Below are 72,089 nucleotides of genomic sequence, written 5' to 3'. Positions count from 1 at the left end.
AAATTGGGTCTGTCTTGTTCCCTTTACTTTCCTGTCTTCATCTCCCACGTCTCTCTGTCACTCTCTAGCAACTCAATTGATACGGGTTAGGCACAGGCACTTGGGTTGTTGGGTTGTTACCCGGCTGTTGGGTAATCGAGGAGGCCCCAGTGAGATGACTGGAGCATCTTAGCTCTGTTGCATGCGCCTCTCATCCTTCAGCAAGCTAGCAAAGGCATAATCTCCTGCCCGTCACAGAGACGCAAGAGCCAGCAAGCCCTTCAGTGTGCTTATATCAATTTGCTAAAGTTCTATTGGCCAAATCAGGTCACATGGCCAGGCACAGACTCAGAGCAGGCAGGCACTGCAACGCTACAAAGCAAAAGGTGCCGATACAGGAAGCGGTGAATAATTTGGGTTACTTTTGTAAACTACCTTATGTGTTAGAACTAAATTTTTTTTGTTTCCCTCTACTAGAATATAAGCTCCACAAAGGCAGGTTTTTTTTAAATCTGTTTTGTTAACTACTTACTTTTATTACTTAGAACAGTGCCCTGCACATAGTAGGTACTCAATAGATATTTCTGAATGAATGCATAAAAATAAACCCATTTAACTGTGTTTAAGCCAACATTTTCAAATATGTTTTTCAGTTGATCCCATTATTAGTGGAAAGCCAGATGAAATTTCATTGGAAAGTAGAGATCCTTCGGATATCTATGCCTTTCTTACTGAGGATGGAAACTCCAGTAATTAATGGGAAATGATGATCTTTACAAAGAGAAAAATCTCTCAGTATTTATTTTGCCTCCTTTCATTCACCTAACTAAGTTTTAGTAAATAGCTTTCATGTATCAGGTGTGTCCTAGATGCTCATGGTAGTGGAGAGCGAGAACACAGCTCCTGTCTCTGGGAGGTCTCAGATGAGTTGAAGAACAAACCTATAAAACTGAACTTTGACCAATATGATATGTGCCATTGTAACATTGTTAAAACAGCCCCCAAGAACACAAAGGAAGAAGTGTTTACATGTGCCATAAGATATGAGAGAGAGCATTCTACCTTTGACCATCATATCTGTTCAGACTGATAAAGTCACTCTTCTAACACAACTTGCATATTGCCAACATAGCTGTTCATACCATTTAATCTCTTCGCCCATCCACACATTCACCCTTGTTCTCTGTTCTTTCCAAATCCTACCCATTCTTCAAGTCTGACCAGCAATGGAACATTCTCTGAGTTTGCTTACAGTTTTCCCCTGAATTCCATAGCATTTATTGTCTGTATCATAGTCATGTGTAATACCTACAGACATCTATTCTACTGTTTTTTAATTGACTATTTAACCCTCCTGTGTTGTTCACCTTTTCATGTGTGACTGTTTTGTCTTTTCAAAGAATTAATAACCATCTTGAGGGTAGAGTTTGTGTTTCTTTTCTGGAATTGCTAAAAATAATGCTTGCTATAATAGGTGCTCTGATAATTAATTAGAAGGATATACTGAAAACTGAAAGTTTTAACTTCCATTCATCACCTAATTATGGTCAGGCCTGATAATGCATGTGAGCTATTGGCTGTCAGTACAGAAATATTTCTCCTTAGAACTGGTGTTTATGTACTATCTTTATGTTGGAAACCAGTTACTACTTTATATGAAGCTGCAACCACAAGCCAGTATTTTTAACAGGTTGAAATAAAACTGACAAATATTAAGAGGTTTGGAAATGGATAAGAGAAAATTTTAAAATGGTGAAATGGCCAACTATAAATGCACAGGGAGTAAAGAGATTTCTCTACTGGCAAAGAATATGTTGAAAAAGGGAACAAAGGAAAAACAAAGATGTGTTACCTGCTGATTTTTGGCTCCAGAGCAGAGCATTGAAGCATTTGTCATCTGTCAATTAGTTTTGCAATTTCTGTACACCTGCATATTCTATCCGTTAGCCCCATAAGAGTGCCCTTTAGTGGGAAATTTTGCTTAACATGGTACTTGATGTGTGGGAAACTCCCCAGATAAACCACAAAACAATCAAGTCAATTCATTTAGGTTGGGAAGAATCTGAATCTTACATTTGACTTGGAGGCCCTTGAAAAAGGCAAAAAGGATCTCATCAATATTCCAAGTATTCACTGAAAGAAACTGCTCCAAGTCATAGTAATGATGATAAGAGAAAGGAAATTGTTAGTTTACTCATAGTCATAGTAATTAAAGCATAATAATCCATTCAGATCCTATTAAAGACTGTGTCTCACTCAATACATTTCCAGGCAGGTTTTAGGCCACAGCCCATTCAAAACTCCTTTTTCTTAAGTTCTACAGTCTAAGGAATTTCTTGCACTCATTCATGGCTCTCTCATATTAGGGAATAAACTAAACTGATGGATTAGTTTATTGCTTATGAACTTATTTCCCATTTTAAGTGAATGCATTTTGTTGGAGGTCTCATTGGTATCTGTATGGTATGAGTATTCATCTTTAAGCCTTATCCTTTTGGAATGAGCTGACTATGGACGTCTCCACTTGCATAGTTGAGAAACCTGTTGCTGGACTCAGAGTAATCTCACAAAGGTCAGAAGCCTGACCTGGAATAATTTCTTTACCTCAAAAACTGATATTAGCTACAGACATCAGTAAGCACACAGTATACTAGAGCACATACAATTTTTTAAAAAAGAAATGTTATTTTTGCTGTATTCTATTAAACTTGAATTTATTTCATTCTCACATTTTTCCTTTCATTTATGCTATATGTAGGTATTATAAGGAAAAAAGATTGTTATTTGATTACATTAAGATCAGTCCAGTCCTAGCTAATACAATAAGACAAGGCAAGACTGAGAAGGAAGATATGAAATTGTCTTTATTCACAGATGATATGATCATCTATGTAAAATATCCAAAAGAATTTACAAAATAACTCCTGGAACTAATGAACAGTTACAGCAAGGTTGCAGGATACAAGGTTAATATACAAAAATCATTTCACTTCCCTATGTACTAGCAATGAAAAAGTGGAATTTGAAATTGAAACTATAATACCATTTATACTAGCACCCCCCAAAATGAAATACTGAGGTTATAAATCTAACAAAATATGTGCAAGGTCTATATGAAGAAAACTGCAGAACTCTGATGAATGAAATAAAAAAAGAACTAAATAACTGGGGGAATATTCCATGTTCATGGATAGGAAGACACTATTGTCAAGATGTCAGTTCTTCCCAACTTGATCTATAGATTCACTGAAATCTCCTTCAAAATCCCAGCAAGGTGTTTTGTGGATATTGACAAACTGACCCTAAAGTTCATATGGAGAAGTAAAAGACCCAGAATACCAACACAATATTGAAGAAGGAGAACAAAGTTGGATGACTGACACTACCTGATTTCAAGATTTACTATAAAACTACAGTAATTAAGACAGTGTGGTATTGGGGAAAGAATAGACAACTAGATCAATGTAACATAATTGAGAGCCCAGAAATAAATCTGCATAAATATAGTCAACAGATCTTTGACAAAGGAGCAAAAGCAATACAATGAAGCAAAGACAGTCTTTTCAACAAATGGTACTGGAACAACTGGACATCCACCTGTGAGTAATGAATCTAGACACAGTTGTTACACTCTCACAAAAATTAAATCAAAATTGTTCATAGGCCTGTGCATATAAATTTAAACACAAAATTATAAAACTCCTAGAAAATAACATAGGAGAAAACCTAGATGACCTTGGGTATGGTGATGACTTTTTAGATACAATACCAATGACATGGTAAATGAAAGAAATAATTGATAAACTGGACTTCATTAATATTGAAAACTTCTGTGAAAGATAATATCAAGAGAATTAGAGGATCAACCAGAAACTGGGAGAAAATATTTACAAAAGGTGCATCTGATGAAGGACTATTATCCAAACTATACAGAGAACTCTAAAAACTCAAGAAAACAAACAACCTGATTAAAAAATGGGTTAAAGACCTTAAGAGACACCTCACCAAAGAAGATTTACAGATGGAAATAAGCATTTGAAAAGATATTCTTCATCATATGTCAATAAGGAAATGAAAATTATAACAACAGTGAGAAACCACTACACACCTATTAGAATAGCCAAAATCTAAAACATTGACAACACCAAATGTCAGTGAGGACATGGAGCAACAGGAACTCTTATTCATTGCTGGTGAGAATGCAAAATGGTTTAGCCACTTTGGAAGACAATTTGGTATTTTCTTATACAACTAAACATACTCTTACCGTACAATACAGTAATCATGCTCCTTGGGATTTACCCAAAAGAGTTGAAAACTTATGTCCTCACAAAAACCTGCACATGGATGTTTATAGAAGCTTTATTCATAATTGTTCAAGCTTGGAAGCAAGCAAGAAGTCCTTCAGTAGGTGAATGGTTGAATAAACTGTGGTACGTCTAGACAATGAATATTATTCATTGCTAAAAAGAAATGAGCTTTCAAGCCATGAAAAGACATGGGGGAAACTGAAATGCATACTACTAAGGGAAAAAAGCCAACATGAAAAGGGGACATACTGCGTGATTTCAATTATACGACACTCTGGAAAAGGCAAAACTATGGAAACAATACAACGATCAGTAGTTACTGGAGGTTGAGAGATGAATAGTAGGAGGACAGAGGATTTCTAGGGCTCTGAAAATATGTGTAATACTATAATGATGGACACATGTCATTATGCATTTGTCCAAACTCATAGACTGCACAATGCCAAGACTGAACCCTAATGTAAACTGTGGGCTTCAGGTGATTATGATGTGTCAATATCAGTTGTAACAAATGCAGTACCCTGGTGGGGGATGTTGATAACGGGAGAGGCTGTGGATGTGTGAGGGCAGGGGGTATATGGGAATCCCTGTACCTTCTTCTCAATTATGCTGAAACTACTCTAAAACAACCAAGTCTTAAAAATAAGTCTATTTTAAGAAAGTGTAGATAAAACAAAGTTAAATATTAGAAAATCATTTTCAACATAAAAAGCGACATGAATGTGTAAGAAAAACAAATACGTTCCTCCCTTCACAGGGCAAAAGACATGAGTTTATAAAATTAGAAATGCAAAGTTTAGAGTGTTATGCCAGCTCTCACCTACCAAACTGACAAAGATTCTTTTTAAAAACATTTTTTACTTTTAATACACTTTTTTTAGGTTACACTCCATTTATGGTTATTAAAAAATATTGGCTATATTTCCTATGTTGTACAATACATCCCTGTAGCTTGTCTTATACCCAGTAGTTTGTACCTCCCACTCCTCCACCCTATGTTGCCCCTCTCCCCCTCCCCACTTGAAACCATTAGTTTGTTCTCTATTTCTATGAGTCTGCTTCCTTTTTTGTTATATTGGTTTGTTTGATGTATTTTTCATATTCCATATATAAGTGATATCATACAGTATTTGTCTTTGTCTGACTTATTTCACTTAGCATGATACCCTCCAAGTCCGTCCATGTTGTTGCATATGGCAAAATTTCATTCTTTTTTATGGCTGAGTAGTATTCTATTGTGTGTGTGTATGTATACACCACAATGTATACCACATCTTCTTTATCCATTCATCTGTTGATGGACACTTAGGTTGCTTTCATATCTTGGCAATTATAAATAATGCTGCTAGGAACATTGGGGTACATGTGTCTTTTCAAATTAGTGTTTTTGTTTTTTTAGGTATATACCCAGGAGTGGAATTGCTGGATCATATGATAGTTCTATTTTTAGTTTTTTTGAGAAAACTTCATACTGTATTCCATAGTGGCTGCCCCAATTTACATTCCCACCAACAGTGTACAAGGGTTCTCTTTGCTCCACATCCTCACCAACATTTGTTATTTGTGTTCTTTTTGATGATAGCCATTCTGACAGGTGTGAGGTGATATCTCATTGTAGTTTTGATTTACATTCCCCTGATGATTAGTGATGTTGAGCATCTTTTCATGTGCCTGTTGTCCATCTGCATTTCCTCTTTGGAAAGATGTCTATTCAGTTCTTCTGCCCATTTTTAAAATTGGGTTGTTGTTTTTTTGATGTTGAGTTGTATGTGCTTTTTATATATGTTGGATATTAATCCCTTATGGGTCATATCATTTGCAAATATTTTCTCCCATTTAGTAGGTTATCTTTTTATTTTATTGATGACTTCCTTTGTTGTGCGAAAACTTTTAAGTTTAATTAGGTCCCATTTGTTTATTTTTGCTTTTATTTCCTTTACTTTAGGAGATGGATCAAAAAAGCATTGCTGTGATTTATGTCAAAGAGCGTTCTGCCTATGTTTTTCCTCTAGGAATATCCAGTCTTACATTTAGGTCTTTAATCCATTTTGAATTTATTTTTGTATATGTTGTTAGATAATGTTCTAATTTCATTCTTTTACATGTAGCTGTCCAATTCTCCAGCAGCACTTATTGAGGAGACTGTCTTTTTCTCCATTGTATATTCTTGCCTCCTTTGTCATAGATTAATTGACCATAAGTGTGTGAGTTTACGTCTGGGCTCCCTATCATGTTCCATTGATCTGTGTGTCTGTTTTTATGCCAGTACTATACTGTTTTGATTACTGTAGCTTTGTAGTATTGTCTGAAGTCAGGGAGTGTGATACCCCCAGCTCTGTTCTTCTTTCTCAAGGTTGTTTTGGCTATTCAGGGCCTTCTGTGTTTCCATACAGATTTTAAAATTATTTGTTCTGGTTATGTGAAAAATGACATTGGTAATTTGATAGGGATTGCGTTGAATTTTCAGATTGCCTTGGGTAGTATGGTCATTTGAACAATATTGATTCTTTCAATCCAAGAACATGGTATATCTTTCTATTTGTGTCATCTTTGATTTCTTTCATCAGTGCCTTATAGTTTTCTGAGTACAGGTCTTTTACCTCCTTAGTCAGGTTTATTCTTAGGTATTTTATTCTTTTTGATGCAATGGTAAATGGGATTGTTTCCTTAATTTCTCTTTCCAGTAATTCATTGTTAGTGTATAGAAATGCAACTGATTTCTGTATATTAATTTTAAAGTTAAAATAGAATTTACAATGAAGACCAGAAACAGGGGCTCTCATTTAGTTCTGGAACAATTCTAAATTGATACCATATTTTGGAGAGCATTTTTATACCATATTTTCCTTCCATTACTTTCTGTAAAAACTTATTCTCAAACATTCAGTTTGGTATTTGGAGGACGAGAAGCATAACTCAGTCTTGTGGTCTTTTCCTCCCTTTTTTCCCTCTTCTCCTTTTCCCCCTCCCTCCTTCTCCTTCTTCTTCTTCTTTTCCCCTCCCTACCTCCCTGTCTCCTTCTCTTAAATGTTGAAAAATGGGAGGTATTTAGTCAGTGAAGACCAGTGTTGAAGTTTATATCTATCTCTTCTCTAGTACAAAATGTAGATAATATAGAAATTTTTTTTCTGGATTATTTTTCTTGCCAAATGGTAAGGAGTTTTTCAAGGCCACTCTAAAGACTTCCTGCCTGTGTACTCTTGGCTCATTGTACCTCCAAGTTTCTGGCATAAACCATTGAAAGGAATTTTTAAAAAATGTGCTCTAGGGCTTCCCTGGTGGCGCAGTGGTTGAGAGTCCGCCTGCTGATGCAGGGGACACAGGTTCGTGCCCTGGTCTGGGAAGATCCCACATGCCGCGGAGCGGCTAGGCCCGTGAGCCATGGCCGCTGAGCCTGTGCGTCTGGAGCCTGTGCTCCGCAACGGGAGAGGCCACAACAGTGAGAGGCCCGCGTACAGCAAAAAAAAAAAAAAAATGTGCTCTATTAAATTTGATAGGAACATTTGCATTTTGTAGAGAGAAGATTCACACATGATATATTTGATTTCAAGCTTTCGCAGACTTCTTTTAATTTTTCACTAATATCACAGGGCAGAAACTAGGGACTTAAGAGCCATTTGGTTACTTTGCCTAGTCAGACAAGCTTGGGATTCCTGGGGAGAGGGGCATTCCAGTGGGACAAATAGATATGCAGGTATGCACTGGACACAGAATTACTGTGCGTATATATTCAAGACTGATGTGGACTAACAGTAATCGCACTTGCTCAGAGGCACATTTTGACTGCCCTGGATTATTATTCATTAAATGTAAGATTTCCTAACAGTAATCTAATTCCCAGCTTTGAAAAGAGAAGCAAATTTAGGAACTTGGAATTTTCAGAACAGAAAAAAAGGTATCTCTTGTCAATTCCAGACTTTCTTCTCCTTAATCAGAATTCTTAAACTATAATCTTTCTTTGTCTTGTTTTTACATCAGTCTTTGTTGGTGAAATTTCTAAATTGGAGAGAAAAGTGAAACTATTGTCAGGACAGATTTCTCAAAGAATTTGTGGTACTTTCCTCATCAAGTGTATTTATAACTAACATATAAATCTCAAAATGTAACTGTAAGTATTATCTTTCATGTGAGGATGTGAGCGTGCTTAATTAACAGTAATTAAGCTTCATGTAACATACATTTTATGATCAATCTAGTGGTAGACAAACAGAGGCTTTAAAGTAATGCAGACCTCAAACTAGGCACCATCTCGACTGGATAGCAGATATTCTGTGCTGAGTACCCGGGACAACTCTCACATGTGGAAAGCTGAATTTCAGGGAAACCAGCTTTCCTAAAATTAATGTCTCTGTTTTTAGGGAGCAAAAGAATATCCTGGGAAAATTTGAGAGAAATTAAACAAAAAGGATGGAAGCATTTTAAGGAAAAGGCTTATGAGTCTCTTGGGAGAACAAAGTGCAAACTATAAAACAACAGACAAAAATACATACAAAATGTTAAGAGGAAATACCGCAAACATTTTTACTCAATTACTGGTTCAATATGTGTGAGATTAATATCTTTCTATCTCCTGCCTATACCCCTTTCAAATAGGAGTGGGAAGAGGGGAAGGAGCTGGCACAGACCAGAGATATTTTCTTGAAGTTGCAGAAGAAGAAGGCTTGTCTGGGACCAAATATCTATAACCTCTGGTTTTCTTAGAAATAAGAAAGCAATTTTTTCCAGAAATCATTTTGCTAAGAAATCCAGTCTTTATTTCTTTTTTAAATACATGATTAAAAATCTTATTGAAATGGCAGACCATAAGGGATGTTGAAGTATTTTGGAATATCTAAATGCTTCCAGCTGCTATCTTAATTTTAAACTATTTCTTAAAGGGGATTTCCAGGCTGTTGGCAGCAACAGAATAGAATTTCTCTGTTTTTTTTCTTGTTTCTGTTTCTATTATTGGCTTTCACAATGTATCATATGATTTCCTTTGGAGAGGCAATAAAATGCATTCATTTGGAAATTATATTATTTCTTAATAATGTAAAAGTATATATTTACATTAGTTTGGAGTTATTCAAGTTGGTGGAAATGACATATTAAGATACAGTGTTCCCCTACCGATGCTAGAAAATCAGAACTAGAAGGAATGTATTTTGCCAAAAGACATCATATAGAGAAAGATTAAACTGGGGTTAGACATCAGGTGCCTTGGCCTGGTCTCTTAGGAGTGCCAAGGTTCAGTCTTTGTGGTGCCCGGCAAAATGTGCCCAGAAAAAAAGAGTTCCCAGATTTCTGAAGGTGGTGTGTAGGAAACAAAAGAAGGGGGTATTATTCACTAAATTTCCTCTAATCTAGGTCCTACAACTCTGATTGGCAAACCTGTAGACTGAAGTTAGTCTTGCATACCAAAGATTAAAGAAGTGTCTATCATATGTCTCCACCATGTTCAAGGTACCAGTTTTATCTCCCACCCCCACTTCCTTAAGAGAGAATCTGCAAAATCTATAATTCTGAGCTCTTCCTTCTGGTCTAAGCTGACTTCACAAGTAGTGAATGCGAGACATCGCAATCGATTAGATAGTCTCTCTCTGAGTTTTGGAGAGGCCATTGAGAGAATGAATTAGTAGTCTGTGGAGACCAAGGTGGAAAATTATGTAGTCCCTAAGATGAAGGCTGTTATTTTAGGTTGGCTTTGACAGTGTGCAAATATTATAAGTCAGTCCACAGAAGAGGTAATACCCCAGGAGAAGTAGAGGGAAGGAACATCGCAATCAGAGAGGCAGAGACAGGCAGATATCGCTCTCAGGATGTTCCTGAGTGCCTGCTGTGTTCGTACTGTGCTCCAAGCTGGGCAAGGGTTGGGGTATGTGGTAGACTCATGAGGCTCCCAAAGATATGTCCATGTCCTAATTCCTTCTACCTGTAAATGCTACCATATTTGGAAAATGGGTTTTCACAGATGTGATGAGAATCTTGCGATGGAGAGGTCATCCTGGATCATGTGGGTGGGTCCTAAATGCCATCGTGAGCATCCTGGTACAAGAGAGGCAGAGGAAGATAAGACACACAAAGAAGGGAAGGAGGCAGTGTGACCAGAGAGGCAGAGATTGCAGTGATATGGCCACACGTCAAAGGATGCTGATATCCACCAGAAGCTGGAAGGGCCAGGGGACAATTTCTTTCCTAGAGCCTGCAGCTGAAATGTGACCCTGCTCACAGGCCCTTCTTCAATTTTGTCTCATGAAATTGAGTTCAGATTTCTGGCCTCTGGAACTCTGAGAGAATAGATTTCTGATGGTTTAAGCCACCAGATTTGTGGTAATTTGTTACAGCAGCCATAGGAAACTAATACAGGGATTCCCTTAGCATGAAATAAAACATCCTTTCTGTTCCCAGGTAGTCAAAAATCAATTAGATGGGAAAATCAAATACCCAGTTAACTAAAAAAAGAGTAATAAAGTCCTTATTGAAGGGGCTGGTTAGCAAATGGCCACAAATTGACAGAAGAATGAACATGAGTTCTTCTAGTGAGTTCTAAGATGTGTGGTAGGGATGGCATTAGAACTGGACCATGAAGTCAAACACAATTAGTTTGAACTGAGAATATTTAAAAATGTCAGGTGACAAAGCCCATAAATGCATGATTAATACATTATATCTTCCTCTCTCCTCGATGAAAATAATGTATAAGAAACAGAGATTGAAATTAAAATATCCCTTAGAAGATGCTAGGCAGGCCTGTGAGCAAAGATCACTGTGTCTAATGATAAAGGTAGGAATTTCTGTAAAACTTCCTCATTTACAAAAGGCAAAGCAAACATTCTCAAAATTTATAGAACAGATCAAAAGTGAGGTCTCTTTTTAAAATTTGATTTTAGCCTTATCCTCTTTTTTTCCTCCCAATGATGTGAAAATGCACATTGGATGTTATTAAACGTGAAAATGACTTTTCCCACCCCATCTATCTTCTGGATTATCTCATTTTTTCTTGTGGTTGATTCATTGCTTCTTTACAGGAAAGGGGACAGGGCTATGTATTTATTGAAAAGTAAAATCAAGGGCAAATGACCACGTGAATGGAGGAGGAATAGAGTTCAAATTCATAATAAATTAAAATGTATTACTTTCTCATCTCAAGGCTGAGAAACTCCTGTTTAGTTGGAATGTTGAGGATGGAAATTCTGTAAGACGTAAGCTCTCACAGGTTATGGCCATGGAACACTCCCGGCTTATTACCTTCCAGGGCTGCTTTCTGCTTGTATCTGTCAGCTATATCCCCAGTATAATAAGCTGATCCTTCCCAGAAAGGAATTTAGTAAGTAATATGCTTAGATTAAAAAGTGCCAACATAACATTACACATGGAAATTCCTGACGACTCTGAGACAAATTTGGGTTGCGTAAGATAAAAAGATATCAGGCCAAATTCCTCAGAAACTATTACCACGGAAAACCACTGCTGCTTCAAAATAAAAAAGAAAACAAAGCAAATTAGCTCCGGTATACATTGTAATGCTTACCAATATCCAGTTCTCTCTCCTTCCTGGGCGTGAGGGAGACTACCCTTCCCTGATCCCTGGCAATGAGATGGGGCCATTGACTTGTTCTTGTCCATGAGATATGATCGGAAAAACCTCTGTGTGGTTTTCTCCTACTTCTCCTGTCCTCTGAAAGGAGTTCTGAAACCACATTTTTTAAATTATGAGCTTCCATCAGCTGCAGACTTTGTGGAGTAGAACAAAGTACTCTTGTATCAAACATTCAGAGTTAATGAGAAATAGCCTTTGTTGTATTAAGACGCTTAGATATCAGAGTTAATTTGTTACTGCAGTATAACCTGCAGTTTATCCTGACTAATTCTATACTAGTCAACCAAATAAAGAAGTAGACAAACAAAAATTTATGTTTAAAAAAAACTGGAGAGGAACATACCTGGCTTAAAGTAGTGTGAGTTTGCATATACTTTTTAATATTTGTATATTTCCATATTTATTTGTATATATACACACAAACTACTTTTATGAATGGATAAATTATACTTTAAAAATCATTATCTCAAAAATCATACTGAGCACAAAGTGAAGACAACCACGTTGTACTCTTAGAGATCTTTGTAGTCTCTCTTTTAGTCCTGTTCCCAAATGTTTGCAAATAGAATATACTCTAAAGATAAGCTGGCTTTTATCTATTGCCACAGTTCAGATTTCATATTGGTGGCTTCTTCCAAGTGGTTCCTTAAGTGGTTCCAGTCCTTAATTCAAAAATGTGATATTTTCCAGGATGTTGACACTCAGGTTGTTTCATTAGCTCTAGAATAGTGTGTTATATGAAGAATAGAGGAAATTGTTGAAACTAGTCATTGAGGCTTGTGTTCGTTCTCCCCTTAATCTTATTCTAAGAGATGGAAAATCCCTCCACGGGTCCTCTGCTTAGGGACCTGGCATCACATAAGCTTTCCTCCTTGTCTGGAGTAACAATTTCACCTTGGGAGTGAGAATAATTAACCAGTATGGAGATGTCTGTGGGTATGTGTGTGTGTGATGGTGTACCACAAATGCTATGTATTATTCTTCCATCCTCAACTTTTCATTTTTGCCTTTTTAGGTAATAGAGTTAGTTGGTTGCATTAAATATAGTTTTGATTGTTAAATATGTTAAATACAGCAGACAGTTATGTAACCACAATTACTATACAAAAACTGTAGAGATCTACAAATCAATAAAAAAATGACAACCCCATAGCAAAATAGACAAAGGACATGAGCAAGCAGTTTACAAAAGAGGAAGCCAGGATGCCCATTATACATATAAAAGATATTCAATTTTGCTAGTAATCAGGAGAATGCAACAGAGAAATGCTATTTTGTAGCCATAAAATTAGACATAATTTTAAAATCTAATAATAAGCATATTGAAAAAGTGAATTCTAATACATTGTTATTGGAAGTGAATATTGGTACAACCAACTTAAAGAACAATTTGGAATTATTTAGTGTTATGGTTTGAATTGCGTCTACCCCCCAAAAGATATGTTGAAGTCACATTGTGAAGTACCTCATTGTGAAGTACCTCAGAATGTGACCTTATTTAGAAATAGGATTATTGCAGATGCAAACAGTTAAGATGACGTCACACTTGAGTGAAGCGGGCCTCTCACCTAACGTGAGTGATGCTCCTGTATGGAGATGGCTGTGTCAGGATGCAAGGAGAGTGCCATATGACATGGAGGCAGAGATTAGAATTATGCGGCCACAAGCCAAGGAAGGTCTGGGGCTGCCAGAAGCTGGAAGGGGCAAGAAAGGGTCCTCTCCTAGATCCTTGGCCCTGCCAACACCTTGACTGCAGGCTTCTAGCCTCCTGGAACTGGGGGGACAACACGTTCCTGTTGCTTTAAGCCACCCAGTTGCAGGTACTTTGATATGACAGCCTTAGGAAACTAATACATCTAATAGGGCTGCCAGTGTGCATACCGGTGATCCACAATTCTACTTACCTTTCTCCCACATTCAAACCAAGAACCTAGTGTTCACACTGAAGTCTCCCTAAAGTATTCGAGGGACCTCAGTGATAGATGTTTGTATGTACAGAAAGACGGTGGTGAAGAGCAGTCAACTAACCTGGTTTCAGCTCCTTACCCTAGCTTCAACCAGAGTTATTTGGTTTTGGTTCTGATTAACATTTCCCTTGAATAAAGTCTTCCCTGACTAAAAATAAGCTTGAAAACAACTGGAATAAGAAAATATTCTTTTGTAAAATGATGACATTTCCTTTATAAAAGCTCTTTGATCTAATTTAAAGCTTTTTCTATTTTCACTTGCTTTATTGTGCTACTATTTTTATCTCTGTACTATACATATGATATTCTTATTTTAGTGAAACCTTTTCTCCCTTCTGGTATTTTTACTCCTGTGTAAGTCTAGTTTTACCCTTGACACATATTGGTAGTACGAATGTATCTGTTGTATTAATCAAGATTCTATTAATCACAGTTTTGTTAGCTATTTTTATTTTTTAAGTAAATATTATTATTATTTTTTTTAAATTATTTATTTATTTATTTTTGGCTGCATTAGGTCTTTGTTGGTGCATGTGGGCTTTCTCTAGTTGTGGCGAGTGGGGGCTACTCTTTATTGCGGTGCGCGGGCTTCTCATTGCAGTGGCTTCTCTTGTTGCGGAGCATGGGCTGTGGGCACACAGGCTTCAGTAGTTGTGGCTTGTGGGCTCTAGAGTGCAGGCTCAATAGCTGTGGCTCATTGGCAGGCGGATTCTTTTTTTTTTTTTCTTGCGGTACGTGGGTCTCTCACTGTTGTGGCCTCTCCTGTTGCGGAGCACAGGCTCCGAACGCGCAGGCTCAGTGGCCATGGCTCACCGGCTCAGCCGCTCCACGGCACGTGGGATCTTCCCGGACCGGGGCACGAACCCGCGTCTCCTGCATCGGTAGGCAGACTCTCAACCACTGCGCCACCAGGGAAGCCCTGGCAGGTGGATTCTTAACCACTGTGCCACTAGGGAAGTCCCAGGAAATATTATTTTTATTTCGTATTGGGGTGTAGTTAATTTACAATGTGTCAGTTTCAGGTGTACAGCAAAGTGGTACATTTATACATACACATTGTCCATTCTTTTTCAGAGTCCTTTCCCATATAGGTTATTACAGAACATTGAGTAGAGTTCCCTGTGCTATACAGTTGGTCCTTGTTGATTATCTATTTTATATATAGTAGTGTGTATGTGTTAATCTCAACCTCCTAATTTATCCCTCCCCCCGACCTCTCCCCTTTGGTAACCATAAGTTTGTTTTCAAAGTCTGGGAGTCTGTTTCTGTTTTGTAAATAAGTTCATTCGCATCATTTTTTTAGATTCCACATGAGTTATATCATATCATATTTGTCTCTGTCTGACTTCACTTAGTATGATAATCTCTAGGTCTATCCATGTTGCTGCAAATGTCATTATTTCATTCTTTTTTATGGCTGAGTAATATTCCATTGTATATACGTACCACATCTTCTTTATCCATTCCTCTGTTGATGAACATTTAGGTTGATTCCATGTCTTGGCTACTGTATTGTAAATAGTGCTGCAGTGAATCTTGGGGTGCATGTATTTTTTTCTTTTTTGCATGTATATTTTTGAATTATGGTTTTCTCCAGATATATGCCCAGGAGTGGGATTGCTGGATCATATGGTAGTTTTATTTTTAATTTTTTAAGTAAACTCCATACTGTTCTCCATAGTGGTTGTTCCAATTTACATGCCTACCAACATTGTAGGGGGGGGTTCCTTTTTCTTTACAATATCAATCAAGAGTCTATTAATCACATTTTTGTTAGCTGTTTTAAATAATTTATTAACAATTGTGACCAGTTTTGGATGGCATGAAATATGGATCAAAGTTCATTATTTATTTACTTATTTTTGCATATGAATATCCCATTTTTCCAGCATGCTTTGTTGAAAAGATTATCCTTTGCCACTCAATTGCCTATGTAACTTTGTTAAAAATCAGTTGACCATGTATGAATGAGTCTGTTTCTGGACTCTTTATTCTGTTCCATCAGTATATTTGTCTCTCTTTAGACCAATATCGCACTCTTGATTACTGTGGCTGTGTAATAACTCTTGGAATGAGGTAGTACTCTGACTTCGTTCTTTTTTTTTCAAAGCTAATTTTGGCTATTCTAGGTCCTTTGAACTTCCGTATAATTCAAAGTTATGGATCATAGACCTAAATGTAAAACCTAAAACTGTAAAACTTCTAAAATAAAGCCCAGGAGAAAATTTTTGTCATTGCATGTTTAGGCAAAGAACTTTTACATATGATACCAAAAGCATGGTTCACAAAAGTAAACATCGATAAATTAGATTTTATCAAAATTAAGAACTTCTGCTCTTCAAGAGATACTGGTAACAGAATGAAAAGTCAAAAAATAGGAGAAATACTTGTAAATCATATGTCTAACAAAGAACTTGAATTACAGAGTATTAAAGAACTCTCAAAACTCAATAATAAGAAAATAAACAACCCAATATAAAATGGGAAAATAATTTGAAAAAACACCTCATCAAGTAAGATATGTAGATGGCAAATAACAACATGAAAAGATGTTTCATATTTTAGGGAACCACAAATTAAAACCACAAGGAGATACTATCTCATACTTATTAGAATATCTAAAATTAAAAAGATTGACCATGGCAAGTGTCAGGGAAGATATGGAAGAATTTCAACCCTCATATGCTTCTGGTAGGAATATAAAATGGTATAGCCACTTTGGAAAACAATTAGGCAGTTTTTTATAAATGTAAGCATGTACTACCATATGATCCAGTCACACTGTTCCTAGGTTTTTATCCAAAGAAAAATAAAAGATATGTTTATACAGTGATATATGAATACGCAAATGTTTATAGTGGATTTATTTATAAACTGGAAATAGTCCAAATGCCCATCAACAGACAAATGGATAAACAAATCGTGGTACATCCATACAGTGAATACTACTCAGCAATAAAAAGGAATGAACTGTTGATACATGCACCAGTGTGAATTCTCCTCTAGGTTTTCTTTTGAAAGCATTTTCCCCTTGCTGTGTTTCAGCAGCACTACAGGTCTTTCACTTCCTCAACTGTGGCCATCTCATTCCCATCTCTTTGCTTATGTTGTTGTTTTTATCTAGAACACACCACCTCCTCTTTAGTAAGCTAAATTATATTCATCCTTAAGGTCCCAATTTATACTTCAGCTCCTCTGAGAAGCTTTCCTTGACCATGTATGTCATTTTTATGTGTTCCTATGTGATTCTATCAGAATAGCAGAGTGTGATTTAATCTAGAAAGATGTAGATTTTGGTGTCAAGCAGACCTCTCTCAAAGACTCCAGTCTGTGCTTTCTTAGCTGTTTGACCTGGAATAAGTTACACTGCCAGGCTAAGCCGCAGTTTTCTTCAGTTGTCAAGTGATCCTATTAAGTTTTATGAAAATTAGAGGAGAATAATGCATATAAACCATTTAGCATGGTGCTCAAGGTTTTTTTTTTTTTTAGTATTCATGATAGCTTTATTTTACTGAATTTTTGTTTCTTGTTTATCATTTTCTACCATAACATATAACATAAGTTCTGCTTGAGAAGAGCTGTCTTTCTTATTAATGGTTGCATCCCTAGAATCTAGTAAAATGTCTGGCAAATAATAGGTGAATGAATGTAAGGATGAAACTTAAGCCCTTATTTTCTCATTAGGAAAGATGTCCCACTGTTATCGAAATGCTGTCCACTCTCGTAGTCCTCAGGCTGCCACAGAAGCAGAAGCAGCCCGTGTCCAGTATGGCTCACTCCCTGACTGCAGTTAATTGGCTCAGGGATTGGTTGCCACTCTAACTGGACCAATACGTCTGTGGCTTTAGGTTTTTCACTTTGGCTCAAGAGATCACTGGTCTAATCTTTCTTTGTGGGGTGGAGGCTGTAAAATGTAAACCTTGGGAGTTCTCAGTGACCTTATTTTTTGCCACACTGGAGGGAAAAAAAGACTACACTGAAAAAAATAGTGAAGCTATTGCAAGGGAAAAGGACAGTGGACATTGGTAGGAGTGGGGGTGATGGGGTAGCTGAGACTCTGCACTTAGGGAAGTAAAGGCTAAAGAGTAGTGAGATTCGGGTAGTGATTTTTCATATTACCTAATTTTCACTCATTTTATCTTATGGTTGGTGGGGTCTGAGGACGTTTGGTTCATTTGAGCATTGGTCCAACATAAGTAGAGATTTTTATTCTTAGACATGGGATTAGTTATAGTTTCTTAAGTCCTGAAATCAGTGTTACTGCTCATTGGTGAAAACAAATGAGAGAGCTCATGCCTGTTTAACACTTTCAGTTTTCCTTATTTAAGGCCAAATTCATAAAACAAGTAGAGAAGCATTGTAGTATTAATAGATTAAAAGTTTTAACAAGCCATTGTCTATATCATAATCAAGTACATAAACATTTTGTTGTTGTTGTTTTAAATACACTGTAGTTATCCACAGAAGGCAAGATATTTAGCCCTAGATAAGGAAAAAATATTTATAGCCTTTCCAACTCAAATGTAGATCATACATGTGTTAGAAGACCATTAAAAAGCAAACATGGGGCTTCCCTGGTGGCGCAGTGGTTGAGAGTCAGCCTGCCGATGCAGGGGACACGGGTTCGTGCCCCGGTCTGGGAAGATCCCACATGCCGCGGAGCGGCTGGGCCTGTGAGCCACGGCCGCTGAGCCCGCGTGTCCGGAGCCTGTGCTCCGCAAGGGGAGAGGCCACAACAGTGTGAGAGGCCCGTGTACTGCAAAAAAAAAAAAGCAAACATGTTGTCTGATTCAAGGTTAGCAGGTTGAAGGGAATTATAAACTGGTTAGGAAAATCCTCTAAGAAATTCGGACGTCTCTGATGAGGATTTGACCTAACCACTAGGCTGAGACATTGATGCTTTTTATCCTTCAGTTTATGTATTTTGAAAATCTCCAGGCACCTGGAAAATCTTAGACGGTTCCCTTGTCCCCAGGCTTATCAACTTTTGCAAATCAATGCCTGCAGGCCATCATCACAACCAATTAGCAGTCAGCCAGGCTCTGCCTCTCAAAGCCAGTTGAGGCTCAGCTGGGAACAACCTGCCATACTCAGAATAGAATGATAGGGCATCTGAGAAGATTATTTCTGCTGTTATCAGGATAAATTCACATATGTTCTTCCCAAAATACTCCTAAAGCACACATCCATTTAAAGATGTAGCTCATGTCATGAGAAGTAGGAAATGTCATACATCAGCTGCTATTTTATTTTCTTTGGGGGGAAAAGTGGCATGAAGAATTCAGAGTAACAGGCTACAATGATCATTTAAAAATTCTGGCTCTCTCATTCACAAACATTCTCTTCTTTGACTTTTCCTACTTTTCCCCCATGAGCCTCTGCTTCTCTGTCTGTCTCTCTCTCTTAAAGTCTGATGTTACAAATAAAGAAATACCAGAAGAAAATGGGAACCCATTGCCAAGAAGATCTGCCAGCAGATTCTTATTCAGACAAATTCCTTTTTAAAGAAAATTAAATAAATCTTGTGGGGTCCTAAGTTAGAGTTCCATATTTAGAATTCTTTATTGGTATCTGAAGGTAGGTCATAGTGCAAATAAACTTGGTAATATGTAATAGAATAAGGAATGGAATTGTCTTGCTATCTTGAAATTTCAGCTGAGCCTGTAACTTAGGACAATAGGTGGGAATTTATCCATATTCTAGAAAGATCTAGCTGCTAGATACACGCATCCAGGACTTATTAACGAGAGAAGAACTGATCCAATGAATGTGACCACCTCTAGAAATCCAAGAGGAGGATCCCTTGAAAGGAGCACTTGGGAGAAGGGAGAGCTCTGACTCTTCTGCTTGCAGGGGCAGGGAAAGGAAGAGGTTTGGCCCTGATCCCCACTCACATTCGGGCCCAAATCAGGGAAGCTCTCAGAGAATACAGAGTAGAAATGTGGTGCCTGTAAAAAGTAGAATCTGCCTTCTTCCTGCCAACTGGGAAGGAGTAAGCTTTAGCATTCACAGTCTAGTCTCTGCAAAGATACTGGGGTAGAGCTTGGTGAGGGTTCTCTCAGAAGAACCTGGCGTGTGTCTCCAGGAATTTGGGAGCATGATTTAAATCAGTGTCTGCTTTTAGCTAGAGAAGTGGTTACTGGCTGAAATAGATATGTGTGGGGAGAGGCGGCCGCAAAGTAAGGGAAACTGTAGATCCACATTAGGTGTGACAAAGACGCTGTGGGTGTTTGAGCCATCTAGAGGGTCCTGTCTGCAGGTTCTTAGCTGTAAGTAGAGGAGATGTACCCAGGGGGAGGAAGGATTTGAAGAGGTCAGCCAGTGAGTGCACTGCCCATGTTAGGGATGCTAAAGAGTCCACCCAGGTGTTCCATTATCCCAGCATGAATGTCTCTGACATTCTTTCATTCTACGGATGAAAGCGGATGGAAAATGAATGTACAAACTTAGTCTGCTTTGAATGAAATTGGAATCGACTGGACATTTTAATACCTGAATGAATGTGTCACAGACAGAGGGGGTGTCTGTAAGGTGTGGAGAAGGGGGGAGCCTGCAGAGCTCTGAAGGCGGCAACGGGAGAGAAATCAAGTTGTCTCCTGTGTGCACTGCAATCGGGGCTAAACATTGTTGCTATTTATTTGTAGCCACCGAGTATCACAGCAAAAATACACAGCTTTGAAAATTATGAGTTAACATTTTGACCTCAGAAATTAAATGATAATTTGGATCATGAAGTTTTCACTCTTTGAACTCAATGGAACAGAAAATAAAGCCTCCTGTTTCCCCTGCATCTGTATCCTCTAGTTAATCAGATTGTATGAAGTGGCACAAACACCCAGAGGAACAGAGACCCATCTGAGGGTAGGAGGAGCTGCCAGTATTTATTTCCATCCATTCTTCGATAAACATCTGTCTCCACATGGTATCTTTAGTTCATGTTACTCTTTTCGAGTCTTTTAAAAAGTCTTTAGATGCAGTGCTATAGGTTGGTTATGTTAAAGTTTATATTTTTGTAGCATGGAAAAAAATAGCTTTTTGACAAAGAAAAATAAAAGGTTATGCTGCCGGTGAAGGGTTTTGGACTATTTTCTTTGATGAAGAATTTACTAGTAATCTACTCCACTGCCTTTCCTCATTGACCTTTAAGCTTTCATTCTAAACATGAAATTGCAGTTAGACTAGGTGTGTGTGAGAATGTCACGTATTCAAAATCTTTCCACTTCAGCCAAAACTTCCCGTGGGCGGAAACCCTTTAATGTAGGGCTTAAATGGGGGCGAGGGAGTAGTACTCATGTTGTGTGCAGTCAGTGCTGTGGTAAACATTGAAAATCATCCTTCCGATAGAATAAAACAACGTAAGTCTTAAATTGATTCCATAAACCCTGGTACCTGCTGGTACCTGGTGCTCGCATACTCATATTGTGGAATAGAGGGTCAAATTAACTTTTACATCTCTTGTGAAGCAACATTGGGAGAGTAACACCAAATCACTGGGAATCCTTTTGATTCAGATAATGACACTTGCAGTTTGGCCTGCCTTCAAAGCACAATAAAAATCCTGGCCGTATTAAATGGGACAATCTCAGGAGACTACAATTCTTATCCTTTCTATCTCCACCTTCTCCTCCTTGTCTGTACCCATCTTACTTCTCTGCTTAAAAATCATCACTTTTCACTGACTCCCAGATGGACTGCAAACCTCCCGCTTGGCACCAAAACTTCTAGAATCTGGCTCCAACCTACCTATCGTTGTAGGGTCCGTTCCTGTGTCAGATTGTATTTTTCAATATGCCTGTAAACAAGTTCTCACACCTCACATGTTATTTTTAATATGACCTTGGCATTCCCCCTATGAAGTAGTGGGGTCTGTATCCCCTCCCCTGGAAACTGGGTCGACCTGCATGACTAGTTTAACCAGGGGAATCTGTGAAGGTGCATATGGTAGGCTGGATAATTGCGTTCCAGAAATGGCCCTGGCCAAATCCCTGAGACCTGTGAATGTGTCACATTGCATGGCAAGGGAATTTATGTATGGAATTAAAGTTTTGAACCTTAAAATGGGTAGATTATCCTGGATCATCTGGGTTGACCCATTCTAATCACATGAGCTCTTAAAAGCAGAGAACGTTCTCTGGCTACACTCAGAGGAATGTGTCAGAAGGGGAAGTCAGAGAGATTTGAAGTGTGGGAAGGATTCGTCCTGCCATCGTTGGAGGATGCCAATGGAAGGCATGAGAAGAAACGCAGGCATACCCTAGGAGCAAAGACAGGCTCCTGACAGCCAGCAAGGGACAGGGACTCAGTTCCTCAGCAAGGAAGAACTGAATTCAGCCAACAATGTAAATTAGCCTGGATTTATCCTCAGAGTCTCCGGAAAAGAACACAGCCTGTGAACACCTTGACTTCGGGCTTTGAGACTCTAAGCAGATGACCCAATGTAGCCACAGTATATGTGGACTTCTGACATACAAAATTGTCAGATAATAAATAGATGTTGCTTTAGGCCACTACATTTGTAGTCATTTATTATAATAGCAATGGAAAACTAATACAGTAGATGAGGTTTAAGTCCCCATATAGGGATCAGATGCTCTAGAAGTTGTCTTATATCTACCTAATGAAATATCCCACCATTTCTCTGCCTGAACGGGTTGCTACTGAAAGATTTCTTCGCTCATCCACAAACTTCAAATCACCTGCACGCCTCATGCCTCTCTACCTGGAGCCTGCTATGACTTTTGGTTGCATGTAAAGTTTAAAACCTGTGTAGACTTTATTTGATGTAGTCAGTAATAAAAAAGGTTGAATACAGAGAGTGAGAAACAGGGAAAAAAGAGAATAAATCAAATCAGAGTTTGAATCTGAAAATCATCAAGGAAACCAGGTAAAACTGTCTTATAAATTTCCAAATGTGTAATCACATTTAATAGGTACCAACTTCCATTCTAACTCATTTCCCTTTTATTTTTGTATTGTTCCTTTTTCATTTCATTATTTTTTCTCTCCTACTTTTCCTTCCTCTAGAAAAACTCATGGAAGTGTGCTGTTAGCTATCATGAGGTGACATGCCAACTCACTATGGAAAATTTTGACAATGAAAACTACCAGATCAACCAGATTTCTCCCTTCATAGATATTTTCTCAGTATACATTTGAAAAAATGCATGATGAATTGATAAGATTAAAATAGTTTAGTTGACACCAATCATAACAGGGAGCTTAAGAAACCCAGCTGAGTTCTTTCAAATGGTGCCGCCTTGTGTTTTCACTGCATGTAGTTGAAAGTCCCTGAGGTAAATCACCTGCCCGCACACAAAGAAAACACATACATGCCCGTGGGCCTCTGTTAATTCTCAGTTGTTAGCCCCATTGTTATTTGAGTCTAGACAATTTATACTTGGAAATACTCTGAGATTTCTGAAGAAAGGCATTCTATAATTCTAGAGCAGAGTCACTATTTAAATGATTCTTCCAAATTGTGCTCCTATATTTCTGAATATTGCCAAGCATCAAACCAGTATCTTTCAGGTGTTAACAAAAAGTCATTTTTAGCTACCTGTCATTGTAGTTGTTCAGTTTATGCTCTTTGACAAGGTTTGGTTCTGTATTTCTTCAAAAGTGTGTAATAATCCAAGGTGAGCTAGTAAATGTCTAAGGCACAATTCAATGGAGGCCGTGAAAATTAAGGTGTTCATGCTTTAGAAAGCAACTTTATTTATGTATTGGTTTGACACTGTATCTGGAAGAAGCAGAGCGAGTATGATGAAAGTTGTTTTTTTTTGTTTTTTTTTTTTTTTACAAAAATTCAAGCCAGACAGATCAGTTTGGCAACAGAGGTAAAAGTGACTCTGTGATGTCTGATAAGAAACATTTCTTGAACTTGTCACATAAAACATTCTGTTATGCTTCAGGCTGTTGAAAATAATTTCTTGCACAGGGCAGTCACCTGAGGCAATTTTGTTGTTCAGCAACAGGACAAATGCACAGCTCGGAGGTGGAAAATTTGGGTTATCATGAAATTGTAACCATTACCCACACTGAATAAGAGTGAGTCAGTCAAGTGAGAACTATTGCAATGTGGATTAACCTACTTTCACTTTTTGACGACTATTCCTACCACTGCAAAGATCAAAGAGTATTTGTCACTGAGAAAATTTCAAACATGCTTTAAAAAGCACATTTCTTTTTTAAAAGTTGATCTGTCCTATATTTATGCCATAAGATATTCAAATTTCAGTATTCTGTTTTATTAACAAATTTGCTCAATCATCTAGAGGCGAGGCTATCAAAGAATGCCAGCTTCAAATGCTTTCATGCAAAAAAGAAGAGGAATAGCTCAAGTCACCTAGGTATTGGCATAAAGATTTCTTGTGATACCTTTGAAGCCGAGTATTTCATTGAATATTGACCTTGAGAAAAGGAATGGAATTGAAGGCATAGAGGAGGCCAGAGACACAGACAACAACACAATATGCTGTATCTCTTGCCTCAGAGATTTTGCATTTTACCTATATGGACAAAAAAAATGTTGCCTATCATTTCAGTAAACAAAGAATGTTGCCTGCCACCAAGTCACCAAGTCACCAGCCCCTGCAGCTGCTCGCAGTGGTGTTCCCTGAGGGGAATTCAGAATGGAGAAAAACAGGATACTGGCCCTAGAGAGTTAAGATGCATATGGAAGGAATAATTTCAGTGAGCCCAGACTCTTGCATCTTCCCTTACATAGAAAAACTCTAAAGTCATTAACTTGAGATGTCTAGTTTTTGTGATTAGCAATAATCTTTTGACGTTCAACCAATTTTCTTTTCAGCAAAAACCCCTTCAAACAGTCCCTCAGAGCGATCTGAGAGGCTGCCTTGCCGGGCTGTAGTCCTCAGTAATGCCCTGAGTAAAACATACTTCTCAGATTTTAGGTTGTGCATTTTTTTTCTCAGCTGACACTTAGAGGGAACTAGTAATTCTGACTCTGAGACTTTTTCCAGGTTTAGATGAGTTTGAAATTAGTAACTGAGCATGGTCATAATCAAGTAGCAAGATCAGAATTAAACAGAAGCAGGAAGGCTTTGGTTGAGCTGCTACCTTTCCCCAACTCTTTCTTCTGTTTGTACCAGCTACAGAATCTACTCACATACTGGCAGAGAATTTGAGTGGTAAGAGGAGTGGAGACTCAGGTATTTGTCATCCCAACTCTCGTCTCTAGAACATTCACAGAATATGTATCAGAACCCATTAGCTGAATGATGCTATAAAAATTTGGTGCTGGGATATTATAAACCATTAATTAAATGGTCAAAAGCTAATACCAAAAGTGAATTTGAATTTCTTCATATTATTAAATGCATATTTTTTTTGCCCAAGTACTATAAAATGGTTAAGATAATGAATGAGAAAATGATACATATATTTATATGTTGTGTTGTTGTTTAATTTTTTACATAGCCCAGTTATTTAAATAAGTGTTGCTGCTTGGATTTCACAAAGACCAGACTTGACCACGCTAACAGTCAGACTTGGTCTTGAGCTGTAATATATGAAACCTGGTAGAAATATGGTAGGATTAATTAGCCTGTTTCCAGGGGAAGTGTTAGCCAAGTTCAGGAATTTCCTTTACACATGGGGCCATAGTGGGGAACTTATTTCCATCATCTCCTAGGTTCAGTGAAAAGACCAGAAAATATGGGAGACGGTGAAGGAGCTGAGAGCATTCATGGTGCCTTCTCCAGAAGAGGTGTGGGGGGACTGTTTTCCTCTTTCCTCCTGTTATTCTGTTTGCCAAGATTATTCCACTGAGCCACATATACTGAGTGTATCTCAGAGAGTACAGAAAGTGGAAAGTACACGTGGACGTTGTAGGCAACCTGGAAACCTTGCAGATTACCTAGCCTTGGAACATGCAGGCCCCCTGAGGGCCTTGGGTAACTCTGGGCAGAGAGAAAACTTCTGGGATCCAGCACAGAAGCTTCTGAGACCTAGCACATGAGGTTGCCTGGTAGTCTGCAGTTATACACAGTTCACCAAAATAGTTTCTAATATAAATGCAAGTTATATTATACATCTGGATATTACTTTCTGTTAATATCCTATTAATTTTCTCCTGAGAAGTAGTATATCATCATGGTTAAGAACACAGACTCTGACTGCCTAAATTTGGATCCTTTTATACCACCGGTGAGCTATATTTGGATAAATTACTTAACTTCTCCGTTTCTTCATCTAAAAAACACGGTAACAGGAATACTGTATCATAGTGTCTTGAGGATTAAATGGCTTTTACACTTAGGATATTGCCTGGGACATAGTGAAGCACTGTGAACAAGTGTTCTTATTATTACTATTACATGCTGCTTTTAAGTTTGTATCTCACAGTAGGAGCTGTACCTTACTTTTCATCAACAAATAGCTTCCTGGGTCATTAGGAGGGAAGATTCAACTCACAGGTAATATTCTGTGAATCTTTCTGTGAAACTACCCAGAAGGTCATGGAGTGGTTCTCTTAGGCATTAAATTACCTATGCTACTCCAACCAACAAATTTGCTGTGCCTAATTCTTGACTTTGCCATTAGTTATGCAGAGCAATGTTATCTTGATAAATCATTCAGTGTACGTATAGAACTTAAACAGATTAAAATATGGCTTTCTGTATTTATTTTAAATGGACGTTAGTTTCCAGTTATTTTCTTTTGCCCAAGATTCTGACTTGAAGGTTTTAATGAGTTTTAGATATTTGTTTTGATTATACAAGTATTTCATGTTCATCATAAAAATGAGAAAATTTGAATAAAAGAAGAAACTATTGCCCAGAATATAACCAAATGATGGCCACTGTTAACTCAATGTTTGTTCTTTTAAATATTCTTCCTCTGAGTCACCACCCCTCATGTGCACACAACACATTTTTCTCCCCAAACTGTATTTTATTATACATATTACTTTATAACTTGATTGTTTCACTATGTAATATATCATGAACATATGTTCCTATCTTTTATTATAGTTTTATAGAATACCTTTGTAATACTCTATCCTGTGAATGTACCAAAATCTTTTAAATCTACTCCCTTATGTCAGACACTTAATCTCTTTTTAATGCTGCACATTATAAACAAAGCTGTGACAAACATCAAAAGAGAAAAAAAGGGAGACTACTTTATCAACTCCATGATGCCTGATTTCAGAGAATGGAATATATCATAACTGAAGTATTTTCCAACTGTGGATGAATTAAATGCTCCACTTAATACATTATGTGTTAAGAACGAGGTTATCAGAGACCTTTAAGTCATTTTAGAACATCTGATGACATTGATAAAGAATGGCTAGGTTTATTAGCCATGACTTCTAGATATAAATTCTCATACAGTAAGTTCTTTTCCTTATAACAAGTCATTCTATGATAAATTTAGCACCCCTCCGCAAAAAAAGAAACACAAATATACATCTTGCGATAAAATGGGCATTATGTTACAAAATATTATCAGATATATACTTACTGGTTTTGATAATCACAAAAAATAGCTTGAGTGAACTGAATAAAACATCAAAGGTATATAAAACTCTCTCAAGTGATCATTTTTCCAAGATGATATAAAAAAGTATTTCATGTACAGTCAGAATTTTTTAAGACTTTTTGAAAGTTCATTTTTATTTAGCTCAGAAAAGTTTGCTCTGAATACCTTGGCAGATTTAGATACCTGCTCATTGCATATATTTATTTTAATAGAGTTTATCTCACATGCTTATGGTTCTTAGATCTGGAAGGAGCCTCTTTATTGATTTCAGAGTTTTAATCTATATTAAAGTCAACAAGAAAAGTACATTTTCAAAAGAAAAAAAACAGCAAAGATGTAAAAACTTGGGAGGTGTGTTAAAGGAGAACTGGAAATTAACTCTGGGATGTGGTGAGGCATCTATAAGCTCAAATCAGCATTCCTTGGCAAGTGGTGTTTATAGTCCAGCAGGTGTTACTGAAAAGGAGTGCACAGTACAGGCCATGCATAATAAATTCTGCCACCTAAGCATTTGTTGGCAGTCACATCCAGCCACATCATGTCCCTAGGTAAACGTGTTCTGTTTGAACCAACTCTAATTGGAACTCAGACAGCTAACTAACGTGTAGGTACTTTTGTAATTAAGAAGCTGAAGGGTCTCCCTCATTAGAGAGCCCTGTGAAGGATACTCAGAGCTCCGCCTCCCAGCTTCCTGTTTCGAACCTGCTGCGTACGGCTGCCAACAGAACGGTAAGAGAAGTCTACTTTAAACAATTTTTCATGAATTAAAATAGAAGCAAAGAGCTGTTCTTTAGGGCCAACTTCTTTCCATTTTCAGGGCTTTTACAGGACTTCAAAGCACATACTTTTTTTTTTTTTGGTGGTACGCGGGCTTCTCACCGTCGCGGCCTCTCGCGTTGCGCAGCACAGGCTCCGGACGCGCAAGCTCAGCGGCCATGGCTCACGGGCCCAGCCGCTCCGCGGCATCTTCCCGGACGGGGGAACACGGGCAGGCGGACTGTCAACGACTGCGACACCAGGGAAGCCCCAAAGCACATACATTTAAAAAAGTGTTTTGCTAAAACCTTCCAGGAAACACACACACACACACACACACACACACACACACACACACACACACACACACACACACACACTATCTCTCTCTCTCTCGCTCTCTCTCTCACTCACTCACTCACCCACCCCCACCCCCACCCCCACACACTCTCTCTCTCTCTCTCACTCACTCACGCACCCACCCCCACCCCCACCCCCACCCCCTTAGGCTGGGTGGAATTTATTTTGACCCAGATATGAAAGAACAAAGCTAAGGAAGTTTACTTCTATTTATTTCTCTCTGAGAATTTTACCAACCAGCCTCCAGTGTTTTCCTGCTAACCTTTATTTCTATAGTTCTCTTATAGAAACCTTAGTTTCTATAGTTTTCTAAGCAGTTGCTCATCCTGTAGTGACAATTTTCTTCATTCCTTCTTTTGAGAAAAAGTAATGTAAGATAAGTCACACCTGGGCTTCCCTGGTGGCGCAGTGGTTGAGAGTCCGCCTGCCGATGCAAGGGGGCGCGGGCTCGTGCCCGGTCCGGGAGGATCCCACGTGCAGCGGAGCGGCTGGGCCCGTGAGCCATGGCCGCTGAGCCTGCGCGTCCGGAGCACCGGCGGGAGAGGCCACAGCGGTGAGAGGCCCGCGTACCGCAAAAAACAAAAACAAAAAACAAAGATAAGTCACACCTGCTTCGTTGAGTTAAGTAGATAGTTTGGAATCAGGATGCACCTGGTCCATCTCCAATGAGAACAAGTTTTGTCCAAGAAATTTGATACAACTGGACAGTCAGCAACTTCTACTCATGTGTGAATGCAATATTTTTTGCTTGACAATATCGCAATGGTTCATAACCCTAGCTGCACAGTTAAATATTGAAGGTTTTAATTTTTCTCTCTTTCTATTGATACATAATTTACATTAAAAGTCCATTTACAAGTTTGACAAATGTATACAGTTGTAAAATGGCCATCCCAATTAAGATGTGGAATTTTCATCACTCCAGAAGTTTTCCTCATGCTCGTTTTCAGTCAAGCTCCTTCCTTCATCCCCAGCCACTAGAAACCATCTGTTTTCTGTTCCCGTAATTTTGATGTTTGTAGAAGGTCATATAATGTTGTTATATAGTATATGTCTTGTGTGTCTAGCTTTTTAAATTAATGTAAGGCTTTCAAGAGTCATCCATTTTGTTGCATATATCACTAGTTTGTTCCTTTTAATTGTTGAATAGTATTCCGCTTATAGATAAACCATAATTTGTTTATTCACTGGTTGACATTTGGATTGTTTACAGTTTGGGGCATTTACAGCTTAAGCTGCTACACTGATTCACACACAGGTTATTGTGTGGACACATGTTTTCAATTTTCTTGGGTATAAACCTGAACCTGGCTTATTATAGTAAATGTACGTTTACCTTTATTTAAAAAAAAAGCCAAACTGTTTTTCAAAGTGACTGTACCATTTTGCATTCCCTCTAGCAATGAATGAGAGTTTGTTTTTTCTACTTACTTACCAAAATTTACTATGACCAGAGTTTTTATTAGTAATTCTAGTAGTTGGGTAATAGTATCATAGTGGTTTTAAAATTGCATTTTCCTAATGATTAAGATGAAGAGCATCTTTTATGTGCTTATTTGCCACTTTTTAATCTTCTTTGGGTTCTTTTTATTGAATTTTAAAAGTTATTTATGGGTTTTTTCTAGAAGTTTTATAGTTTTGGCTCTTTTATTTGGGTGTATAATCTATTTTGAGTTAATTTTTGTACATGGTGAGCTAAAAGTTGTGGTTCATTTTCCAATTGGCTATCCTTCATTGTTGATCTACCATTATCTTGGGCTAGTGTGGGACTTGGGGTCCCAGAGGAGAGTGTTTCTGTGTTTCAGCTCCACCCCCAGCCTTCATCTTGCACACCTGCATCACGGAAGGGCTCTTTCTCCAGGCTCTTGCCCTCCCCCAGTGCACAACTATATTTCTTGCTGTGTAGTGCAAGCCTTATGATGGCAGCATGGGTGGCTTCTCCCTTCTCCTACTCCACCTTCAATCTTAGGCAGGTCCTGTACACCGGAGCCTCGGGAGAAGGCTTTTCTCCGCATTCCTGCATGTTTCCCGGTGCAAGCAGATCCCCTTGCTTCCCCCCATGGTGCCAATTAAATTCTATCACATGTAAGAGGGAGATCTTGGGTGCAATTACATTTCTTTCCCTTCATGTTTTGCAGCCAAGTACTGCCTTGAAAAGGGCAGAATGTTTTGAACGAATGGGATTGTTGCCACTTCCCCAGCTGCAGCTGATCTTTGCCCTGGATGAGGGGTGGAAGGGTCCTCCCCCAGAGCAAGTCAGCGTTGCCTTACGGAAAATAAAGTCAGCTCTGGGACATGGAGACGTTTCTTGCCCCTTGTCCAATGGCAGGTGGCTTTTGCTTTGAGTTTGAAAGGGATTCAAGACATAGGAGTGTTTGTGCCCGTCTCTAGTGGCAGCCAATCATTTCTTTATATTCAGAGTTTCTAGAGAATAGATGGGCTTCTGCGGGTATTCCTGCTGCATTCTCAGTCTTTGGCAAATCTCACACACTTGTGTTACTGGAGGAGGAATACGGGTCCTCTGCCCTGCCTCCAATCTTTCTTATGTGTGCTTGGTAGAGGCCCTTGACAAATATTGCAGGAGTGGATATGGACTCCACTTGTATCTGGGGTTCCTAGAGATCCTGAACTGACAATCTAGCCCTCAATTGATCTCTAGGAATTTATCACAACTTCAAGAGATAAAGGAAGGTTTACCTTTCTTTGCGGCTTCATGTCTCATGCCCTTTTGGCCTTCTCTCTCTGCCCTTTTCCTTCCCAGGGACTGTTCTCCCTGGTCTTTAGATGACCTATTCTCATCTCATTGCATTTCAAATGCTTCTTTGACTTTACAGTCTGCTGCTCAGATCATCAGTTTTGGTTTTATCCTGCTCAGAATATGTATACCTATTTCCCCTTTCTTATCACACAGTTTTCTTGAAAGGCTGGTACCCATCTTTAGGCAGTCAGAAAAGAGACCAGTCAGTAATCTTCTAAAAGAGCTGATTTTCAAGTTTTCAGGGACCCATAGACATACCTATTTGAGAGAACTCATGCTTATTATTATCCCATACTTATGTTATAGCTGTTTTTGAAGAGGAGTCTGTGCAACACAGGTGTATACAATGCTAGTCTCTATAGCTTACAGGTGCCAGTTCTATTGTCCCTCAAGTGATGTCCCACCTTATTAATCAAAAAGATAACAGATAAACATGATTCATTTCTCTCAAGGACTCGTGTGTTGTGTAACTGAATTGGGGCATTCTTTAATAGCATCCTGTCTTTTAAGAGGACTTTTTATGGTTAAGCAGATCTTGGTGGCCTTGAAGAATTATTTGGCATTGACTTCTATAAAAATGTAATGCTTTGGAATATATTTTTATTACAAAAGTGAGAAAAGGAGGAATGTTGTATATGGGAGGCATCATACTCACTATTTTGCATGTTTATTTTCAGCATTTTTCTATACCTCTTTGTATGTTGCAGTTGGCTCAAGTCTAAAAAGATAGTTTTCTACATTGAGCTACTGCAATGTTTAGATAATTTAAATGTAGTGTTAGGAATCAGAGAGGATAAACATTCTCTCCTTAAAAGGACAAACAATTGCAAAACGGTAGTTGCTAATCTTAATATTCCTAGTTCAGAAATTAAGATGCAGTTGCTGTTTGCAGGAAATTACTGAGAAACGATTCCACGATATCTAACCTATTGACTTGACTCTTCAACTGTCTAAAGGTACACGATCAGCAAGCACCTAAAGTAATTTGTTAAACTCTGTCAGCCTTTAAATTTATCTTCATTTGGCTCTGTATGCCACAATATTAAATGTAATGCTTAATTACATTAACATTTTCATTCATTCATATTTATACATTACATACTATGTTTAGGTAGATCTTGCAATAACGCAAACATAACTGAGATATAAACTCTATATTCAGTAGTTTATAATTTATTAAGAAAGAGATGCTATTAACCCAAATAATTACAAGACAGGTTAGAAAGCTGTAGGTTGTATTTTAAATCACTGAGATACAATTGTTATAGGCTTTAGAGGTATGAAAGATTAATTCCAGCTGGGAAAATGAGGGAGGACTTCATGGAAATGTGACAGTTGGATTCAGAGGATGGATGGGATTTGGATAAATGGAGGTAATGAAGAAAGGAATTCCAAACAAAACAAAGAACAGATGCCTGGCAGCCTTTAGAAACAGTTTGGAACAAGAAAGACTTATTTTCAAATGTTAGGTCTGAAATTAATATATACCTATGTACACATTATTTACATTGTAACCTATGTAATTATTTACATTGCTGTTTTCCCCAAAGTGTGCTATAAAATTGGATAAAAATGCACTGCAAAACAGAAATTTAAAAGTTTGAATTTCTTCCTATAGTTCTATTCTAAAGGCAAGTATAAAGCACATATCCTTTGGAAAAGAGAACCAGGTGATATAAAAATTCCAGAGGAGGGCAGCAAAGATAAAGACAGTAGAATTAACTCAAGTGGAAAGAACAGAGAATCCTCTTTTACAAATTCCATTATTTTCACAGTAGTAAGCATCTCTAAGGTGGATCATCTGTTAGCTTTAAATTATTAATTGGTTTGAAAAAATTTTAAAAAATGAAAGCACACATAATTGGTCTCTTTCTTGGTCTGTTTCTTTTATTCCTTTGAAAGACTTATGGTTGTTCGCACTCCTAAAGGATGTTACAAGAGAATTACTCCAGCTGAAACCAATACTAATTCAAGTATTCCTTTATTTGTTAACTACTGAATGTCTACTATGTGCTTACATTGTATTATGTGGTAGGGATATGATATATAATTTCATTGACAAAATAATGCCTGATTTCATAAAGTTCATACCTGGTTGGTAAATTATTTACCTATAAATGAACTGGATTGAGCATTATACTCTTACAGCACAGTCATACTCTGATATGAGAATGGAATGAAACCATTGCTGGCAAACCAGAACTTGTGTTGAACTCTGAATATACCCAGGGGAAAGTATGGAATTTAGGGACCATTTTGTAATGATAAAAACATAAAAAGTTTGTGACCTTATATTGAATTAGAAGGTTGTCCGGTTCCTACCTAAAATTTCAGACTAAAGGATACATTTTTCCCACTGTGAAGGAGGGTGTTTTTTAGGCTGTGCTATCTGTATATTGCTACCAAAAACTACGTACGGAATAGAACTATAAAATACCAGATGGTCATAAAGTATGGAAAACATGTTCATATAATGTTATTCAACATACTATATGTTGAAATGTAATATTAATAAACCCACATATGTGTATTATACCATTATATATATTCACCTATGTTTCCAGACTTTACAGCCACTCTGTAGAATGGTTCACATTTCATTATTTGAATGTAGCTGTATTTGACTATGCTTTTTTCTGACTAGTTGAAGACATGGAAGTAAAGTCAAAAGCTACTTTTTAAAGCAAAGTTTGTAAAGCAAGAAATGATTTTTTAAAAAAGAAAATTAAGGAATAGAGAATATAGCATAAGCTTCTTATTATTCAATCTTTTGAAGACTGGCTGATTCCTGAATTTCTAAACTCATCTCCCACTTTACCCTCCCCCATCTTATTCTCTCACCCTATTGAGCTGCCTGCTCAGAGCCCACAAACACTTGATGTGCTCTCCCACTTCCCGTACGCTGTCTCAAGCTCTTTGTATAAGCCTGAAATAATCTTGCCTGTTCTTTACCCATTGAAATCCTTTGTATCCTGCATGGCTCAGACCAAGTGTCACTCCTTTCTCTACGTGTCATACCAAAAATGTTTGCCAAATTCTAAATGATCCACAAGTCAGTTGTTCTCTGTGCTCCCAGGTCACTTGCCTGGTCTTTTCATCATGGGATTTAATTAAAAGATTTTATCAAACAAAATATTCATATCAATTATTAGAGCCGATTTGTGAAAAGCTACTTCAGATTTTGTGCATTTGTGGTCTCTTATTTATCAGTGAAAATCTTGGTTTCGTATAAACTTTTAATCTTGTCAAAAAAAGTTGATTATCTAAAGAATAATGTGCTCAGGATAGTAGAATGTTCCTGTTAATTGAGAATTATAAACGTTCAAGAGACTAGAATAAAGCCTCCTCATTTTCAAAGGATAAGCTCTAGAAATACATGTGAATAAGTAAACCTATTAATCTTGCAGGGGAAAAAACCACATTCTTTTGGGGTTGGGCTGGTATCATCTGAACTACAGGTTGTAGCCCATTCTTGGCTGTTGAAATAAATTTAGTGTCATTAACATTATGAAATAGATATACCATAATGTGATAGATTAGCATTTACTAGAAAACATTAGAGTATTTCATTTAATAATAAGAAGGGTTTTGTGGCCAGTGTAGTTCAGTTATACACATATGCACATGTGTGTTATAGATACATAAACAATATGTATTCCTTACTGGGTGTCATGGTCAAAATGTTTGCAGAACACTTATCTTCAGGGTATCTGAAAAAAAGCTAGTACGTAGTAGGTGCTTTCTCCTAGAAGAGCTCTTTGAAGCAGAAACGGTTAGGCAGCACTGGCTGGTTAAGACCTTAGCTGGTAGGAAGTGCCAGAAGTATTTAAAATCACAAAGGTTTTCAAGCTAAGAATACATTGTGCATAACTCAAAATTTTTTGATGATTCACCGACCTTTTATAAATTTTGTGAACCACATAGTCATTATCGTGACTATCAATTATTAGTATCGAGCGGTGTTCTGGGAAGACCGAGCTAACAGTGTGCCTTGGTTATGAAAAGACTGGAGAGTTTCCTGTATGTGGATGTAAGCCAGGTTAAAATAAAAGGATTATTCTTTTCCCCATGGTTTATAGAGGGTGCATTCCATGCCCCTGAATACCGAGGGGGGAAGTAGTTAAAATGAGAATTTAAGCCCTTTTTGCTTCAGAAAGTTTTAAAATATCAGATAATGAAAGAATAGAAGGCCTGTCTTAGAACAGAGGTTTTTAATTAGTGGTCCACAAGCCACATTCAATTATGCATATTTTTCCTTTGATATTTTTATTGTTTCAGTGGCAGTTATTTTTTTTTGAAAGAAATTACTTTGGTATTAAATCATGCTATGGAAGCAGCATTTCACACACACAATCGTAGATGGTACGAGAAGCTACTCTATAATTTGGGTAGTTGTAATCATCATGTTACGATGTTACAATGTGTACAATAGACTTCCATTTATAGGAATTAAATAAAACATATCCTGCATTATGCTTGGGGACATCTGTCTTCCTTTGCATTTGGTCCACTTAACTAGAAAGTGTTAAAAAGAGAAATGGGAAGGAAAGCCACACATTATATCACAGAAACACTGCTGTGAGGCACCACTCACAGATGGTAAGGTTCTTGACAATGGAAACAAGAAGCCAATGAACTTGAATGTACGTGACATTTTACCACCTTGAAGATACGCTGGCGTATGCCTGTCTTCCCTGGGAGAAGAATTTTCAACTTGAGATGCATGAAATTTGAAAAAAAAAAAAATGTGTGTTGCAACAATAAAACTTTATTCTGAATGTGGCTCAGAGCATCCCTTAATAAAGGAAGCCACAATCTGAAGGAACTTGGTGAAGCAGTGGATGATTTGTAACCAGGAACAGGAGAAAAATAGGAAGCAGTGCCTTGGTCATCCAGTGTCCTCAACTCCAGAGTTAGTTACATTTCTTGTATAACTTAGAAGAAGGTCGTGGAAGAATTGGCAACAACAGAAAGAGATTGTTCTTGTCTCTGAGTGAAACCAGCTTCTGGTTTTCATCCGCTATGTGCATGCTAATGTCATTAAGGAAGAATTCCTGTTTCTGTGCATCTCACTGGGAATGTTCAGAGGTCTTCAAATGGTGTAAAGTTTCTTTGCCAAGCAAAATTTTGTCTGGGTAAAACTCTTGGTATTTTGTGTGTGGTGTAGTACCTAAAGAGCTTGGCAGCCTTTATACTTCATGACTTGGGTGAAGAAAAGAGCTTCACTCACCATTGTGATTTACGACTTTTCTACATCAGGATACATTGTAATAAAAATAATACGGCCAGCAATCCCGCAATAGGCCTCCTCTCCTTCCATGAAAGTTGCTGATGATATGAGAACTGGGGCCGTAAATCATCATCTTGTCAATGAAGGAACAAAATAAACAGTTCTTACCTACTTCACAGAAGTATACTGACTTCTTATAGATCATGTCTTGATATGCTTCACTGATCTTTGGGCAGAAGTTTCACCCTTTGAATCCCAAGAAATGCCTTGAATAATTTAATAAGAATTATTTCATTCATAATGTGGCATACGTACAGATTCGGCCTTATGAATGCATTCATTCAGTGTATTTTTTTTTTTTTTATAAAGAGATACATCTCCTGTTTCAAGGCCCTACAATCAGTGTTATGGATGTTGCTGAAACACTCAGATCTCTTTTGCTCGACTGACATTTTGGGAAAAGAGATCAGAAGACCATTGTGTGGGATTTCTAGTGCTGAGAATGTGCTTCCTTGACTGGCTCAGAGGGTGACACTGCCTTGTCAGTTTCTTTGCATATAGAAACCTGCAGACGTCTAGAAACAGCCATCACACTTGAGATTTACAACTGCCGAGAAGACCTGAGGTTGAAAATGTGGATTTTCATTCCTTCCTCACTGATATGGTGAATGTTGAAGAGGCAGATGTTGTGAAAGACTTCAGTGCAAGGTCACCGCACTCAGCCATATGCAGTGGCCTTGCCTCAATAATTTGAAGCCAAAAGAAATAAATTTAGTTCAGATGGTCTTGAAGAATTCTGAAGTCCCTTGACTCAGTCTTCCTTGCATGATAAAGTGAACTGTAGGATATCTGCTTTTCTTTGCTCTTATGTCCTTTTGTGGGTCCAGACACTGGGGACTTATGGGCATCCACTTAAAAGATAAGATTAATAGAATGTAAAGGGTTATATAAAAGATAACATACATATTTCCATGTAAAAGACCATGCCATACTTTGAACTTCCTGTTCAAGTTCTAAAGTTTCATCTCTAACCTACACATTTTTGGTTTGTCAGATACATTTAGGCAACCAGTAGCTCCAGTATAGGTAATAACTACCCCCAAGCCCAACAAATGAAACTCTTCAAAGAATTTTCATCCCAAAAAAAAAGTATATAGTAAATTATGTATGAAGGCTAAATTATAGTGATACATTTTCAGAAACTTTTTTTTTCCTTAAAAAGAAAGACCAGGCTTAAGAAAGCGAACTTAATGGACTTGAACTGCACAGCTGCTCTGACTTCTATCTAGCTTGAGGAATCTTGACATTTGGTTAAAAAAAAAAAAAAAAACTACGTAAAATAGCATATGGAAGTTTCACAATCTTTATTACAGTTTTTGGTGTCTGATGTTAGAGGTGCATTGGAAGATTGATTGCAAAAATGACCCCAGTAGTCCACACTTTGCTGTATCTGCGCCATCTGGAGTTTAATTTTGCAGCTCTTCCATACAAAGGTGAGGTCTATTTCCATGTCCCTCGAGTCTGGACCAGCCTTATCAGTTCCTTAGACTAAAGCATATGGTGGAAATGGTGGCATGCCAGTTCTGAATTGAGGCCCCAAGAGGCCTTGCAAGTTTCTACTCACTCTCTTCAACCCTTGCTTTGCCATGAGAAAAGACCACCATGGCGGAGCAGAGTTCAGTCATGTCTCTTAGGCCATCTTAGAGCATTAAGCCTTCAGTTAACCTATGAGCTGAGTGCTGATGCATGAACAAGCCCAGCTGAAATTAGCTGCGCCCAGCTTAGGTGAGCAGAACAGCACAGCTGGCCCATAGACTCATGAAAAATAAGAAATGATTGGTATTTTAAGTCACTAAGTTTGGGGGTGATTACTCAGCTATAGCTAAGTAATACAGAGGTCTAAATAGACTGTACCTACTTTTAAAAAATAAGAGAGCTAGTATAATAATAGATGGTGACAGAAGGTAACTAGGCTTATTGTGGTGATCATTTTGTAATGTGTATAAATATTGAATCACTATGTTGTACACCTGAATTCATATAATATTGTATGTCAGTTATTCAATTAAAAAAGAATTAAAAAATAATAGATGCCGTGTAAGGTATACTATCTACAAGGCACTTCGTATATATTATCTTCTTAACTCTTACACAGGATACGCTTTCCAGTGTACTATACTGAATCTCTACAGTAACATACCTGAATTCTTAAGATATGTCTTGACATTTCCCACAAGTGTACATTGTTTTTTAAAGGAAGACTCCTATCCAGCCACATGTACTAAATTTGTACTAAATTTGTCAAGACACTTGTATTAAGTTGAGAGATGAGAGGAAAGTGCTCATTAAATGTTTCATTCATTTTGTACATCCTCTATAACCTTGTTTCATTTTTGGCAATATTTCTCATGGTACACACAGAATTGTTTCTCGCTTTCTACACACATGCATATAAAAAGCAAGATGAAACAAAATCCTGAAAGAGAAAATGACTCTGGAAACCTTTTTATACACTTTTTCAATTTTCAGAGAATCTTTATAATTTCCCCTGGCAAATTTTGGTTGCTCTGAACATGTATAATAGCTGACACAGTGAATTAGAAAATAATTTATTACAGTTTTGTCTGATATACATCTAACAGATGACCATGAGTACCTTGAAGATGGCCCAGTATAGAAAGAACAGAGACACAGCACTGGCTAGAGGTGAAGCAGTAGGTTGCACTTTCTAAACTCTTTGGATAAATATATAAGTGGTTTTGGAGGATGATGCAAATAATCTAATCATTTGCAACAAGGGAAGGAAATTGTGTTCACTATTCTTGTATAATTATCCCATCAGATTGTTCCCCAAGTGTTTCCTTGGTTTAGTGTGATCTAGAGGAAATGAAAAACCTTTGAGAATTCTAACAGACGTCGAGAATGCTAACAGACTTTGGAAGAAAAGTGGAGAGAAAGGAGAGGAGAGATGGAAGGAAGAACGAGGCACAACATTTTTTTAAAATGGCCTGGATGCTTGCCATGACACAGGGGCCGTAATGATGAATAAGAAAGTTGAGAGAGAAAAGTATTCTTTCTTTTTATACAGCCAAGTGTTAAGGCCACAGGCTCTACTCTAAGTTGGATGTCAAACGAAGGTGTTGGCTGCTACGGCTATATAAAAAGTCAAGTGTTACGGGCTTTATTAGTACTCTTAGCAGACTGAGACTGAGCTCTTGCCAATGTAGAAGCCATCCAGATTCAAGAGATAAGTGTCCTGAGTAGTCAAGTTGTCTCTGAAATCTGAAGGCCGCTGAGCGCGTGGTACATTGGTTTTCGGTCAGAGTGCATTTAAGCCTGGGTGATCATAGTTTACTTGGGTGCATAGAATTCTTAGGTTATGCATGCGTGTGTGTATATATATATATGATATATATATATCATATATCATATATATGATATATATACATGTGCTTGGAAACTCTAAGTTTATTTTTCTTTGTTAAACTTCTTTAGTAACTTCCCTTCCTCCTAGCCAGGAAAAGAAGACATTAAAATTTAAAATCCACTTTGTAACCACATCTGTAGAATTATTGAATCTGAACTATGTATGTGTTTTTTGGATTCAGATTTTGCTTTTCACTCCAGACTGCTCAAATGAATGGGAATTCTGTCTGGGGTAACCAAATTCCACTTAATGCCAATGCTTTTGTAACTCACAGGCAGACTCAGTAATTGGAGTTATCTTACAGCAGGAACTAGACCAACAAGTTCAGGTCCAGACTGGTTGAATATCTTACTCTGGAAATCCAAGTCCAAGTTGAAGATTAGGCCTCAAGTTGATAGTTATTCCATCCACCGCTCAGGGTTTTGAATCATATTACTTCTGCAGAACTCCATTTTGGAGCAGGAAGAGTGTTTAATCAACTACTTCAATTTTAAATTCTCAGTGACCTCTGGAGGGAGAGAACAGAGCTGTCAAACTAGAGAAAAGAGAATGGGAAGGTACATTTTGAGGTGTGCTCTTAGAATTGGGCTCTTAGCTCCAGCACTTACTTGCAGTGCTGCTTCAGAAAATCTGAACATCTTGAGCCCTATCAGTTTCACTTGTAAAATGCACATAATAAACACCTACCTTTGGAGGTTATTGTAAAGATTAAATTTTTTTTTTTTTTTTTTTTTTTTTTTTTTTTTTGGTGTATGCGGGCCTCTCACTGCTGTGGCCTCTCCCGCTGCGGAGCACAGGCTCCGGACACGCAGGTTCAGCGGCCACGGCCCACGGGCCCGGCAGCTCTGCGGTATGTGGGATCTTCCCGGACCGGGGCATGAACCCGTATCCCCTGGATCGGCAGGCGGACTCTCAACCACTGCGCCACCAGGGAAGCCCCTGTAAAGGTTAAATTTTAATGTGCATACAATGCCAGCACGGTGGCTTACTTTTAGTAAATAGTTAATTTAAGGCACATTTACACTTTTGGTTTCTAATTCTAGTAGACATTGATTTCTACCCTTCGCCTTTAAATAAACCAATGAACCACTGCCACACTGTCCCTGCCTTTATTATTGGGATTTTTATTTCTTTTAGAGTTTTAAGGATTATTTTATCTATGAAAAGGCTGTATAGTATTTAGAATTTTGTCTAGGCTGCTCTAATAAAAACATTGGCTCAACCAAGAGAGAGTTTTATTTATTTCATCTACCTCTCTTGTAACAGTTCAGGGTAACATATTTAGTGGCTTAATGGAGTTGGCAAGGCTGAGTCCTCCCATCTTCCAGCTATGCTCTCCTAAGGCGTTATCTTCAGCCAATAGTTGACAGATAAGATGGCTTGCCTCAGATCTTTACTCCAGCCAGTGAAACATGGGAAAGAGAAATGTACAGGTGTGTCCATCCCATTTAAGGGCTACTTTTAACTACAACACACACACCCATATCCTGTTTTCAAGACCTTAGTCACATGGGTTACATCAAAATGGAGAGGAGATTGGGAACTGTGGCCTGGGGTCTTTAGCTAAGAGATCATGTTCAGCTAAAACACCTACTACTGCAGAAGAAGGGGACAATGACTCGGTAATATGAGGAGTGGGAGGTGGCTGATTAGTAGTGTCTGACAAAATGTCTTTGTTTGGGAGGATGAGTGTTCATAGATGGTACAAATGGTAACTGTGGAAAGGTCTTTAAACATAATATCTTAAAGGTAAAAGAGTCTCATTCCTTATGTCCTTAAATAGCCTTTACTGTGACACACAAAACTAACTGATCCACAATAATCCGTCACCAAATACAGTTGTCCCACAGTTTGGAGAGAGATGTAGAAATATTTTAATCCATGATTTTTGTCAATTCAGAATTCAGTTTTTTCCATACTCCTTATTCAGCAAATATTTATTGAGCTCCTAGATGCTGAGGATATTGTAGTGACCAAAACAGGCAGGAATTTCTGCCCTTATGAAACTTGCATTCTAGTTTGGGGTGATGTGCAGTACAACAATTAATAAAATACTTGGTGGAGGCTGTGCAGATTGTGATGATTAACATGGAGAAAAAATGAACCAGAGAAGGAGAATGCAGTTATGACTAGGGTGGCTAGGACAGGCCACATGCAGAAGGTGACACCTGAACAAAAACCTAGAGGAAGTGAGGGAGTAGGCCATGTGCATCTCCGTTGCAAGAATGCTCCAGGCAGAGGTTGGAGCAAATGCAGGTGGTCTGTGGTGTGAGTGTTTGTGACGACAGACAGCACGGAGGTCAGTGTGGCTGGATTGGAGCAAGTGAGTTAGAAAGCAGTGGGAGATTAGGTCAAGGAGCTCATGAAAAGCTAGATCATTGGAGCCTTGTAGGCCACAGACCAAAATCTTGGTCCTTCAGTTGAGTACAGTTTTGAGCAGAGGAATGAAATGATCTGATATGTCTTTTAAAATGGTCTCATCTCTGCCTGCTTTGTTGAGAATGGACTGTAGGGGAGAGACTGGTAAAATCAGCAATACCAGTAAAAAGGCTACTGCAGTAATTCAGATGAGAGATCCCAGACAAGGCTGATAGCAGTGAACATGGTAAGAAGTGTTTGAATTTTGTATATATTTTGCAAATTAAGCATTCAGTGTTTTTGCTGATGAATATCTGCAAGTGATCAACAAGGGAGGGGTGTATGTGGAGAACAGTTAAGTCTTAAGGACAGAGCACTGAGCCATTGCAGTGTGAAAAAATGAGAAAGGATCCCCAGAGGAGACTAGAAAGTAGGAGCCGTTCAGGTTGTAGTAAAACCCAGGGCAATGGGCAAAGACAAATAATATATGATATCACTTATGTGTGGAATCTAAAAACAAACAAAACAGAAACAGACTCATAGATACAGAGAAAAAGCTGGTGGTTGCCAGAGGGAGGGGGTAGAGGGATGGACAAAATAGGAGCAGGGGATTAAGAGGAACAAGCTTCCAGTTATAAAATAAATGTCATGGGATGTAATGTACAACATAAGGAATATATTCAATAATATTGTAGCAACTTTGTATGGTGACAGATGGTAACAAGATTTATCATGGTGATCATTTCATAATGTATAAAAATATTGAATCACTATGTTGTACACCTGAAAATAATGCAATATTGTATGTCAATTATAGTTCAATTTAAGAAACAGGGCAATGGGTGTTCTAGAAGTCAGGTGAAAAAAGCGTTTCAAGGAAGAATATATGACCAACTATGTCGAACACTGCTGCTGGTCAAGTAGGATGATGACTGAGAATGGACTCTTGGACCATTAACACATGGAGGTCAAGGGCAGTTTATGTGAAATGGTTAGGGATGAATGTCCATGATCTTATGAATGGATCTCTGGGGTTAGTTCTCAAGCAAACTGTGAAAGGAGACCTATGATTTACCTACTGTCTTAGTACATGAATAAAATAGGAAATTTCCTTCACACCATAGGCCTTAAAAAATAACAAAAGAATCCCCGCAAAACTTTGTACTGAGAATGGTAAAGTAAATGCAAGGGAGAATTCAAGTGCAAAAGACAGTAAATTCCCAGCCAGAAAAGGCTGGTTCAGAAGTGCTTTAAAACTTTAGAGTTTGGAAAATATGAGTGATAGGATGTATGCTTTACCAGGTCTCAACTTTCTGGGAACCATTGAAGATTCTAGTAATTGAGAAGACAGGTGACCAGATGGATAAGGTCTTAATCTTGAGAGAAAAAAAATGTTTTGTTGGCTAGTTTTATTTCTGATGGGGAGCAGATTGGTTAATGTTTTGTTTTTCATATATGGAAGTAATCCTACAGCTTCTATCCACTGATTTTCTAGAATATAATTTATCAACCATATTCATCATAATCATTTCTGGTACTTTGGAAAATGAGAATTCCTGGGAATTATTTTTATCTTTGGAAACAGATTCTGCAGGTACAGAATCCAGAAATAGGAACTCTAATCTTTATGAGTATCCTTATGTACATTAAAGTTTGAGTACCATTTTCTTAGAGCTCTGTGAAATGCCTAATTCCTCTTGCACAGGCAGTTTCTCATATATTTGAATATAGCTCTGCTGACTCCTGTCTCTTCATTCAGAAGTCCCTAGACAAATAGCCATGATCACTTCCACCTTAAATGAAATGATCCCACATGCATTTTCCAAAGAAACTTATATACTTTAACATTATATTAAATAACATGGGAGTAAATACTGTTTTAGTCCTTCTCATTTTTCAACTTCAGTTTATTGCATAAGTTATTTTCACTTTTCCAGTATTTTTCTCATTTTTATGAATAGCTCATATTTTATTTGTAAAACTAGAATTGACCCAAATGGACAATAAGAATGTTAAGTTTTATATATTCTACAGTATTTGCAGAAAAGCAATATTATGTACTTTTTCTGGAATGCGTTTCCATTAAAATGTACTATGAGTAATGTATTGGATTCATTTATAAGGGAATTGGGAAAAAAATATTACCATAATCTTTCTCATCTGAAAGATCATTCCATTTTAAGTGTTCATATGTCTCCTCTGAGATGAAAGCTTTACAAGTCTATTATTTCAAGAGATTTTCTATTCCTGATTAGTAAACATTAGTGGTTAAATCTATGTGGGAATTTTGTTAATAGGCATCTATTTTATTTTTCTTAAATCTTAAAAAATACTGAGTTTCAAATATTGAATTTAACTGATCAATTAAGCAGTATATCTGCAAATGTTAAGACCTTTAAAGTCTACTTTTTCTTTTAAAGCTCCAGGTTACTTCTCAGTAAAGCAATATCCAGTTGGTGACATAATGGAATGCAATTTTATCATGTGGAAAAATGGAACCTTACACACATTTATTTTTTGCTTTATGGGGGGAGGTTGGCATACTAATTTTAAATAAAAATAGATATAATAACTTGGATTTTTATTTGAATGTGGCCTTAACCTATTCTAGCCCTTTAATTTTTTCTTTTAATCTGGGAGGGCCATATAGTTGATTTAAGAAAACCTCAAATTTTACACAAAGCAGTATAGCCCATCTCTTCCAAAACTGAATTTTTCTCTTCTGAACAGTCCCTCCCTGTGGGTATTTGCTCCTAACTTTTTATGCAGTATTTTAACCAAATTTTTAATGTTCAGTCTCTTCTTATCTATTTGTTCCTTAAACTTGGCTCTGTGTCCCATCCAGAGGCTACCTCATTTAAAGTGGATCAAAAGCATGTATACTTGGCCTAGGCTGGTGTTTCCATAATTCTATTTCTTTTAGTAAATGGAGTAGAATCATAGACTTATAAAAACTTAAAAGTTAAAAGAAACAGGATCTCAAGTTGTGGTTCCATGTTTTACAACCCAGCTTTGCTGTATTTCTTACAAAGGTACCTGAGGTTTTCCTGCTTAATTTTTTCTTTTTAACTGTTTTATTGGGACATGAATGGCATTCAAAAAACTGTATATATTTAATGTATACAACTTGATGAGTTTGGAGATAAGTATATACCCATGAAACCATCATCACAATCTATGCCATAAATATGTCCACTGTGTCCAAAAATTTCCTCCTATTTATTATTATGAATATTTTTGTGATAACATTTAACATAAGATCTACCCTCTTAGTAAATGTTTAAGTATTCAATACAGTACTATTAACCATAGGTGCTGTGCTGTATAGTAGGTTTCCAGGACTTATTCATTTTGTATAACTGAAATTTTGTACCCTTTGACTGATAATGTTTTTGGTTTTAACTATAAGATAGAATCATAGCGACTTCATAACACTGTTGTGTGATTCATAACATGATTAATATACTTGGAAAGTCCTGGGCTGTTCCTCAGTATTACTAGAAAAAGCAATATAAACTTTTGTTATTTTATTGCCTTCGATTATAATTAATGTATTCTATATGTGAAACATATATTTGGTCTGGTTTTGGACATTGGTGTTTGACTTTTTGTTCCAACGTTAAATTTCTTTTAAGAGTAAGCTTCAACTCTGAAAAATACTAACTTTATGGTCTGCTCTGAGATATGCTTGCCATTGGCAATGAAAACTGTGTGAAATCTGACAGCCTCACCCGAAATGAATTTGAGCAGATTATTTTATTTGATTTAGCCCTCATGGATGCAAACCTGTTGAAATGGGTTTCAAAATAGGGATTTTTATCCCATCTTGCAAACACAGCATAATTCAGCAGAAACCACCCACCTCCACCTTTGCACAGTTTTCACCCAAATTCATATATAGGCTCAGTGTTGCTCTAAAACTAGTCCTTGGTTTTACCATAAGTTCATGATCTTGGAGAACAAAAACTAAATGCATGAAATTGGTGTTACCTTCAACTTGAAAGGCAAACCCGTATTTATGCAAGTTCCTCATTTCCCTGGAAATATTCTGTTCTGCTTACTGGCCGGAATTTCTCAGAAGGCGACTACCTTGTAGTAATACATGTTCATATAACTTAGTTCTAATTTCAGGACTTCTAACTGACTTCTGATTTTTAAGAACTGATCAGTAGGAAGCATGCAACAGCGATATAAACAACAGAAATCAACCTGTGAAAGTCCAAAAACTTGGGAGTGTTCTGTTCATGTATTTCCATTTAAAATTGTATGATTATTATGATAATGCATGGGAAGTAATTTTATATTGATTAACTTATATTTCCCACATTAATAAAGAATTGATGTTAGAAATTTAACACTAAATGACCAGCTTCCAAAGTTTTATGAAATATAAAGCTGTTTTATCGAAGCAACAATGGATTCTTTTTTTAAAATTTATTTTTATTAGAGTATAGTTGATTTACAATGTTGTGTTAGTTTCAGGTATACAGTAAAGTGATTCAGTTATACATATATTCATTCTTTTTTAGATTCTTTTCCCTTATAGGTTATCACAGAATGTTGAGTAGAGTTCCTTGTGCTATACAGCAGTGGTCCCCAACCTGTTTGGCACCAGGGACCAGTTTCGTGGAAGACAATTGTTCCATGGACAGAGGGTGGGGGTGATGGTTCAGGTGGTAACGGGAGCGATGGGGAGTGGCAGATGAAGCTCTGTTCGCTCGCCGGCTGATCACCTCCTGCTGTGCGGCCCTGTTCCTAACAGGCTGTGGCCCAGTACCGGTCCACGGCCCAGGGGTTGGGGACCCCTGCTAAACAGTATGTCCTTGTTGGATATCTATCTTGTATATAGTAGTGTGTGTGTGTTCCTCCCAAACTTCTGATTTATCCCTCCCCCTCCATGTTTCCCCTTTAGTAACCATAGGTTTGTTTTCAGTATCTGTAAGTCTGTTTCTGTTTGTAAATAAGTTTATTTGTATCATTTTTAAAATTAGATTCCACATTTGAGTGATAGCATATTTTTCTTTCTCTGTCTGACTTAACTTCACTTAGTATGATAATCTCTGGGTCCATCCACGTTGCTGCAAATGGCATTATTTCATTCTTTTTTATGGCTGAGTAATATTCCATTGTATATATGTACCATATCTTCTTTATCCATTCATCTGTTGATGGACATTTAGGTTGCTTCCTCGTCTTGGCTATTGTAAATAGTGCTGCAGTGAACATTGGGGTGCATGTATCTTTTCAGATTATGGTTTTCTCCAGATATATGCCCAGGAGTGGAATTGCTGGATCATATGGTAGTCCTATTTTTAGTTTTTTAAGGAACCTCCATACTGTTCTCCATAGTGGTTGTTCTAATTTACATTCCCACCAACAGTGCAGGAGGGTTCCCTGTTCTCTACACCCTCTTCAGCATTTATTATTTGTGGGCTTTTTGATGATGGCCATTTTGACGAGTGTGAGTTGATACTTCATTGTAGTTTTGACTTGCATTTCTCTGATAATTAGTGATGCTGAGCATCTGTTCATGTGCTTTTAGGTCAGTTGTATGTACTCTTTGGAGAAATGTCTATTTGGATCTTCTGCCCATTTTTTGATTGGGTTGCTTGGGTTTTTTGACATAGAGCTGCATGAGCTATTTGTATATTTTGGAGAGTAATCCCTTGTTGGTCACTTTGTTTACAAATATTTTCTCCCATTCTGTGGGTGGTCTTTTCATTTTGTTTATGGTTTCCTTTGCAGAAGTTTTTGAGTATAATTAAGTCCCATTTGTTTATTTTGGTTTTTATTTTCATTACTCTAGGAGGTGGATCAAAAAAGATATTGCTGCAACTTATGTCAAAAAGTGTTCTGCTTATGTTTTCCTCTCAGAGTTTTATAGTGTACAGCCTTACATTTAGGTTTTTGATCCATTTTGAGTTTATTTTTGTGTATGGTATTAGAGAATGTTCTAATTTCATTCTTTTACATGTAGCTGTCCAGCTTTCCCAGCACCACTTATTGAAGAGACTGTCTTTTCTTCATTGTATATTCTTGCATCCTTTGTCATAGATTAGGTGACCATAGGTGCATCGGTTTATCTTTGGGCTTTCTATCCTGTTCCATTGATGTATATTTTTGGTTTTGTGCCAGTACCATACTGTCTTGATTACTGTAGCTTTGTAGTATAGTCTGAAGTCAGAGAGCCTAATTCCTCCAGCTCCATTTTTCTTTCTCAAAATTGTTTTGGCTATTTGGAGTTTTTTGTTTCTCCATACAATTAAAAAAACAAAATTTGTTCTGCTTCTGTGGAAAATGCCATTGGTAATTTGATAGGGATTTCATTGAATCTGTAGATTGCCTTGGGTAGTATAGTCATTTTGACAATATTGAGTTTTCCAATCCAAGGACATGGTATATCTTTCCACCTGTTTATGTCTTCTTTGATTTCTTTCATCAGTGTCTTATAGTTTTCAGAGGACAGGTTTTTGGCTTCCTTAGTTTATTTCTAGGTATTTTATTCTTTTTGTTGCAATGGTAAATGGGAGTGTTTCCTTAATTTCTCTTTCAGATTTTTCATCATTAGTGTATAGGAATGCAAGAGATTTCTGTGCATTAATTTTGTATCCTGCTACTTTACCAAATTCATTGATTAGCTCTAGTAGTTTTCTGGTAGCATCTTTAGGATTCTGTATGTATAGTATCATGTCATCTGCAAACAGTGACAGTTTACTTCTTTTTCAATTTTGATTTATTTTTTTTTCTTCTCTGATTGCTGTGGCAAGAACTTCCAAAACTATATTTATAGAATAAAAGTGGCAAGAGTGGACATCCTTGTCTTGTTCCTGATCTTAGAGGAAATACTGAAAGTATTTTAGTACTTTCAGCTTTTCCTTGTTGAGTATGATGTTAGCTGTATGTTTGTCATATATGACCTTTATTATGTTGAGGGATGTTCCCTCTATGCCCACTTTCTAGAGAGTTTTTATCATAAATGGGTGTTGAATTTTGTCAAAAGCATTTTCTGCACCTATTGAGATAATCATATGGTTTTTATTCTTCAGTTTGTTAATGTGGCATATCACACTGATTGGTTTGCAGATATTGAAGAATCCTTTCATCCCTGAGATAAATCCCACTTGATCATACTGTATGATCCTTTTAATGTATTGTTGGATTCAGTTTGCTGAGTATTTTTTTGAGGATTTTTGTGTCTATGTTTATCAGTGATACTGGCCTGTAATTTTCTTTTTTTGTGGTATCTTTTTCTGGTTTTGGTATCAGGGTGGTCGTGGCCTCATAGAATGAGCTTGAGAGTAGTGTTTCTTCCCCTGCAGTTTTTTGGAAGAGTTTCAGAAGGATAGGTGTTAGCTCTTCTCTAAAGGTTTGATTGAATTTGCCTGTAAAGCCATCTGGTCCTGGACTTCTGTTTGTTGGGAGTTTTTAAATCACAGTTTCAATTTCAATTTCAATTTCAGTACTTGTGATTGGACTGTTCATGTTTTCTATTTCTTCCCTGATCAGTCTTGGGAGATTGTACCTTTCTAGGAAATTGTCCATTTCTTCTACGTTGTCCATTTTATTGGCATGTAGCTGTTTGTACCAGTCTCTTATGATCCTTTGTATTTCTGTGGTGTCTGTTGTAACTTCTCCTTTTTCATTTCTAATTTTATTGATCTGAGTCCTCTCCCTTTTTTTCCTGATGAGTCTGGCTAAATGTTTGTCAATTTTGTTTATCTTCTCAAAGAACCAGCTTTTAGTTTCATTGATCTTTGCTATTGTTTTCTTCATCTGTATTTCATTCATTTCTGCTCTGATCTTTATGATTTCTTTCCTTCTACTAACTTTAGGTTTTCTTTGTTCCTCTTTCTCTAGTTGCCTTAGGTATAAGGTTAGGTTGTTTATGTGAGATTTTTCTTGTTTCCTGAGATAAGGTTGTATTGCTATAAATGTTCCTCTTAGAACTGCTTTTTCTGTATCCCATAGGTTTTGGACCATCGTGTTTTTGTTGTCATTTGTCCCTAGGTATTTTTTGATTTGCTCTTTGATTTCTTCAGTGATCCATTGGTTGTTTAGTAACACATTGTTTAGTCTCCACGTGTTTGTGTTTTTTAGTTTTTTTTCTTGTAATTGGTTTCTAATCTCGCAGCGCTGTGGTTGGAAAAGATGCTTGATATGATTTCAGTTTTCTTAAATTACTGAGGCTGATTTGTGACCCAAGATGTGATCTATCCTGAAGAATGTTCCATGTGCACTTGAGAAGAAAGTGTATTCTGCTGCTTTCAGATGGAATGTTCTATAAATATTATTTCCAGCTTTGGGGTCGGCCTGTTGTAGCAGAGAGCAGCCACAGACAACACAAACGGAGGGATGTGGCTGTGTTCTGATAAAACTTTATTTATGCAAAAAAATATAAATTAAGTCCATTTGGTCTAATATTTCATTTAAGTCCTGTGTTTCCTTATTGATTTTCTGTCTGGATGATCTGTCCGTTGATGAAAGTGAGGTATTAAAGTTCCCCACTATTATCATGTTACTTTTATGGCTGTTAGCATTTGCCTTATATATATTGAGGTGCTCCTATGTTGGGTGCATAGATATTTACAATTGTTATATCTTCTTCTTGGATTGATCCCTTGATCATTATGTAGTGCCCATCTTTGTCTCTTGTAACATTCTTTATTTTAAAGTCTATTTTGTCTGATGTGGGTATTGCCACTCCAGCTTTCTTTTGATTTCCATTTGCATGGAATACCTTTTTGATCCCCTCACTTTAAGCCTTTATGTGTCCCTTCATCTGAAGTGGGTCTCTTGTAGAGAGCATATATATGGGGCTTGTTTTGGTATCCATTCAGCCAGTCTATGCCTTTTGGTTGGAGCATTTAATCCATTTACGTTTAAGGTACTTATCGATATGAATATTCTTATTGCCATTTTGTTAATTGTTTTGGATTTGTTTTTGTAGGTCTTTTTTCTTCCCTTCCTCTTTTGTTCTCTTCTCTTGTGATTTGATGTGTATCTTCAGTAATGTGTTTGGATTGCTTTTTCTTTTGTGTGAGTGTATCTATTACAGATTTTTGGTTTGTGGTTCCCATGAGGTTTTGATGTAGCAGTCTATATCTGTACAAGATTGTTTTACGTTTCTGATCTCTTAATTTCAAATGCATTTCCTGCATTATTCTTCTCTTCTTTTCATGATTGATAGTTTTGATATATTTGTGTGTGGACTATTTCCTACCTTTACTTTATGTTTGCCTTTACCAGTGAGCTTCCCATTCATAACTTTCTTGATTCTAGATGTGGCCTTTTCTTTTTCACCTAGAGAAGTTCATTTAGGATTTGTTGTAATGCTGGTTTGGTGGTGCTGAATTCTCTTAGCTTTTGGTTTTCTGTAAAACTTTTGACTTCTGTATCGAATCTGAACAGTGGACTCTTTTAATTTGTTACTGAAATTCTGTCATAACATGGCCATGCCTTGAAGGATGCTGGTGAGATACTAATTGTCATGCACTTAAGCATTCATTGAGGGGCACAACCTCTGAAAAAATAAATAACTGTGTCATGGAGCAATTATTCAGGGTTTTTCTTCCTGCTTCTTTCTCAGCTTAATGCTCTTGGGTGAATCTCTTTGGCTCACTGCTGGCTCTCAGGACTGAGAAGGGGCTGAAGCTTCTGGAACAAGGGTCATTCTTAGAATATATGTATAAATCTCTGATGACTTTTTATAAATCACTCATGTGTTTCACTATCAGTGCACTTTGATCACACACACCAACAGTAAATTGAATGGTTTAGTCATGATGAAAAAGATGGACAGGTAAAACATTATATTTTGGAAGAAAGAACAATGAGACCCATATGATTTCAATCTTGGGTGAAAATCACCAATTTACAAAATAAAGTATCTTGAATCTAGTTTCCATCTCCTCTCATATGCAAATTCCCTTGAAAATGGTATTTTATATTTTTATTATCTCCTCTCTCAGCTGATATGGATATAAAAATAGTTTATGATTCTATTGGTCTCTATACAACAGTCCCAGTCAATTTAAAATAGATGTAACCACATAAAATATAATTGCTTTCATAGGTACATAGTATGTACCTCAGTAAGAATACATTTCTATCACAGTGCGTGTTTTTATTTAAATGTATTAAATATTTAAATTACAGAAGTAATACATCTTTTGTCAAAAGTGAAAAATATATATATATACTTGAAAAAAGGTAATGAAGTATACACAATGCAACTAGCTTTGAACTCTTCTGTCTCTGTGCTAATATAAGTAAGTTAAGAAAATATTTCTTATTTTTTAACAAAATATGGTCATGTAATATGCTTTATGTTACACTTGATTTTCATGAATGTTACTCATTCTTTCTGTAGATGAATGCTCCATAATTTACTCAATCGGCCTTTTACTAGCGGAGATGTATGTTTTTCTCTTCTCTTTTCTTTTCTTTTCTTTTCCTCCCTCCCTTCCCTGTTAATAATGTGCACATAAATATTCTTGTACAAATATACTGACATAGAACTGTACTTCATTAGAGTTCCCTAAATGGGTTTTCTAGTTTGGAGGGTATTCACATTTTAAATTTTAGTATATTCTTAATGTTACTTCTATATAATACATTGCCTTTTAATTTTTCTTTTGTTTTACATGACTGCTTCCTTCACTAAACTGAGTTCCTAGAGGGCAGGGACTCTTTTCTATTTATCAATGTTTTTAGCTATAAATACTTAATTTTTTATTCTGCAAATAAAAGATTTGCCTATTTAGCCATACTAATATGACTATGTTTTGCCTTCCCTACCCTCTTACAGTCCATCTTAATGCTAAACACCTTCCCTAGCACTGAAGCCACCATTGATTTCCACCTTTCCTCAATACCAGCAATCCATATAGTGTGTTACAGATCAGCGATTGGTTAAATGCTCCCCTATAACCTTAGCTGATTATTTAGTATCTTAGTTATAGCGAACTTCCATTGAGAACAGATGATCAGCAATTTGAGGCCATCGATCTAATATATATGTGTATATGTGTTTATATACTACATATATAATGTATATGTTATAATGTATACTGTATATGTATATAACAGGATAATTATTAGTACTTTTTATATACTCATTAAACGTATTTTTATATGCTAATTATATGGACTGAGTTTATGTATTCCGACACTGTTATGAATCTACATTGACCACATTTTCTAAATGATCATTCTGTTCATTGTGTACTGGAGGCACAGTTAAAGGTATAAGATAGTAGCTTTCAACCTCAGCTGTACATTAGAATCATATGCGGTGGGGAGCTCTTGAAAATGCTTAGACCCCACTTCCATCTGATGGAATCAGAGTCTGGGAGGGCAGAGTGAGAACCCAGGCAACTGTGCTCTTAAAATTTCACCAGGTAGTTGTGATGCACAGTGAAGGTTAAGGACCCACTAGTAAAAAAACAAACAAACAAAAAAAAGTAAGACAGTTGTCCCTTTCTTAAAGTTGTATTTTTCTTGCCCTGATATACAAATGTGGGGACTTCCATCTAGATAGTCAAAGTCCAGGCTATTGTAAATAATACAAACACAAGTGACCTTATGGAAAGTTGAGCTTAGATGGAAACTGAGAGCAAGTTTCAAAGCCAAGAGATTTGATTGATATACATGAAAATAGGTGGAATTGAAGCAGACTGGGGACGTTTTCTTCTTTTTAATTGAGATATAATTGACATTGTATTAGTTTTAGGTGTACAAATTAATGATTTGATATATGTATATATTGTGAAATAACTAGCACAATAAGTTTAGTTAACATCTATTACCACATAGTTGCAAAATTTTTTTTTCTTATGATGAGAACTTTTAAGATCTACTCTCAGCAACTTTCAAATATGCAATACAATATTGTCAACTATACTCACCATACTGTATATTACATCCCCAGGAATTATTTTGTCTTATAACTGGAAATTTGTTCCTTTTTGATTACCACCTAGTGATGCTTTCTGTACTGGGTTGAATACTGTTCCCCCAAATTGGTATTCACCCAAAACCTGTGAATGTGACCTTATTTGGAAATAGGGTCTTTGCAGATGTAATCAAGCTGAGATGAGATCATACTGGATTGGGATGGGCCTTAAACGCAAATGACTGGGACCCTTATAAGGAGAGGTACAGAGATATAGATACACAAAGAGGGAGGAAAGCCATGTGAAAATGAAGGCAGAAATTAGAGCAATGCAGCTAAAAGCCAATGAATGCCAGGGATGACTGGCAACCACCAGAAGCTAGAGGAGGAAGGAAAGTTTCTTCCCTAGAGACTTGCTGGGGAGCATGGTCCTGCTTCAGACTTCTAGCCCCCAGAACTGGGAGAGAATACATTTCTGTTGTGGTAAGTCACCAAGTTTATGGTAATTCGTTATGGAAGCTCTAGGAAACTAATAGAGTTTTCTAAATTTTGTATGGGCCCCAAGCAGCAATATATCATAGCCTCCCCGTATTTATGCATATTTAAATGTGCAGGCCATGTTTAAAGGAGAAAATTTAAAGCAGAAATGTATTGGAGATTTTTTTTAATTTGGAAAGCCCTGTCCTGTCACCTTGCCAAATTATTTAATTATAATAGATTTTAGTTACTTCCTTTGGGTTTTCTAGAGATGCAGTCAACCATATGCAGATGATTACATATAACTGTATTTCTTCCTTTCAATAATTTACGCTTTTTAATTTTGCACCAAGCCCTGTTAATCAAATCATCAAAGCAATATTACTTATAAATGATAGAGAACATATCTGCTGTGTTTCTTTTTATATTAGGAATAACGCTATTGTTAAATCATATATAATGTTAATTATTTGTTTTGAATAAAGATGTTTGATATTGAGAAAAATACCCTTCTATCCCAATTTTTAATAGTACTATTATTAGGCATGGATCTTGACTCTTATGAATGGATTTTTTTCATTTACATAAGTATGATTTTTTTCTTATTAGCCTATAAATTATTTTCCTGATTCACTTCATATGGATGTTTGAGTATTAACTGATATAGTCCCTGGATATTGTGAATATTTATTTTGTTTTATATTTTCCATATGTCCTTATTCCATAAGAGATTCTTCTGTCTCTTTATGACAGATTTTTATATTAGTATTTGCTTATACATTTAAAATCATCCTTTGTACTCTTCATTTCTTCTCCTTTTATATTCAGATTTTTATTAACTCCTGGTTTTCTTTCACATTAGTTTTACTATTACTTTATTATGTTAGTTCTTCCCTCAGTTCCTAGATTAATTTATTTCTCTTTTTATCTTTTATTACTTCCTTTTTCATATTTTCTCAGCTTGACTGTCCTTTTTGTGATTTCTTTATTTTTGTAATAAAATAATTTGAGGACATAATTTGTTTGTTACTGTAGTCAACAATAACACTGGTTTGTAATGTAATACTCCTTTTGATTATTTTCTAAATAATGTTCTTGCATCATCTCCTAGATATTACTTGTGAGTGTTCAGTGCTTAAAAAAAATTCTTTATTGTTTGATATTTTTTATATACATGACTAACCTCCATCTTTATTAAATGTAATATGAGAATTTGTCAAATAAATTATTTGAGGATACATTTTAAAATATATTTTATGGTATCTTATATAATTATTATTTGTAGATGATAGAAGAGTATTTCCAAATATTCAAAAAAGAGGTATTCTCTGTAAGGTAAACAACTTGATATTACTCCATTATTTAAATATCCTAATATTACATATATTTTACTTGTATGACTTCTCATGAGCTGATAGTATTTTAAAATTCCGCTGTATTTCTGTTTATTTCCCCTTGATTAAAAGTTCATCTGACTTTATCAATATAAAACAGCCCTTTTATCCTGGTTTAAGCTTTATTGCTTTTTTTTTTTTTTTTTTTTTGCATTACGTGGGCCTCTCACTGTTGTGGCCTCTCCCGTTGCGGAGCACAGGCTCCGGACGTGCAGGCTCAGCAGCCATGGCTCACGGGCCCAGCCGCTCCGCGGCACGTGGGATCCTCCCAGACCGGGGCACGAACCCGCGTCCCCTGCATCGGCAGGCGGACTCTCAACCACTGTGCCACCAGGGAAGCCCAAGCTTTATTGCTTTTAATTCTACCTTGATTACTATATGTTCATGTTTGCTCGGATGAATTTATTCATCTGTTAATTCAAAGCCTTTCTGTATCATTCTGTTCTGAGTGTCCCTCTGTTTGTAGCAAGTTAGTGGATGCTGTTTTAAAGCCAACCTGACTTATCCAGACAGTGTCTTATTTTTGTCAATTTATATTATGATTTCTTTTATTGTTTTCATTTAAAGTTTACTTAGTACTTAGTACTTCTCTGGCTAGAAAATGCTTTATCTGCTTTTATTTCTTTTGTGGTTTGGAAGATAAACATTTGGTGTAAATTATCAGAAATCTATACTAACCTAATTATTAAAATGTTAGTTTGTACTCTACTTAATGAAATGTTAGGAATGTAGTGCTATATTTTAATTTCAGATTACTATTTAATCTTGGTACAGATCACATTAATTTTTTACATAATTCTAATAGTTATTAAAATTTTACATATTTCATTATAGGCATGATACTATTTATGAGCTTCAGTTTTTAGTGTATAATTTTAATTTTTCCATATAATTTATCTATATTTGTTTTTAATGCTTACTACCATCTTTTTGCTACTACAACTTCCCAATCTTCAGTGACTCCTAAATTCAGTTCTTTTTACTTTGATAAAATTGCATAAGCCATTTAAAATAATAACCTGGGTAGCATATCTGAAATTGTCTTTTTATTCACATCTGAAATTATTACCTTGACTGGGTATGTAATCCTTGTAGCATCATTATTTTTTCTCTAAACTTCATGGGAGCATTTTCTTTGGTATCATTTTATTATTGAAGTGAAAATATAGTGTCTTTTTCTTTTATTATGAATGAAAGATTTCAGGATGTATTCTTCATTCTCAAAATGTAAATTTTCATTAGCTCATATGTTGGAGTTAATCTCTATTCAGTTATTTTTCTCAAATACTGTGAGTCCTCTCAATTTCCAATTTGAGGGTTTCTCTGTTAGATTTTCATCATTGCTTCCTTTCTGGGAAGAATACTTGTTACTTATAGATGAACTCTCATCTTTCTCAATCTGTACTAATATCATCTGCCTTCTGAATGTACTCATTCATTTTAGCCTCTTCAATCTCCTTTTGGTGTTCACAATCTCAGGTTATTTACTGCTTTCAACACTGATTTTACTTCTGTTATTGCAGTGTAGTTTCACTGTCTTCTTATTGCTTTGTTCTCTTATTTATTACAATAACTATTTTTAGTCTTGTTTGTATCTAAAGCAGGTGTTTTCTGTCTTTCCTAAAAGTCAGCATATTTGGGTGGGAAGGGTTTTCTTCTCAGCACTTGGCTGCATTTCTCTTGTATTGCTACATTATTTTAAAGGCCCATGTAGGTGTTTGAACACAAAACATTCTATTCTAATTGTTTGAGGAAGACAGTTTTTGAGAATTTATATTAACTTCATCATACTTGCCCTGGCCGCTGTCTCCCAGACCTGGAGCTGGACTGTCATGTGACAAACCTAACAGAGTACCTACATAGCAAGTTTTTAGCAAGTTCTGGGGCCTGCTTCTAGGTATGCTATTGAATAAGTTCTCCAGACCACCCTCCCCACACCTAGTAGACCAATGACTTATTTCAGTGGCCACTGGATCTGAAGTTCTCAACACTTTGAAAAACAAGGCTACCTGGGAGAGAATTTTTCTTTGGCAGTTGGGCTGTAAAATGTGAATTGGCCTCAACACCGTCCACAGAACTAAAATTCTAAATACAATGCTATGCCAGGGTCTAGATGCCCAAAGAGAGATGGCCAAATGAAAATGATGGAGAAGGCTTCAGAAAAGAACCGATTCATAAATGTTTTCCTTCAATTAGCAGGATTATATATATATATTCCTATCAAAATTTGACATTTTCCTATTTTTTTCCTTGCTATTGCTTGGAAAAATGATTCAATTTCATTAAAACTTTACAAGGGTTTCTTGATGCTTCTCCTGTCGCTGTCTTCCAGAAGTTCCAGAAGCATATATATTTTCCATTTACAGAAATGATATATTCTTCAAAACTTCATTTGCCTTGGCTTAATTCATCCTTTTTCACTTAATACAGAGTAAAGGAAGGATAATCTGTCTAAAATGTGTTCTTTCATGAGGCTGTAGAGTGATTACAATAATCAGCCTGAGTTTATGCATAACTCCACTGATAGTTGTGTGCACGAGTGCACACATACACACACACTGTGTAAGCCCTTCTATTTTTCTAAGGATCCCAAATTTCCTGTTTTCTTAGATGTCTTGGTAGTTCTTTATTTTCCCATGTTATTGTTGCTACATTAAAATTCCATCCGTTTAAAAGTTTCTTGCAGTGATCTTATGGAGTCTGTTTTCCTTAATCTAAAAGGGGTTGGATTTTGTAAAATGAGAGGAAAGTAACTAACTTCTGGGGCGAGACCAAAAAAAAAGAATATAGTGTCCACCTGGTTCTCAGTCTCTTGAGACTTGCTGTTGGGATCCAGCCTCCATGGTGGGAGGGGCCATGTGTAGGTGTTCAGGCAGATGGTTCCAGCTGAAGTTACAGCACACAGCCAGCGTCAGTCACCAAACAGGTGAGTGAGAAAGTCATCTAGATGAATTCAGCCTCACCACTATATGACAGCCACCACATGATGGAAAGCTACTTTGCCGAGCCCATATTCAGAACTGTGGAAGATAATACTAATAAATGGTGGTTGTTATTCTACACTACTAGGGTTTTATTTATTTATTTGGTTTGCTGTGCAGCTAGAGATAACTGGAACAGTAGGATATCTCACCTTTTATTAAACTCAATCAGCATGTATCTAATTGTACTTAGCAAATATTCAAAATCTCACTCTGCTAATTTTCTATCTTTCCTGAAGATTGGGATATTAGATCTACTTAATTTATGTACTGAAAGTGAAGTCAAATACGGTAGAAAATAAGGAAGGGCAAATGAGACACAGCCTAACTCATTTGCACCAAAATGCATCTGACCCTTGCCTCAGGTACATCCCAAGCTTGCAAAGATGTAAATGGAGGTCTGGACATTGTTAGGGAAGGGGATCATCAGAAACTGTCATGGCATTCCCCTTCTCCATGGTAGTTTCCATGTACTGCCACACACTGTAGACATTTAATAGGTTCTGTCAAGATTATTTAAGGCTCCCCCGCTCTTCCAGAAAGAGGTGATGTTTGAAAATATTTAATGCCTAGTTACTTGTCACCAACAATATTTAATATCTAATAAGAACCATCACTTATTTCCGAACAGGCACTGTTTAGAAAAATTAATTCTCACAACAAACCACGAGTCAGAGTCTATTATTACATCCATTGTTCAGAGGAGGAGACTGAGGCACTGAAAGCGTAAATATTTTCTCTGAGGCCACACAGATGATCGATGGCACAGCGAGAATTCAAAACCAGGCAGTCTGGTTGTCGAGGCTCTTTCCTTAACCCCTAGGTCACATGTTGTAATGCTTTTCAAGGAAGAGTTCCTTTTCTCACTTTTGGGTTTTGTTCTGGTGTGTTCCATGTTTCTGTTGTTTCTGGGATGTCAGCCTCGTGCTTTGAGACCTTTCTTTGTAACCCCAGGAGGTCGTTTCTTTCTGACTTTGCAACTGCTCTAAGTACCGTCTTTATTTAAGGAGGCTTTATCAGTGATGTTGGAGGATATTCTTCCTTTTAATAGATTCTGCTGAATAATGACTTCTTGCTAAATTTGTTAATAATAATTCTGTGCAGGCTGCAGCTCTCTGGCCTCCCCACCTTTTTAGAATTTTCTGTGTGTTTCTGCACTCAGATGGAGGCATTTTCCCAGCAGGTTCGTTGTTCTCCTAATTCTCTGGAGATAAGAGGACTTATGTCGGTGGGAAAAGCAAATTCCCATTGGGAACTTGAGTTAAAAATAAAACCCAGCCATTATATGGGATCCTGGTTCTTGTGGCGTGACATCACCGTCACACAAAGGTTTGTTCTGTAGCTAACCTGCACCCAGATGAAAGCAGGACCTCTGCAGAGGAGGCCCCAAAGGAGCACCTTATATGTGCCCACAGATCACTCTGTTAGCTGCAGTCATGTAGTCATGTCTTTCCTCTTTCTTTTTTGCTCTGATTTCCATTAGTCCCTATCCTTTACCTGTAAAGTTACTCAGAAAATCCTCATCAGTTATGCCAATGCCAATGTTCAGGTCACAGTTCTGTTTCTCGATGTTCCCTCTCTTTCTTTTTCATGATGCCAGCAGGGTTCTGGATTCCATTCAGAGGTACAAGGGAGGTCCTTCTTCCCCTTCTGTGCCAGTCACCTCCTCAGCTTATCCCTTCTTATTCCTAGAGACTCAAATTTTTTTTTTTTTATTGAAGAGTTTTGAAAACTTATGGATTTTGGGACTTAATACTTGTCAGGCTCTGACCAGAGGGCTGAAGAGGGAATAAATAACAGAGCCTCCTACCCATTCTCCCTACTTTTTTTCTGGACCTTTCTTTTCTTTTTTTTTTTTTTTTTCATTTCTCAGTTACAAAACAAAAACTTCCTGGCATGTGAATGGAGGTGAAAGATGCTGTGGGATTCCTAGAAGAGGAGGTGTAATCTAATACAGCCAGAATTTAGCCAGAAATATCTGGTTATGTCATTCAAAGTTTCCTGAGCAACAGTAGCTGCAAATAGAATTTTTAACCACTTCACTTTATGCCCAGTGTCGTAGGGACTATATCATAAGGTGACAGAGAATCCCAAGGGTAGAAAGAAAGAGGGAAAGGCAGGAGGATACGGGCCTTTATTTATGGCCTTTTGTAGTAAGTGGTATTGGAGATGATTCTTGAAAAATGGCTGAAATTTAGCTAGATATAGAACTAATAAATGAAAACACAGAAATATACTTTTCCTTCTTTTTTCCTTTTTCTTTTTTCTCTCATTCCTCTTCCCATATTTTTATTTATTTTTTTTTTTACTACTAAAGTAAAAGCTTAATACTCATGCTATAAATAACAATATAAAGTAAGACTATCCTAAGGCATAAAGTACGTATTGCCCATTTGTACAGAAATCCAACACTATGTAGCATCTGCATCAAATTTCCAAGTATTATTGATAATTTATACAAAATTACTATAAAGCAAATCAATTTAACAGTTTATTTAAAAAAAAAAACTTATTGTGGTTGTGTTTCTACTTTTGCCATACTCCTTGTGTTGAGATTTCAGACCAACAGAAAAGTTGAAAGAATAGTACAAAATCTATCCATATATCATCCTTTGCCTGGACTCATGTGCTACCTTTTTGCCACATTTGCTTTCTCTCTCTCCATGCACACACACATGCACACACACACATACACACACTTGTGTGTGTCTGTATACATGGACATATTTATATAATTTTCACTGAACCATTTGTAAGTACTTTGTAGACATCACGAAGCTTCACCTCGATACACTTCAGCATCTAGCTTTTAAGGGCACTCTCCTACTTTCCATCATCACTCTCAGGAAATTTTACCTCACTACAATAATATCAAATGTAAAGTCCCTATTCAAATTTCTCCAGTTGTCCCAACAATGTTTTTTTCCTACCTGATCCAGGGTACAGACATACACGGCATTTAAGATGCCGTATATCTTTGTCTCCATTAATCCAAAGTAGTCACTCCTTTTGTCGTCTTTAGTGATGCAATTTTGATGAGTCCAGACCAGCTGTTTTGAAAAATTACGATCAGAGTCCCAATTTGGGGAAAACAGTAATAGTATGATGCTCTGTGGAGGTTTTCATTTTAAGCTTGCGATTTTGATGTGGTTTTTTGTTTCTGATCTTGAAAAGAGTGACATAATCAAAGGCACTAAATCATCCCTTAAATAGTTATTTTTCAAAGAATAAGCAGAAGAGAATCTGAGATCTGCCTTTTCTACTAACTAACAATTTAAGTCAATCAAATAATGAAAGTCTCAAAATCAGAGAGAGTATGGAAGAGTGAAATTGGCACAGTTTGAAAGAGGTGACTTCAGCTTAATATTGATTCTGCTGCTACTTAGTAATTACTTCATTTTGGATAAGTTGTTTGGTTCACTTTTCCCATCTGTATATGGTGGAATCATCCCTATTCTTCCTATGCTATGGGGTTATCGTAATGGTCAGAGGAGATAAATGTGTGAATGTGCTTCAGGGACTGTAAAGCACTATATAAGTAAGTGAGACTCTGCCTGTATACCCACATGGTAAAAAACATCTCCAGGAAGGACCTCAGTTTCCTGGAAGTTCGTCAGGTGTACACTTTCTGTCCAGAGGATCATGCAGACATTTCTTACTGTGTATTTCTGGCTGCCTTACAGTCCAAGACTCGTTTCCGTTCTTGATAGGCTCCCCACTCCCACTACCCTTCTGATAAGCTTTCATTCCTTGAAGTTATATATGCAAGTTCTGTTTCTCAGCAAGTTGTATCTTCAGGATGAAATGCTAATAAAACAAGTTATATTCTTGCTAATATATCAGTACAGACAGCTTCTCACTGTACAGCTTTGATGTCAGTATGCTAACAGATCGTCTCCCCACAAGGGGTAAATGTGGGAAGGGACAAACCTGAGAACCTTGTTCTGGCATGTATGCCATTATTATTAATAAGTGTAAAATAAGCAGGTAATTTGTCAAGATATTCCAACTTGAATCATGCTTTGGTTCCAGTTATGAGAAACAGAGCATGAGAAAGTAAACTTGCTGGCACTGTTAGTTTTCTCGCTCTTAATGTTGAAATACCCCATGTCTTACCATTTAGAAAGCAGTTTTTAGAAATTGCTGATTATCATGGTGTTCCAAAGTAAAGCAGAGATGGAGTTATAGGAAGTTACGTCAGCACATCCTGAACTAAAGGCAGAATCAGAAGACATAGAAATTCAGTCAGTGCTCTGTTAGATTACACCGTGTAGCTACCAAATGTCTTCAGAGGTTGGTATTCCAAGGGAACAGGCAAAAGGCATATTAATTTAAATAAAGTTTAGCTAAATAGAAATGAGGAGTTACATAATTATGAGATCAACCGTTTTAGCATTTTGCCAACGGAAACATTTTCTGCCTAGGGTGAATTCCCTAATGTTCATTCTAACTTCAATGACTCAAGTAATGGTTTTCATACTTCTAAGATAATTGGAGAACATTATGAAAATGATCACATGTTATTGCTTATTCAAAACTGCCAAATATATTGTTCCTGGAAGGCTGTTACTATGCAAATCCCTTTTTCATGAGGCAACCAGGCACTCAATTCTTTTTTTTTGCTGCTATTAAAGAAGTGTGCAATGTATATAATGTACAAGGAAAGAAGAAATAGAGGAGGTAAAAGTATTGGAAACATCTTTTTTTTTTTTTTTGCGGTACGCGGGCCTCTCACTGTTGTGGCCTCTCCCGTTGCGGAGCACAGGCTCCGGACACGCAGCCTCAGTGGCCATGGCTCACGGGCCCAGCCGCTCCGCAGCATGTGGGATCTTCCCGGACCGGGGCACGAACTCGTGTCCCCTGCATCGGCAGGCAGACTCTCAACCACTGCGCCACCAGGGAAGCCCTGGAAACATCTTTTAAAACATATAAAGATGTGTTATAAACTGAAATTGAGCCATCATTAGATTATATTTGAATATATCAGAAAAATGTTTTGTGTCATCTTCAATTCAAAAAAGTTTCCTATTGACTACTAAATAGAGCCCAAGCTCCTTCCTCTGTTAACCATAGCCCTTCACACCTTGATCCAATTGCCTTATTTCTCACTTATACATGCTATACTGCTGGCATATGTCACTTATACCCTTTCATTGATTTTTTAAATTCCAGCCCAAATGAACTATTCATTCTTACTTGTCAAAAAACTCAGTATGGCCATCATTAAAAAGTCTACAAATAATAAATGCTGGAGAGGGTGTGGAGAAAAGGAAACCCTCCTCCACTGTTGGTGGGAATGTAAATTGGTGCAGCCACTATGGAGAACAGTGTGGACATTCCTTAAAAAACTTAAAATAGAATTAGCATATGATCCAGCAATCCCACTCCTGGGTATATATCTGGAGAAAACTTTAATTCTAAAAGATATATGCACCCCAGTGTTCATAGTGGCACTATTTACAGTAGCCAAGACATGGAAGCAACCTAAATGTCCATCAGCAGATGAATGGATAAAGAAGATGTGACATACACACACACACACACACACACACACACAAAACAATGGAATATTACTCAGCCATAAAAAAGAATGAAATAATACCATTTGCAGCAGCATGGATGGACCTGGAGATCATTATCCTAAGTGAAGTAAGTCAGACAGAGAAAGACAAATATATATCACGTATATGTGAAATCTAATTAAAAATGATACAAATGAACTTATTTACAAAACAGAAACAGACTTATGGATATCAAAAACAACCTATGGTTACCAAAGGGGAAACATGGGAGGGAGGGATAAATCAGGAGCTTGGGATGAACATATACACACTGCTATATATATGATACATAACCAACAAGGACACACTGTATAGCACAAGGAACTCAATATTCTGTGAATAACGTATAAGAGAAAAAAAATCTAAAAAAGAATGAATATAAGGATATGTATAACTGAATCACTTTGCTGTACAAATGAACCTATTTACAAATCAGAAATAGACTCACAGACATAGGGGAAAAAAACCCAAAAAAACTCATGGTTGCCAAAGGGGAAAGGGGGAAGGGAAGGATAAATTAGGAGTTTGGGAGTAACATATACCCAGTACTATATATGAAGTAGATAAACAAGGTCCTACTGTATAACACAGGGAACTATATTCAATATCTTGTAATAAACTGTGATGGAAAAGAATATAAACAAGAATATACATACACGTATAACTGAATCACTGCTCTACACCAGAAACTAACACAACATTGTAAATCAACTATACTTCAATTTTAAAAATTATGCTTTTCTACATCTATGCTGCAACATCCTTTATTTACAAAGCTCCCTTGTTCCCTTCTTAGCTTCCATGATACTTTAATTGTGCCTATTTCAGGGAGCATAGTGCCTGTAGAAGTGCTTTGTTACTCAGATCTACTTCTTCCCCCTCCTTCCACGCAGCTCTCACTTGCTCGGCTACTTGATGTCTTGGCCAAAGACAGCATCTTAGAGAACTTGACCTGTTAGAGAAGATATATTATACAAAGCTAGAAAACCCACCAGCCAGTTATGTTCTGCAGAGGGTCTGGAGAAGATGCCATTAAAGAACTGAGCTCCTTGATGCTACTGGGGATGAAAGACCCTGAGACAGCAGAGGAGAGGTGAAGAGCAAAATGTGTGCATTTGCTGTCATAAGAGGCAAAGGTCGGAGTTTCAACCAGGATCCTGACCTGCAGACAGCTTAGAAGTGGTTAAAAGAAAAATGTCCTGGGGCTTCCCTGGTGGCACAGTGGTTGAGAATCCGCCTGCCAATAGCAGAGGACACGGGTTCGAGCCCCGGTCTGGGAAGATCCCATATGCTGCAGTGCAACACAGCCCGTGAGCCACAACTACTGAGCCTGCGCGTCTGGAGCCTGTGCTCCTCAACAAGGGAGGCCGCGATGAAGAGTGGCCCCTGCTCGCCGCAACTGGAGAAAGCCCTCGAACAGAAACAAAGACCCAACACAGCCAAAAATAAATAAATAAATAATTTAAAACTATTAAAAAAAAAAATGTCCTCAAGGGCAAGATAGACGGGTGGCCAACAAGCAAGTCGCTTAATTTGTATGACTGGTATAAACTGAGGCAGAGGGCAGCTAAAAGCTCAGGCTCAGAATTGCTACCCTCTTACCCTTCTGCTGGGTATGTCAGCTGAAATCTTGTTTCCCAATGAAAGGAAGTGGGGTGGGGTTAGGGAGTGGGGAGGAAAAGAAAAAGAAGGGAGAAGGGAAAATGAGCAAGAGGGGAGGAGGAAATGAGAGTTTAAACATCTTCACCACAAACATACCCCTCACACCCTCCAACCAGAAATACCAGTGGAAGGTCTCATTCACATTACTTTTTATTTGTTGTGTATTCACTATCAAATGATTAGTCTTCTCATCCAGATATTTTACACTTTGGAAGTAAAAGGGTGGCATAGAGGATTGAATGGATCTGATGCTCTTTTTAGGCTGAGGAGAGAGAGGCAATAGCTATGTACTTTTTCTCCCCCTTGTATCAGGCATTGCAAATAAAGGCAGATACACACTAATAAAAGAAGTTTATCCCCAAATGTCATTTTGGAGACTAAGTTTCCATAGAATGTATAGCTACTTCATTAAGTAGACTTAATGAAGCTGAAATACCGTGCAAGTAAAAAACAATATTGCTTTAATATTAATCATGTTCTGGTCTTAAAATATGTGTACAAATTCTTTGATATTTCTTCTTTCAAAATGTGGCGCTTAATTTGGCTCCCCTTGCCTATAGAATGGACTTAGTGACTTATTTCTAATGAATAGGATATATCAGAAATGACTGTATGTCATTTTCTATAATAGGTCGTAAAAGGTATTATGTTTCCTCTTTGCTCTCTCTCTCGCATCCCTTACTCTCAGGAGTGTGATAAGGACCCTCAAACAGCCCAGTGAAGAGGTCCATATGGCAAAAAACTGAGGCCTTCTGCCAAAAGCATGTGAATGAATCATCTTTGTAGTGGATCTTCCAACCCTACTCAAGCCTTCAGGTAACTTCAACTCAAGGTGATGTGTTGCCGTGCAACCTCACGAGAGAGACTGAGCCAGAAGCACTAAGGTAAGCCACCTCCAATTTTCTAATGCACAGAAAATGTAAGGTAAAAATGTTATTTTAAGTTGTAAGTTTGGGGTAATTTTTTATAGCAATAGATACCTGGCACACTATAGTAAAGGATTTAGTGATAATTTTCTCATATTTTTATCATCAGGGCTGGTACTTAAGAAAGAGTAAATTTAATCAGAAGTAACTGAAGAAGTAGAATACAAATGGAACTCCTGGCACTTTAAGGAGTAATAATTAGCTGGAACATTTTTTCTTGGAAAATTATCTTTAATCATTTTGGGAAATTGTGTATAATTTTCATTACTTGAGTTCCTTGCTGTTACACAAAATGAGGGAAATTTGGGGATACTGACTGTTGTTTTCCTACTAATATCATGTCCCTTTCTCGAATGATCGTTGGTAGAGAAACAGCTGGGTCATAACGCAAGTCCATGGCTATCCAGGGTTGTGTCATTTAAGTGCTCTTTTCGTGGAATTTTGGTATGCTGTTAACGCTTGTCTCTTTGAAACAGGGAAATTATTAGCATCACTCATGAATGGTACTGGCCTTTTCATTGGATAGGAGAACTGGGTTTGCTCGTCTGATGTGGTTCTTCTCAGAGAATCTTAAAGCCTGGAGGAAGAGTACTTCCTTCCACTCTTCATGTCGTAACTAATTCCTGTGGATCCTTTCTGTTAGACACCCTAGGAAATCATGGCTTTCCCAGTTGCGATATAGGATTATAACTCCAGATACCTGAGACTGTGTAAAGCTCATGGTTTGCTTTTTCCTCTCTCCCTTCTTTTCTCCCTTTCAGAATAGTTGGATGCCTTATATGTATCAGGTTCTACGCTTGGTGATTTGTATGTGAAGTTCAGACAGGCAGTTTTTGCTCATAAGAAACTTGCAGTTAAGATTGGAAATGGACATGTAAACAGACAGTTATCAGAGTGTAAAAAATGCTAATAGAAGAACCACTGAGCGCTATGCCATCTAGCTCGCTCAGATTTAGGATGTCAACAAAGGATTCTGGGAAGAAGTGGTATTTGGATGAGTTTTGAAAGATAAACATGAATGAAGTAGAGAAGTGTGGGGAAGGGCAAGCAAAGAAAAGAGAAATTCATATATAAAGTCCTAGAAGCAGAAGAGCTTGGCCCGTTCAGAGAAATACAAAGAGCCTAGGCTAGTTGGATGGCTGATGCAGACAGCTTGAGTGCATTATGATGAGAGATGAGATGGGAGAGGCAGGCTTTATGAAAGGCCCTTTATGTTACACTAAGAAGAACGGACTTTATTCTTTCGGTTATAGGGATCTATTTAAGAATATTTAATTAATAAGGAGGTGGTGTGAACATGATCAGATTTGCTTCTTTTCATAAGTTTGCTTTGTTGTCAATAAACAATGCATCAGAGGAAGCAGTACTGGAGAAAGATGGGCCTTTTGCCATAATAATATTAGTCACATTTTAATAAGGACTTTGAGAAAGAGATGCACTAGGAATGATTCCAAAGCTGTGGGCCTAAGCCACTGGGTGAGTGGTGGTGCTGTTTACAGAGATGCGGTACACTGAGAGGGGCAGGGCCTATTTTTTGGAGGTCAGGAGTTTGGAGTCAAGTGTTTTCTTTTGACTCTATTATCTTTATGAGGCCTATTAACTAAATTATCATTATTCACTAAAGCTCTTTCTGTATTATGAAATTCTGTAAAATAGGCCATTCGTCAAAACATTCTACAGTGTACCACGGTTGCATGATAAATTAGCTGTTTTAAAAAGGAAAAAAATGTAAACTTTCATCACATATGTCACTTAATCAGTGACATGAAGAAGAAAGAATTCCATGGTTAATATCTTTATTCCTGGAATGGAATTTAAAGATAAAAATTACAAATAAATTTGTAGGTAGAGATAATGATATCCGCGTGTTTAATGGGCAGGAGACTTTGATCTGAACACTAAATTGAGCAATCAGTGAAAAGTATGATAGCATTTGCCAGAGGTGATTGTGTTCATTGGTGGTTAATTAGAGAAGCTTAGTTACCCCGTGGCCTGTGGGATCTTAGTTCCCTGACCAGGGATTGAACCGGTGTCCCCTGCATTGCAAGATGGATTCTTAACCACTGGACCACCAGGGAAGTCCCAATATGAATATCTAAAAAAAATTTTTTTCTCTCTTGTTAAGTATCAATGAATAATAATGCTGTTTTACTTTAACTGACAAAAATCTCTGACAGTATCAAGAAAATCACTCATTAAGATCCATGGATCATTAACCCTGAAATTTTATAAAAATGATTTGTTTGGAAAAATAATTTCAGACCTTTTAACAGTACTGATTAATCAAACATTAATTTATCATCTTCATATAATGAAGCTTAGACCTGTAGGAGATTGTGTGCAGGCGAGGAAATAAATTGCAATTTTCCTTTGAGGCAAATACATGTTTCAGTTGATATTATATGTTATTTTATCCAAAAGTAATGTATAAAAATAGAAACAATCACTTACTGAAATATCACTCATTAACTTGTTATTAAGAGAAGCCTGATTTTTAATAGATAGTCATTTGTTTTATAATTAGAAAATGCTATTGGGGGTGGTTGATTTGTAACATATTTTAGGACCTATTTATTTGGATCCACAGGAAGTACGTAAAATAAGTCACGAATTTGTTCTGAGTAAAATTATTATAGCTATACTTGAATAATAACAGAGGCCACGTGATTCAGGGCAAATTCAAGGGCAAATTGTAGAGGAGGGTGAAATTGCTTTGATGCTTTGCATAGTGGGAGTCCCACAAGTTTTGATACCACTGGGCAAACATTGATGTGCACTCTAGTTGTTGTTGTTGTTTTTCACATGCTCACCATTGCCACCACTCTACCATAGCCAGTTATTGGGCTCTTTGTGTCCCAAAACTTAAGTACTAATAGCTGTCTACATAGAAGTTTCAGGCAAAATTCTGTTGTATAAAGGAATGAGTGACTCAGTCAAATATTCAAGTAATTTGCTCTTGGTTCTAACAGCTAATAATGGCTTTATCTGTTACTATAAATGGTTTTATGTCACCAGTTCAAATTAAAGTAGTGATGTGTAAATTGATTTGCTACCCCAAGCCATTCATCAGTCTCCATTATAAACCAACCCCCACGCCCTTTAAGTGGGGTTGCTACTGTGCTCACCTTCTGAGATGGCATTGGTCTGTTGATGCAATCAAGGTAAAGCTATCTCCCTTGACCCTGGGGTTACTGTAGGGGTTACATTATCTAAGTAGTTCCAATCAGAGAGAAGGGCAGAAATGCCGCTTTTTCACACAGCTTGGGAATGAACTTGAGACAGCATGTGACCTTGGTAGCTGCCAAGAGCCACTTTGGAGTCATGAGGGAAACCAGGCAGAAGATAAGCCTGAACCACAGAAGAAGGAGCCTGTGGCTGCAAAGAACAGCAGCAGAAGAGCTGATCAAAACCCCTTTTTGGAAACATGATCACCTCTGGATTTGAAGTTCTGCAAACAGAAAAATTATTGCTTGTCTGTTTGAGTTCCCCTTCTGTTACTTGCAACTGAAAATATTTTAAATGATAGAACGGGCCTTTAAGCTGGCTCGAAGAAAAATGAGGCAGCTGACCTGAACAGGAAGTGAGAAAACCTACTGTCTTTTATTAGGTTTGAAGAAAACTCAGTGCAAAGGAGTACAGAATATGTAATATGTACATCTTTTTAAACCTTTTTAATGTGCAGTATGACTCAAGAATACAGAAAAATAAACAAATTACAGCTTAATGGATTATCACAAAGTGATCACGCGAGCCAAGGAGGACATTTCCAGAAAGCTCATTCCCCCCTTCCAATCACTACCTATTCCAATCTCTATTCTGAAGATTATTTTTGAAGTAGCCAAAGATTCAAATGAAAATATATTACGTATACACACATTTTGTAGTCCTTAATTCTACCAGAAATTTTGGGGCATACAACTACATGCGATTTTATGCAATATCACAACTAGAGAACCAAATGAAACAAACAATTGTAGATTAAGTGAGAATAAAAGTAGAAAGATCAGGAAAAGATATATCCAATCACAAAGTTTCAGAAAGGCAATACGTTTGACTTTGATGTTCCTAGAAGCCAGAAAAGAGAAAACAGAATCAATTTCAAAATATATTATTCTCCTAAGAATCATAGGTAACAGGGAGTGCCCACTCTGTGTCAGAGATTTTTGTAGATGCCCTGTATGTTTAATGTCATTTAATATTTTGAATAAGTCTACCAGGTAGAACTGCTTTTCCACAAGGAGGAAAACTTTTCCACTACTTTTCCACAAGGAGGAAACAAAGACATCAGCATGTAAGTGGAGGCCACAAGATTTGGACCCAGGCTGTCGACTGCAAAACATCCACCCTTGACCATGGGACCTAATCCCTCTGTGTGATAAATGAAAAGTTGCTGCTTAGAAGAAACACAGATTTACTGACAGATGGGATACCACTGCTGCCTGTCCTCATAAAAGATAGTCAGTAGAACAACGTCAGCCTTCAGTGGTATCCATAAAGCATGTTAAAAGGCAATTTCCCTAATGTTCTTATGAAGTAAGGTCAATAATGGAGCATAGTTCAAATAAAGGAAATTCTAGAATTCTCTGTTTGGCTCACCCAAGGATAAAAGTCAAGATTAGATGATTGCATATTCTTCAGAAAATCCTCCGGGAGTAACACTTCTCACTTTTGGATTATTGATAATTCAAAGCAACTCATTTTGTCAGGTAACTGAAGTGAAGAAACTTAGCACCAGCTAACAGCAGATGCCCAGGTTAGTACTCATTCATGTGAAGGCAGGGCTTAAAATCAGTGAAGTATACATATTTCTTAAAGTGCTTCATCAGAAGCAGAAGGTTCAACTTCCTCATGGTTGTGGACTGAAGCAGGGTTGAAACCGGAGTATTTCTTGAGCAGTGACTTGTATTACACTCTGGGAGTACAAGTCACTTGTATAAGACAAAGAATTCCAAGATGATAAGT

This window comes from Lagenorhynchus albirostris, chromosome 7, assembly GCF_949774975.1.
Source record: "Lagenorhynchus albirostris chromosome 7, mLagAlb1.1, whole genome shotgun sequence".
In the NCBI taxonomy this organism is placed as follows: Eukaryota; Metazoa; Chordata; class Mammalia; order Artiodactyla; family Delphinidae; genus Lagenorhynchus; species Lagenorhynchus albirostris.
This window is presented reverse-complemented; position numbering follows the sequence as displayed.